The following is a 68,182-nucleotide window of genomic DNA, read 5'->3' on the forward strand; positions in this document are numbered from 1 at the left end:
TCACTTGTAACAACGGAGATACAAGGAAAACAGGTATTTAAAAAAGTTACTCAGACCGACACAACAACGAACGTGTAGCCAATCAGCATTAGGGGGTGTATGATGGTGGAGGAGAGAGAATAAGCGAGAGGGAGATTTGACAAATATGAATGAATGAATGAATGAATGAAGCATTTATATAGCGCTTTCATTGTGTATTGCTATACACCCAAAGCGCTTTACAATCATGTGGGGGGGGGGTCTCTCCTCAACCACCACCAGTGTGCAGCATCCACTTGGATGATGCAACGGCAGCCACAGGACAACGGCGCCAGTGTGCTCACCACACACCAGCTACAGGTGGAGAATATCACTGGAAACTGCTGTGATGTTGGCGACTAACAAACTCTTGTTTGTATTTACTGTTGTGTACTGTACATTCCTTTTTTTTGCTTCCTTGTTATTTGTTCATCACCTGCGCTTTATTTTTGGTGAAGCATTATTTTGTTGCGTGTCTGCTATGATAAATAGACATCCACTCTTGCATTCAATGTGTAACAGAGGCCAGCTTGTGAGATTTTACCTTTGGCTGCTTGAGTTTAAAGCATCTGCCAAATGTATAAAGGTAAAATTGGGTAAGTAATAATTAACAAAAGGTAAAAGCACAAATCACATCAGACAACAAATGTCATTCCAGTCTCGTGGTACTGTAAAAGAAGCCAATGCACATGCTATCAAAAGTGCATAAACCCACTCTGCCAAAACCTAGGATGTTCTTGCACATGAAAAAGTTGTAAATTACGCATTGTTTTTGTACACAAAATTGTTTTGTGTTTGTGCTGCTTTGTGTAAACCATATAGAAACATATAGTCTGTTATCTTCAATTGGCCACCTTTTTGCTATAGATCAGTGGTTCCCAACCACGCTCCTGGAGGCCCCCCAACACTGCATATTTTGCATCTATCCTTTGTCTGACACCCATTTCAGGTCTTGGGGTCTCTACTAATGAGCTGATGATCTGAATCAGGTGTGTTTGATTAAGGAGACATGGAAAACTTTTGGGGTAATTTTTTAAAAACTTTTGAAGTTTTAGGGGGCCTCCTGGATCGTGGTTGGGAACCACTGTTATAGATGACATATAGATGAATTGTAATTGTAAATAATACAATTTAATTACAATTTATTTATTTATTTACTTTTATATTTTATTAAAGTTCTATTTTGACCCCTATAGTAGGTATTTTTGTTTACTTCCATAATATTTGAGGGAGGGGGCACAACAATACAATCCTGCTTAGGGCACCCATTTGGCCAGCAGCGGCCCTGCATGTAGAAATAAACAAAGACATATGGGCAGAAATTGCCAATAATTGATGTGCCTGCCCAGGGTGTGAGAGAGCAGCTATTGAATTTTATTTTCCAGATCAGAAAAGCATGAGACACATGCAGTTAATTTTCAAGTTCATGAAAGATCTGTAATTCACATGTATTTGTTAGGATTAAATAGTTGTTTTTACATAAAAAATGATTTCAAAAGTTACAGAGTGTGACAGAAAATGTTGTTTTTGGTCTTATAACTATGGGTGGTCAACTCTGTTACCATCAATGTCAACTCTGTTTGTTTAAGGTTTTGCTTTAAAAAATATCATTATATGTGTTTTATTGTTAACAAATTGATTAGAAGCTGATTAGCCTAACTAGTTTTCTTACTACATTAAATTTTGTAGAATTTCAGTCATTTTTAAAGCTATTTTTAGAGAAAATGCACAATATCTTGGCAACGTTTCAGTTAAAGGTGTTTATATTTTTTACTCCAAAACAAAAATCTAAAATTGATCAGGTTTAAAGTTGAATTAATGGATGAAAAGACTGAAGTTATCTTAGGGTAGACAGTGTTTTACATTTTGTCACATTTGTTAACTGTATATATTTGACCCAATTTGTCTGTAACAGAGTTGACAGATTTTTCTCTTAGTACTTTGATTTTCAGAATAAATATTTTAAATCTTACAAGTTTAAGATCAGCAAATATTGAAAATATTAAATTTGAAGTGTGTTCTATGAAAATAAAAAGGTTTAACACAAAAAGAAAATCCTATTTTCCTATTTGAAATGTACCCGCAATTCTAGAATGACCCATATATTATAGATCACCTTTAAGCCTAAACACAGAGATAAGCTCTCAGGGCAATAGTTGCATGCAAACACACACGCGCACGCACATACCTGTAATGAGAGAAGAGTATTAACCAGGTTAGGATTCTAGGAGTCCCAATCTGGTTTGTGCACTGTCCATCCCACCGCTGATCACCTCCAAATCCCACAAAGACCAAGGCAGGCCACAGCAGTCCCACTATTACAGGCCAAAACCCAGGCCGCTGAGGCCAGGGTTGTTAAGTTTTAAGATTGGTTAGGTTTGGGTCTGTTAAAAATGGGTGTGTAAATTTAAACTCTGAATCTTGAAGTGTCTGGTAGGTTTAGGTTATGATATGGTGAGTTGGGTAGGTTTAGGTTTAGGTCAGGTGGATCTTTTAAATTTCATTTAAACCCTTTGGAAGCATATTAGAAATGCAAAGTCAGCAGCACCAAAGCTCCAAAAGTATCAAAAAATTTATTTAAAAAACCTTTGCATAGTGTGTTACGTTTCGAGCATGCAGGCTCTTCATCATTGGTCTGATCAAACTTTTTGCCCATGGCTAAGCCTTTAACTTGCAAATAGTACTTAGAATTAAATTCGAAATAATTTTTAGTTTGATTTATTTCTAATAATTTTAAAACATAATTATCGCATTTTTGGGTCTGAATACTGCAGCATGCACTCCTGAACTGCCTGGAGGCCTGCTTCAGTTTCGATGTTTGTGTATAGGCTGTCGATACCTATAGTAAATAAGAAGGCTCCACTGGGAATAATGATGTCCTTAAAGTATCTTTCAAATAGCTTGGGTGTTTTTGAGAGATGGGATTAAGAAAATATTCAATGTACTCAGCTGTTTGATACGTCTCACTATTACAATCAGACACTATGGGTCTGCCCAGTGGAATCTCGTGTGGAATACTCCATTTCTCAGACTCCTTATGAATCTTTGGCAATAAATAGAATCTTCTCATTCTAGGAGTGCCACTGCCACTTAAGTATTCCCTCATTTCCTGTTTTGAATTAATGATACATTCATTATACATCTGTTCTAAGATTTTTCTAACCTGTTTCATGGTTTCAGGATAAACTGTTTTTTTTTAAGGGTTTATAGTGGTCACTAATGTTTAATTGTCTCTCTCCCTCCCAGACATACTGCTCTCTCTGTCCACGATGGCAATGGCATTTCCTTTGTCTGCAGGTTTAATCACAATTTCCTTGAGATTTTTTAGTGTATTTAAGGCCTTCACTTCCTCTCTCTGTAGGTTGGGTCTTGGTTTCAACCTCCAGTTCAAGTTCTTAAATGGATCCTCATCGGCTTTAATCAGCTGGCCTACCTGCTTAGAAAGACTGCTCAGAGCTGGAGTCCAATCAGAATTGTGTGTGAAGGGTCATTTTTGTTTCTTGATTTTTTTTTACCTTCAAAGAAAACCTCAAATTTTATTAGTCTATGATATTTTTGTAAGTCCAGTCTAAGTTGATGCTTGGAATTGTTCATTTTTCGGACTGATGGAATAAATGTTAGACCTTTATGCCGAGTTCACACTGCACGATTTTCAAACTCGTCGGATCGCTGTTGTGTTCACACTGCGTGACTATCTGGGGTAGCATTCAGTCGCTGCTGTGTTCACATTGCACGATGGATCGGCGACAGGGGCTTTCACATTGCACGATTTCACAACAGGAAGAATCGCCGACAACTCTGTCTGATCCGCAAACCACGTTTCACAACAAAACACACGCGAGAAGTGATACGCGAGAGCGTGCGTCAGCCCGTTGTTCTCGAGCTAGACTGGAAGTAGCTATTAAAACAATATAGCCCGCAAATGCACTGATTCCCAGCTACAAAAACAAAAACAGATTGCAGGAGGGAGATGCAGGGAACAGGGATTGTGTTCTGCAAAGAGTGGTAAATAATAATTTTGCAGTAACTGTTATGCTGATGTTGTGGCTGGTCAAGTGTTTGTGTTCGTTTCTGTATGATATAATTGTACATATTAAAATACTGATATGGTCTATAACTCCTCACCGAACTTCCCTCTGCCCTGTATCTTTGTCTCTCAATGGCTGAAGGTCATCGTGATGTAGTTTTCAGTCAGAAATCATTGCACACAGCCTGATTGTGAATCGCCGACAGCTCCAGATATTTAGCATGCCAAATATTTCACGGGCGTCGGCGACGTGTCGGCGATTCTCTCAGATCGCGTCTTTGGTAATTCACACTGCGCGATTGTCACTCGCGTGAACGAGCTCCGATTTGCCTCCGATGTCGGGCATTTGTCGGCGATTTATCAAAACCTGTCGGCGAGTGAAAAATCGGGCTAAAATCGTGCAGTGTGAACTCGGCATTAGTGAGCAGGGATGAGTGTGAGGGAGAGACACTAAAATGTTTAGAAAGATTCACAACGAGCCAGTGTTCACCCTTTCTTAGGTGTTCACTCACTATAAGTTTAAATATTGTGTCCAGTGCTTCAGTATATTACTTGCTGTTTCTGCAGTCCAGTGTAGGCCATCACTTTCTATCTGAAACTGCTCTTCTGGTAGAGCGGGGATAAAGGAATAATTTTCCTCAATATAATTGTTCAATTCATCTAAAAAGATTTGTTCTGCCTCTGGGAGAGACTGAGGAAAGTTAATCAGTGGGATCCACATCTGGGCATCCGGTAGTTTCTCCTGTGTCACCTGGATCAGTCTAACACACTCTCTCATAGCTGAAGTGCATAGTCTTTGTGTATGGCTATTCAAGCCAAAGGCCACACTATCTTTTCTACCTTTGTCTCTACTGTAGCTCTTTCTATCAGATTGGCAGCGTGCTGTAGTTTAGCCCCTGGAAAGCTATCAATCTGCAAGCTTGGGTAGTCAAAGGTGGGAATTCTGCTCAAATTAGAGTCCCTGATAATCACATGTTTTTCTTTGAGTGTTAATTTCCACTCATTGAACTTTTTATTAGTTCTTAGGTGTATGTATGGCCTATGTGGTGACCTTTGACCATCAGCTACCATAGTTTTGTCCGTTTTACTGATTTTTCCTGCTTTACTACTTTCTTCCGTTTCTGTTATTATTTTTGTGTTAGTGGTGAGTGTTTGAGAAACATTTTCTTCCATTTTTTTGGAAGTTTCATCTATCAGTGCCTCCTGAGGAGACCCTGGTTCAAGAGTTGTCACTGAATATACTGAGAAGTCATAATTTTGGATTTTGGAGGTTTTGGGCCACCTCAGTTGTGTCCTTAAGTGAATTTATTATGTGTACCGTACTGGGTATAATAGGAGACAGCGAGGGCAGGTCAGTGGTTTTCGGGGCCCCAGCTTCAAAGGGGGCGAAAGGAGAGAAAAGATCCTGTGTCCGACAACATATAAAATCATCTAAATCTTCCAATCTGTCTCATTAACTGATCATCCTCACCATCCTCATCATTGTCCTGCTCCAGATTCACTAATAGTTTCTTCTCACAATGCTCCGTGAGGACTGGTGGAGTTTTTGGTTTCTGTTTTGCTTGATATTTTTTCTTTTTGCTTTAGGAGACTGTATAAGAGACTGTACTGGAGGGCTCAGAGGCGGAAAATCATCTCCCAGGAGCCAGTCGTTCCTCATAGGAGACCAGCCTGACATTAAAGTGGGGGATGTTTGTATCTGGATATGTGTGACCCCTGTCTTGGGTCTGACAACGCTTGTGTGGATCTCTTCCGCTCCCTGCTGGACTGAGGCTGGAGTTACACTACCAACTGCTACCTGTGCAAATGTTCTGTTATTATTTATGCTGGAGTTCGGTGGTCCCTTTGAACCAGATGGAGTACCAGAACGCAATTCGGTCAGGACTAAAGTTTTGGCCTGCCGAATTGCCCTCTGGGAGATCATTTTACTAAAATTACGCATTGCCTATTTGACAGCAATCTCAAAAGCGTGTAACCAGTCCGTTCTGTGTGTGTCCCCTCGTAAGGTCCCTAATGTATGCTGTATGATCTTTTCGTAGTGTTGCTGTAACACTAATTGTGTCGTGTATGCCCAATTCTTTGCATTGCCCTCCAGCATTTCTTTTGTGGACATTGTGGGGGCGAAGGGTTTAATCACACTTTTCAGTAATTCAGTAAATCTTTTCAAAGTGACAGGTTGATTATTCTCAACCCGCGAGTCAATATTACTGAGGTGATGGACCAATCAAATCAAATGATACATGTTCTTGAAGGTATTTCGAAATGTAGGAGAAACAGGAGAGTATTTCGATTTTTTTCTGCACATTAGAATACGTTTTTTTGTCCCATTCTTTTTTTCTGGGGAAAGTGATTTTGATCTTTACTGTAAACTGGGAATGATTCTTCGTGTCCATAAACCTCATATGGGAATTCATGAGATCGTTCAACAAAATAATCGTCTCTCGTAAAGCGGCCCCCTTTTCGGGGGAAATCCCTTCCATTTTTATGAGAACAGAGCGGTCTTTTCAAATGCTGCCTTCTGCAGCGTACCACCTCCCTTCATGTTAAATGTGGCCATAAGAGAATTTTGCAAAACCCTAAAACATATTACAAATAAAGTGTTTAATAATTACAGACAAAGAATGATATTACAAAATAAGTAAAAGGAATTCTTTCTTTTTTTTATTTCTAATTTGTGTTGTGACCACATGAAAGACAATGTTTGATTAATGTTGCACGTTTTGTAGGCTTTACCTGTCCAGCATCCTTCTGGTACAGTCTTTGATGTTTCTTCCTCCTATTTTGCACAACTTTGATACCTGAATAGCACTTGTCAATGTCAGGCAGGTAGTATTATACAGTGGGTATGGAAAGTATTCAGACCCCCTTACATTTTTCACTCTTTGTTATATTGCAGCCATTTGCTAAAATCATTTAAGTTCATTTTTTTCCCTCATTAATGTACACACAGCACCCCATATTGACAGAAAAACACAGAATTGTTGACATTTTTGCAGATTTATTAAAAAAGAAAAACTGAAATATCACATGGTCCTAAGTATTCAGACCCTTTGCTCAGCACCCTTTTGATCTAATACAGCCATGAGTCTTTTTGGGAAAGATGCAACAAGTTTTTCACACCTGGATTTGGGGATCCTCTGCCATTCCTCCTTGCAGATCCTCTCCAGTTCTGTCAGGTTGGACGGTAAACGTTGGTGGACAGCCATTTTTAGGTCTCTCCAGAGATGCTCAATTGGGTTTAAGTCAGGGCTCTGTCTGGGCCATTCAAGAACAGTCACGGAGTTGTTGTGAAGCCACTCCTTCGTTATTTTAGCTGTGTGTTTAGGGTCATTGTCTTGTTGGAAGGTAAACCTTCGGCCCAGTCTGAGGTCCTGAGCACTCTGGAGAAGGTTTTCGTCCAGGATATCCCTGTACTTGGCTGCATTCATCTTTCCCTCGATTGCAACCAGTCGTCCTGTCCCTGCAGCTGAAAAACACCCCCACAGCATGATGCTGCCACCACCATGCTTCACTGTTGGGAGTGTATTGGACAGGTGATGAGCAGTGCCTGGTTTTCTCCACACATACCGCTTAGAATTAAGGCCAGAAAGTTATATCTTGGTCTCATCAGACCAGAGAATCTTATTCAGGTGTTTTTTTAGCAAACTCCATGCGGGCTTTCATGTGTCTTGCACTGAGGAGAGGCTTCCGTCGGGCCACTCTGCCATAAAGCCCCGACTGGTGGAGGGCTGCAGTGATGGTTGACTTTCTACAACTTTTGGGTGGGCCCCGGGGCTTGGACTCCAGAAGCATCACATCAATATTTGTAAGTTTTTTGCCATCCACAGAACGGGCAAGTTGTTGTGTCCATTCCTCTCTGGCTTCTTTCATTGAAGTAATTACTTCTCCTCCAATTCTGCAGTTCAGAATTTTCAGTGCTTTTTGAAAAGATGGCAGTTCCGTTACAGCCTTATCGATGGAGCTGGTACTCTTAGATGGAGTTTACCACCCACTTTGGGCTGCATTCCCAAGCAACCCGACTCCAAGAAGAACCGCACCCCGGCGGGGCGGGGCCCGCTACCGGCCTCACACCGTCCACGGGCTAAGCCTCCATCAGAAGTGGCCGGGGCGGGGATTCGGCGCTGAGCTCTTCCCTCTTCGCTCGCCGCTACTGAGGGAATCCTTGATAGTTTCTTTTCCTCCGCTTAGTAATATGCTTAAATTCAGCGGGTTGTCTCGCCTGACCTGAGGTCGTACTCGGAGGGGGTCGTGGCGGCCGTTCCGCTATTCCCGGAGGGACGGGAGGCTGGCCTGAGTCGAGTCGGTCGCCGCCGGGAGCGCGACGCACGCGCGAATATAACAAAGAGTGAAAAATTTAAGGGGGTCTGAATACTTTCCGTACCCACTGTATGCTTCAGTGTACAAGTGTTTACCAACTTTAAACGTTAATGCCCATTGACCTGCAAGTTTTCCCATCACTAAACCTATAAAACCCTTTATTACAGCAGATTGCAGGCCCGCACCTCCAGACTGAGAAATAGCTTTTTCCCTATAGTGCCCCCCAATCACAATCTGCCTCCAAAATTGTCTGGCACAACTGACTTAACAACACAGTGATAGCTGCTGTAACTAAAGAGTAGCCCAGTACACATTTTAACCAAGTGTTCATCGACTAACACATTCACCCATACCCATAGGAGACAACAATGAGAAGGTATCAACCAGCAGATGAAAAATAATGTGGAGGATCTTTATTTAATCCCATGGTCATGATTCAGGAAAATCCTAAAATATTTTAATAACAGTCTATTGATACTTACAAGCATTTGGCTTGCTTCTCTGGAAAAAAGGATTAAGAAAACACATGTAATAGATAAGCAATTAAAAAAAAACAGGATTCTTCTAACAAATTGAGGGAAAGTAGTTTTGTCGCCCCCTGATTTTTCATCCATTTCAACATAGTAAACATTGAGAAAGTACTGGATATTGCGTTTTATTGCTTGTGCCAAATTGCTGCAATGTATTAGTATTTCCTATTAACTACCACCAGAAGTGTCTGCCACATTTCTTAGTTCTTACTATAAACACAAACTGTGCTCAAGCAGTAGGAGACAAAATGCTAGCTTAAAAAATGCTAGATTTGTAAAATAAAAATTAAAAAAACTCGCTCCACAGGTTGTGTGTTTTATTCAACGGAAAAAAAAGGTACTTGTGTTATTTAGAGTGATACTCCTTGACTGAGCTTAACGGGTATAACGTCCATACCGACCTTGGGGATTTCTGCCCTGAGGAGTACTGGGAGTCCTGGCTGACTGGCACTGAGTCCCAGCAGCTGTAATGATATTGGAAAATATTACTAGTGTACTATTTCACCACCAAAGGAAATCTCTGCCTCTGGTATGCTGAGTCCTGACCCATCTGTTTTAGTTGCCCATTACTTTACCTGGGGTTGAGGTTAGGGTTGGTAGTTCTAAAAAAAAAAAAAAAAGACTCCTGAATGTCTGCTTTGTCCCTGAAAAAGGCATAATTGGATTGGAAATACCTAAAGATCGGTAACATCCGGATGCGTATTGCATTCACCTTGGAAAAATTAAATAAACTGTCTCTGTTTTTATGAATTAATGGCTTATTAATTTCTGAAGTGAAAGCAGTATGCCTCAGCAGGATCAAAGGTATTTGTACAAAAATTTAAATAATTCAAAGCACATCTTACTTTTGGGTGTTTCAATTCTTGTGGACTCCAGAGACTGTGAAGTGCCTTTAGAGTAATGTAAAACTCTAAAAACTATATGACAAATTATATGATGCTCTGGGCTGCGTTTCTCGATAACGATTGATCTTAGCGCTTATGAGCGTTTTCTACGAGTCATTTTACGAACGCTCGTTATTGTTTCACGTGTGTTTCCCAAAAATGCATTTAACACAATCACACGTAGCCCTGCTTTAAGTGCTACTTAGGAGTCGCTATCCGTTGGACGAGTGCTGAAATGTCAATTTATAGAATGGCTTGTATTTGTAGTACATGCTTGTTTATTGAAATGTTAACCTAATGCTGCGTTCCAGACAGCTCAGATAATATAATATAATATAATTTACATTAACATTTAGCAGGCGCTTTTATCCAAAACGACTTACAAATGAGGACAATAGAAGCAATCAAAACCAACAAAAGAGCAACAACATGCAAGTGCTATTACAAGTCTCGGTTAGCCTAACACAGTACACGTAGCAAGGTTTTTTTTTTTTTTTTTTTAAGAAAACAAGTAGAAAAATATAGAAAAAAAGTAGCCTAGTGTTTTTTTTTTATTGTTTTTTTTTTTTTATTCATAAGAAACAAGTAGATAGAATAGAAAAAAAAGAAAGCTAGTGTTAGTTTTTCAAGAAAAGCTAGCAGAATAAATATGCAATTGATAGAGGGTCAAGTGTCTGTGTGTGTGTGTTTTTTTTATTTTTTTTTATAAAAAGAAGACAGGTAGATAAAATAGAATTAGAGTAGAGAGTGCTAGAGTATATAATATAATACAATATAATATAAGTAAATATAATGGTTTCACTTTATTTTGATGGTCCCTTTAACACATTCTATTGACTATAAGTAATGTTGCACCTACATTTCTACTAACTCTCATTAGAGTGTTAGTAGTGTATTAGTTGACTGGTAGGGTTAGGGTTTGATTAAGTTGACATGTTCTTGCAAAGTTACTTATAGTCTGTTAATAATATCTGTTGGGAGACCAACACAATAAGGAGTTAGTAGATATGAAGCAGAGAGTCTACTAATACTCTAATGAGAGTTTGTTGACATGTAGTTGCAACATTACTTAGTGTCAACAGAATGTTCAAAAGGGACCATCAAAATAAAGTGTTAACAATATAATAAGTATGTAAGTGATAAGTATAATATTAATCTACTATATATAATTGTCACGGATCGGCCAGGCCCTGTTCTCCACCAATCACAACGATCCACATCACCCGAGTACTAATCACGCTCACCTGCACCTCATCACCACAGTCATCTACTCCAACTTATAAGCCCTCACTTCAGCCACTCTAACTGTCCGATCTCGTAAACACAACGTGGACTCGAACCTCTAGAGAACTTCTCTTTAAGAATATCCTTTAATATTGATACTTACCCTTTGTGCCTTACCTCCCGTCTCTGCTCCTTGTGTTCTCCTCTCCTCCCAGATCGTCAGTCTTCGTATTCTGTGTGCCTCTGTGGATCCCCTCGTCTCGTCCTTCCCGCATCTCTGTGGAAGAGAAAATGGTCACTAGCTATCTCACCCATTCAGTGACTCCCCTAGATTTCCATACTCACCTCCAGTCGTCAGTTCATTTCTCTGTCTGCCTCATCCTGTTCAATAAAAACCCAACTGGTTATCACTTACCCCAGCGTCCGGCCCTTTATGTTACAATATTAACATGCTCACAAATTTTTTATTTTTTTTTTGGTTGTTTGCATTTTATTGAATCAGATACCAGCACCAGATGTATCCTGATGTCTCTTCAAACTGTTTTTTTCTGAGAACGCTGTACCAACATCAGATGTTCAACTACACTGATATTCTATGTTAAAACAAGCTCCTTTTCTACTGATTATGTTTTTTTTCTTCTTGAATCCATGGAAAGAAGTAGAAACGCTTAAATAACACGTAAATATCAGGTAAGATTTACTTGTTTCAGTAACTTGTTGAACAGAATCTGTTGCAGGAATGACTCAAAGTCTGTTCACATCTCTGTGGTTAGATCAGTGTGCACAATAATGTGTCTTTGACCTTCATTATGTTTTGATTATACTGTGTTGTAAATAAAACACAAATAATAAAAAAAAAAAAAAACTTTTTTTTCAATCTCCTCACATTCTCTCTTACCTGCCTCAAAGTCACAGTCACACTGATGGGCCATTAGGGGCCCATAGGGGAGGGCCCTTTGTCTCTCAGGTGAGACTCATTTAATATTCATGGCCATTACCACTCCCTCGCATATAGACTCTCGATCACAAAACATGTCTTGAAAATTTTAAATCAATATATTGTTTTCTGTGAATGAGTAAGCAGAATGATTTTCACATAATTTTGAAGTAAATATTCTAGCCTACAAGACTGATTACTCAAAATTCTTATTCAGAACTATTTAGTGTGGGTTTTAAGGCCTTATTTCAGCTACATTTTTTCCCCCAAAACTTACTAACCACGCATAATATTTTTTTTCAAAGAAATGCAAACATGTACATCCATCTTGGTCACATATTATTGTAGCACAGTTTGTGCTGAATACAAAAAAAATTACATGTTGGTCAATAGTATGTTTTAAGTAGCTGAAATAAGCACAAATATCAGGGCATGTCAAAACATCTCAAGGGCCCCAAAATGACCTCAGACCCCAGAGGGTTAACCTTTATTAGACATATTAGCTATGCTAATCTTGGGGCGGCTGTTCTAAATTCCCTATGTATCTTTATAGTGGAAGGACTTTTATTATGAATGTGTGCTGCTAGTTGACGTTAGTTTCCGCTATTCCTCTTTACTTTCACTTTCACCAGTCGCTTGCTCCACTATTTCTTCAGGTGTTATGCGTAATTGAATGTAAGTTTATTTAATCATTCCTGATTATAAGTCACCGATGTTTATTTCATTGTTGTGTTTAAATGTTCATCCTGTGCAATCAAACCTTACATTGTTCCTAATGTTGTTATATTTAATATATACGGTGATTCAAATGCGTATGCTCGCTACTGTTGAATCCTCTGGTCATGTTGATTCATGTATAACGTATCAGTAACAGGTTTTTTACATGTCTGTAATTTACATTTAGCAGATGCAAACTGATGTTTACTTTATTCTGTTTATTTCAGAAAGACCACATTTAACACTTTGTGACCATAAGTTGTACAATATCCAATCCAATTGCAGCAATGTTGTGCCATCTTCTGTGAACAGTTAAATACTTCAGATAAAGAGTTGAACATTGCACTGTCTCCTGTCGCACTTCTTACACGAGTCCCGTGGTGGATTAGCATCAATACCCCTACCGATATATTAGTCCCGTTCATTTGGTCTTCTAAATTCTTCTTTGTTCTGCAGTACACCAAGTTTGGTCAGTCTCAAGGGCTGAAAGTGTTGCTCTAATAGTTATAATAAAATCTACTGTATGTAATGCATATAAATATTTGAACTGTTGTGCTGTTTAGACACACACAGACATCAAGAACCAGCATATGAATTTCAACAATGGTGACAACCAACAAAATTCTTCATGCTGCAATGCACACTGGGTAACACCATAGTAAAAAACTCCCATCATGCTCTGCAGTATGAAAAATTATTGTCACCACTGTTGAGGATCGTATGATAAGTCTTCATGTCTAAAAGTCTGAGCTGATACAGTTCTTCAACTAGTAAAAAAGCGTCAAAAGCCCAACTAAAGCAAACACCGATCTCCATGATGGTGGCATCATTTTAACCAATAAAACATCAACATCTGATCCTCTGTAATTCTCAATAGGTGTGTTCGACTTGAAGCGGCGCTGCGCAGAATGATCAGTGTGTGACAAAGTATCGCGAGAGCGATTCGAAAACTTGAGGATCCGTCGGCTCTTTTATCGCTCTCGTGCGGTACTTTGATGTCATTCTGTGCAGCGCCGCTTCAAGTCGAACGCTCCTATTAATAGCAGGTGTTCATCACTAATGCACAATCATTATTTAATTAGTCACTTAATTATCCCATTAACTTTAACTCTTTACGGACTTGTAATTTGACTTGAGACTTGCTTGTGACTTGAAAGGAATGACTTGGTTCCTCCTCTGATGAAATCAGCTGCTGAGTTCATGGGTGGAATAAACATATGGCAGGACTTTTACTTTCTGACCCCTGGATTGCCCACCTCTGTATATAAGCAGCACTTTTTGAAACTCTGTTGGGAATTAAAACACTTAAGATAAATCCATATTTACAATATTTTTCTTATACTGACAGCAATGATGAATTGCCTGTAAACTCTATGAAGGGGATGGGCATTTCTGATAACATGTTCAGTAAATAAAGCATAATACAATATTGAGTGGTCAATAAGAGACATGGAGACAATGTTTATTAAACTATAATAAACAAAGGATGTTTACCGTGTTTACCTCTTGCTTTATTCATATATTTTTAGTTATAAACATTTAGAAGATGCACTACATGAAAACTTAAAATGGACATGCCAACAGGACTTCCTATGTTAATGTGATTATTAGTACATTGATTTGAAAACTAAACCGCTATAATTACATACCTGAGGTCTATTTCCAGTGTTACAGAAGCACATTAAAATGACAACAAATCTGTGATGTAATCAAACATATTTAGGAAATAAATGACCAATTTAACATCTGTACACTACAAAAGATACTAAAGCTTTCCAAAATTAGAGAAAAGTATAAAAACCCAAGCTGATTGAATGTGCAAATCAACTAGATACATAAATCAAATAAAACAATTTGGAAAAAGTTGTTGTAGTAAGATCAGATTTACTTTAAGTCCTAACTTTCAATCTCAGGGTGAGACAGTAGATTTGGTTTTATCCAAGTTCATTCATATACGAGAACCAACATATTACTCTCTTAACCATGTGAGTAACTGTGGAGTGTAGTAAGTGATAATGATGTCAGCTCCTAAAAGAAAGAAAATAGTGTGAAAATACTTAGAGTATTTAGTATTACCTGTAAACCATCCATTTTTGAGGCATTCAAATAATTAAAACGTAAAAGACACCAAGGTCCTGCCTAAAAGCACTGCAATTGTTATATTTATGCAATTTAGGAGAACCTGGCCTCAACAGATTAAAAAAAACAATTTACTTTATCCCTGTTGCCCTTCTCACCTGCTCGACGGAATGCAGTCATAGCCTCCATAACTGCAGTGCGTAGGTCAAAAGCTCCAGCTTCAGCTCCATGCCACAACATGGCAAACTCGCCTGATACATTATACACTGCCAGCGGATGAGTAGGGTGCTGATGGAAGACAGAGAACACAAAAGGTATTAAGACTAGCAAAAAAAACATTAGACCCAATTTATAAATGACTTTTAGTTTTTGCGGCAAGCTGTTTGGAGTGCTTTGAGACACTTTACTTTTAGAGGGCCACTGTCCAGATGAGTTCAGTTCCAACACACCTTCCTGGCATGTTAAAGCAAACTTAAAGAAACAGTGCACCCAAAAATGCTGAAAATTTACTCCCCTCAGGCCATTAAAGATTTAGATAAGATTGTTTCTTCTTCAGAAAAGATTTTGAGAATCCAAATAGATGATAAAAACGTCACAATAATTCCATTAGTAATCATCATGACTCCAGTCCATCAATTAATGTCTTGTAAAGTGAAAAGCTGCATGTTTGTGACAAACAAATTAATCATTAAGGCTTATTAAGTGTAAACTGTCACTTCTGGCCACAATACCAGACCATAATCTGTATTAACACTTCCTCAAGTGAAAACAGCTTCCCCTTTTTTGCATTTCACATCAAAATTCACATATTTGTTTAGAACAGTTTTTGCTTATAAAGTGTGCTTGATCTGTGCAAATTTCTATCCTGATTCAGATGAGATGATTTGCAGATACCAATATTATGGATAATAGCTGTTTGGATTGTGTCTGTCATTCTGACGGCACCCATTCACTGTAGAGGATCCTATGATGAGTAAGTGATATAATGCTAAATTTCTCAAAATCTGTTCCAATTAAGAAACAAACTCATCTACATATTGGATGTCCTGAGGGTGAGTACATTTCCCACAAATATTTATTTTTGAGTGAACTACTCCTTTAAAGATCTTGCTGAGCTGGTTTATGTGCATTTCATCTGAAGCTGAACCTGCAGGAAAGTGGCCTTCCAAGAGCAAGAGTCTCCAAGAGTTTGCCATCACCGTAGGCCTACTAAGTATACAAATACGTTTTGCATTCAGAAAGTTGTGTGCTATATTTTGTTAAACACAGATTTGTTATTTGGTTCTAAAGTGCAAAGAGCAAAGTGCATACATTTTTAAGAATGCATTCAAGGGATACTCCACCCAAAAATGAAAATCAGTAAACAGAACCTCCAAAGTTGATGCTTCAAAAACCACACAAAACGAACATGACGGTAATCCATGTGACCCCGTTTGATGAATCACTGTCTTGAGAAGCAAAACGATAGGTGTTTGAAAGAAAATACTAATATTTTTTAACATTTTAAACTATAAAGCACTGCTTCAGGCCAATGGTCATACTCAGGTTCACGAGTTCATGTTTGATGTAAACCAACACATTGTGAAGCATGACGTAAGTGTATTCTGAAGCTTGTATGAGATGAATGACATGGAAGTCTCGTTTGCCTTGTGTGGTTTTTGAAAAGTCTTTGTAATACAGAAAAAAAAAAGTCATACATCATGTCATGATGGTGAGTAAATTATGAGAGTATTTTCATTTTTGGGTGGAGTATCTAAAGTGTCCAAATACTTTTTGGCACTGTACAATGTAAAATAAGATTTTCTGAGCATGAAGAAAATTATTTCTGAATATAACATGAAGTAGCAAAAAAGCTATTACCTTATTTTTAACCTCTCTCACAATATCAAGGTATGGTAATCCAGGTTTCACCATCAGCATGTCAGCACCTTCTTTCACATCCCGGTCCTACCAGCAAAGTAAGAAAACCATGTACTTCTAATTAATGTACTGCTAATAATTCAATTGGAGCATTCCATACAATAATAAAAAAAAAAAAAAAACACCACAGGTCTAGTCAAAGTGCCCATTTCTGAATTTAGAGCATGTTTCAAAAGAAAATGTGTGAACACTTGGGGGGGAAAAAAAAAAAAAAAAAAAAAGAGTCCATTTCAATGATATTCTCTTACACAGGCCCGCAGTGCTAGTCCTTTGGCACCAGGGGGCAGCTGATAACATCGTCTGTCTCCAAAGGCAGGTTTAGATTGTGCAGCATCTCTTCAAATGTGAAGAAAAAAAAAATAAACAGAATTTTATATATTTATATATGTATATATGTGTGTGTGTGTGTGTGTGTGTGTGTGTGTGTGTGTGTGTGTGACCATGGACCACAAAACCAGTCTTAAGTGTCATTTTTTCTAAATTGAGATTTATACATCATCTGGACAATCTGGATAGGACAATATTTGGCTGAGATACAACTATTTGAAAATCTGGAATCTGAGGGTGCAAAAAAATATAAATATTGAGAGAAAAAAATTGCCTTTAAAGTTGTCCAAATGAAGTTCTTAGCAATGCATATTACTAATCAAAAATTAAGTTAAGTTTTGACACATTTACGGTAGGAAATTTACAAAACATCTTCATGGAACGTGATCTGTACCTAATATCCTAATGATTTTTGGCATAAAAGACCCGTACATTTTGACCCGTACAATGTATTTTTGGCTATTGCTACAAATATACCCCAGCGACTTAAGACTGGTTTTGTGCTCCAGGGTCACATATATAGGATTTTTAAAATTGGTTTACAAAAATAAACTCATCCTATTGTTTTCATCATCTATACATTTATAAAAACTTAGAAGGTGGTCCACTATTGCATTCTAAAGGGAATCATTAGAAGTACACTACCTGAATGGTCCATAGTAGCATGAGGCAAATTTAGCACTGTAGCTCAGCACTGACACCTAAGAAAGGAAAAAGAGATCGAGTCAGTATCTGCTGTATTCAATTTAACACTTTTGTTTGCAACCAGAAGTGAGATTTCTCTCAACCTTGTTTCCAAGATTATTGGCGATTAGAGCTTGCTTAATGGCTGCAATTCGTCCATCCATCATATCTGAAGGGGCGATGATATGGCATCCTAGGGGAAGAAAAAAGCATTGACAGAATGTGATTATGACTTCTTTATACCTACAGTGAGGAAAATAAGTATTTGAACACCCTGCTATTTTGCAAGTTCTCCCACTTAGAAATCATGGAGGGGTCTGAAATTGTCATCGTAGGTGCATGTCCACTGTGAGAGACATAATCTAAAAAAAAAAATCCAGAAATCACAATGTATGATTTTTTAACTATTTATTTGTATGATACAGCTGCAAATAAGTATTTGAACACCTGAGAAAATCAATGTTAATATTTGGTACAGTAGCCTTTGTTTGCAATTACAGAGGTCAAACGTTTCCTGTAGTTTTTCACCAGGTTTGCACACACTGCAGGAGGGATTTTGGCCCACTCCTCCACACAGATCTTCTCTAGATCAGTCAGGTTTCTGGCCTGTCGCTGAGAAACACGGAGTTTGAGCTCCTCCAAAGATTCTCTATTGGGTTTAGGTCTGGAGACTGGCTAGGCCACGCCAGAACCTTGATATGCTTCTTACAGAGCCACTCCTTGGTTATCCTGGCTGTGTGCTTGGTCATTGTCATGTTGGAAGACCCAGCCTCGACCCATCTTCAATGCTCTAACTGAGGGAAGGAGGTTGTTCCCCAAAATCTCGCAATACATGGCCCCGGTCATCCTCTCCTTAATACAGTGCAGTCGCCCTGTCCCATGTGCAGAAAAACACCCCAAAGCATGATGCTACCACCCCATGCTTCACAGTAGGGATGGTGTTCTTGGGATGGTACTCATCATTCTTCTTCCTCCAAACACGTTTAGTGGAATTATGACCAAAAAGTTCTATTTTGGTCTCATCTGACCACATGACTTTCTCCCATGACTCCTCTGGATCATCCAAATGGTCATTGGCAAACTTAAGTCGGGCCTGGACATGTGCTGGTTTAAGCAGGGGAACCTTCCGTGCCATGCATGATTTCAAACCATGATGTCTTAGTGTATTACCAACAGTAACCTTGGAAACAGTGGTCCCAGCTCTTTTCAGGTCATTGACCAGCTCCTCCCGTGTAGTTCTGGAACGATTTCTCACCTTTCTTAGGATCATTGAGACCCCACGAGGTGAGATCTTGCATGGAGCCCCAGTCCGAGGGAGATTTACAGTCATGTTTAGCTTCTTCCATTTTCTAATGATTGCTCCAACAGTGGACCTTTTTCACCAAGCTGCTTGGCAATTTCCCCGTAGCCCTTTCCAGCCTTGTGGAGGTGTACAATTTTGTCTCTAGTGTCTTTGGACAGCTCTTTGGTCTTGGCCATGTTAGTAGTTGGATTCTTACTGATTGTATGGGGTGGACAGGTGTCTTTATGCAGCTAACGACCTCAAACAGGTGCATCTAATTTAGGATAATAAATGGAGTGGAGGTGGACATTTTAAAGGCAGACTAACAGGTCTTTGAGGGTCAGAATTCTAGCTGATAGACAGGTGTTCAAATACTTATTTGCAGCTGTATCATACAAATAAATAGTTAAAAAAAAATCATACATTGTGATTTCTGGATTTTTTTTTTTAGATTATGTCTCTCACAGTGGACATGCACCTACGATGACAATTTCAGACCCCTCCATGATTTCTAAGTGGGAGAACTTGCAAAATAGCAGGGTGTTCAAATACTTATTTTCCTCACTGTATTACTCAAAAATACACATATGTGTAAATGGCTACAGATTAATAGAATTTAGAACTAACCTGCTCGAGCATAAGCCAGAGCTACTTCAGCCAACCTCAAACAGCTGACAGCATTATCCAAGCTGCCATCTTCATGCAGGATTCCTTAAAGGTGCCACAGAAAAAGTCACAAATCACACACTATGGTAGTATCACCGTAAAGAGTTTATTTAAAATTCCAGGCAATTCATTATTTGTTTATGTTTAAAGGTGTAATTTGCCTTCTCACTGGCAGCTACAACGGTGCTCTTGGGCTCGATATATGGATGCTGCATCATGCTTAAAGGGATAGTTCACCCAAAAATTCTGTCATCATTTACTCACCCTCAAGTAGTTCCAAACCTGTATGAATGTCTTTGTTCTACTGAACACAAAAGATGATATTCTGAAGAATGTGGGAAGCAGAGCAGTTCTGGGGCACCATTGACTTCCATAGTATTCTTTTTTCCTACTATGGAAGTCAATGGTACCCCAAAACAGCCTGGTTACAAACTTTCTTCAAAATATCTTCCTTTGTGTTCGGCAGAACAAAGAAATTCATACAGGTTTGGAACTACTTGAGGGTGAGTAATTGATGACAGAATTTTCATGTTTGGGTGAACTATCCCTTTAAAGGGTTACTCCACCCCAAAATGAAAATTGTGTCATTAATCACTTACCCCCATGTCGTTCCAAACCCATAAAAGCTTTGTTTGTCTTCAGAACACAATTTAAGATATTTTTGATGCATTCTGACAGCTCTCTGACCCTCCCATAGACAGCAATGTAATTAACACGATTAACGTCCAAGGAGATCGGTAAAATAATCCATGTCACATCAGGGGTTCAATCGTAATTTTACAAAGCTACGAGAATACTTTTTGTATGCAAAAGGAAACAAAAATAACGACTTTATTCAACAATTCGTCTCCTCCGCGTCACCCTAGCACCATTTTTGGAGAGTATCCACTGCATGCAAACAGCGTATGCTGTTCTGTGTCAGCTGGGCCACGCGGATACGTTTTCTAAGTTTAATTACACTTTGATTTGACCGAAAGCAGCGTATCCGTGTGGTGCGCGTGGACGTTGATCGTGTTAATTACATTGCTGTCTATGGGTGGGTCAGAGAGCTGTCAGAATGCATCAAAAATATCTTAAATTGTGTTCTTGTTAATTTCCCCTAATTTTACATTTTGATAGCCTTTGCCACGATCAAACACTTCAAGTAAATTTTTAAAAACAATTATAATTTAATAGCACTGATAAATGTAGGTTTAGAATCTTTTAAATGTATCTTTAGAATTTTAAACTTAATTTTTTTTTCATACTGTGCATTTTAATGTTATGATGTCTAATTATAAAAAATATATAATCCCGCACACTATCAGTCCATGCCAAATATAGAAATGTATTATTACAAGAAACAGCAACGTTGAAGGCATGCCTGATGAAGGTCAATGGACCAAAACGTTGCTGTTTCTTGTAATAATAAATTTCTATATTTAGTATGGACTGACCTTCATCAGGCATGGACCGAAACGTTGCTGTTTCTTGTAATAATAAATTTCTATATTTAGTATGGACTGACCTTCATCAGGCATGGACCGAAACGTTGCTGTTTCTTGTAATAATAAATTTCTATATTTAGCATGGACTGACCCTCATCAGGCATACCTGATGAAGGTCAGTGGACCGAAACGTTGCCGTTTCTTGTAATAATACATTTCTATATTTAGCATGGACTGACCTTCATCAGGCATGCCTTCTATTGAGGAAAAAAAAATAAAAAATTAAACAGATCCAGTACTGAAACTAACCACAGTGGCCATGAGAGGTGTAGGGGCAAAGGCACACATCACAGGCCAACACAAGATCAGGGAATGTGCTCCTCAGTTTCTTCACAGCCAGCACTGCAGGAGTGTCATCTGTGTCTGCCCCAGAGCCCCTCTCATCCTAAGAAAACAAACAAGAGGACAAAACAATCTAGGGGTCATCGATTTAGTGTTCATCTAATTAGTTATGGAAAAAATATCACAGTAAAGTTATTAATTCATTTAAAGGACATGAAACCCCCTGTTTCAGTACCGGTTAGTTTCCACTACAGTTTTGAAAAATGCTGCAAACATGAGTGTGGTGTGCTGCAGAGTGGAGGAGAAAAGGGGAGAAAGACAACACAACAGCGTCTTCGGATTCAGACAGTTTTATTTCACTCTCATTGAGTTAAAAGCATCGAGGCATGCTGTGATTCACTATTACACTGGACAAAATGAACATATATTTTATTTTGTTTAACAATTGTAATTGCAGTGTGAACGTATTCATGCTACATCTACACTGCAATAAACAGTCTGTAAATACACTATATTGCCAAAAGCATTGGGTCACCCCCTTCTAATGAACAGGTTTGACTACTTTAGTAATTTCCATGAGTACAAATCTTAATGTTTAAGCATATAATGATAATGATATAATATAATTTTAGTCGGTGTGGAAGAACTTGACTGGTCTGCAGAAAACCAAGTCCTAATCCAAGCTCAACACCTCTGGTGTGACTTTAAATGCAGCTCTTGATCATTGGTGTTTGGTAAAGAGTTTTTGGCTCAAGATCTGCATTTAAAGTCACACCAGAGGTGTTCAGCTTGGATTAGGACTTGGCTTTCTGCAGACCAGTCCAGTTCTTCCACACTGACTCAATCAATCATTTCTTTTTGAACCTTGCCTTATACACAGAGGCATTGCCATGTTAGAATAGAAAAGGGTCCTGTCCAAACTGTTGCTTTAAAATTAGAAGGACACAATTCCCTAGAATATCATTATATGCTTAAACATTAAGATTTGTACTCATGGAAATTACTAAAGTAGTCAAACCTGTTCATTAGAAGGAGGTGACCCAATACTTTTGCCAATATAGTGTATATCTAAATACTGATTCAGATGCAGCTTCTTAAAAAAAAAAAAAAAAAAAAAAAAAAATTAACGGGCATTGTTGCCTAAAACTCTGTGATAAATTCTATGTTGAATCTAATAAAATCTTTCTTTCTGAAGCTACTTTTTGTAATGTCTATTTGATGCCTCTCTCATTTAACACAATAATGACATAACACTTTACCACCAAAAGAAAATGTAAAGTCAAAATTTATGTGCAAGTACTTAAATTAATCACCACATTGTGTAATTAATTTGATTAAAAATGTTAATAGCTTTACAGCCCTAACTTCTTCATAATATACTACGACTTACATTATTGATGACAATATTACTGAAACTGTAATATAAATTAAATATAACTAAAACTTTTCACCAACCTTCGCAACTTTAGCTGGAACTCCAAAAATCAGCACACACTTCAGGCCTTTATCCACAAGGGGACGAAGTAAATCCTCTATCTTATTTACACCATATCTGAAAAATACATAAAAACATCATATGTAAACTTGACTAAGATGTCTTAACAGCACTATGGCATGAGTTTTTTTCTATATACGTATGATACACTAGGGTTATGTGCAGTTCTCAGCACAAGTTTCAGTATATTACCCATTTTCTTCTAACAGCAGCTGCAATGACATGATTACTTTAATAATTTCCAGCTGGCTCTTTCATTTAGAAGATGGGACTTCCTTTACTAGAGCTGCCATATTGGGCATTGCATTCATAGTAATATGGATGAACCATCTTAGTATGGCATGGCCTTTGATGCTGAATTCAAAATGCTGTTGATTACTAATTGTTAATTGCCTTTTAAGTGGAGCCCTGCGCTTCAGCAAATAACAGACAGGTCTGACTCGGGTGCAAAACCAATCAAAACGTCCAGTTCAGCTGCGGGGGCGGGGCGTTCAAACCGCGCTTTGCTTTGACTGTCAATCACCGGCATTGTCGTTTTGAATCCGCATCATTAGGCTTCAGTATTTTAGATTTTAAATCGTAATTTTGTCAGCTCCTGAAATGGGTAATTCCGTTGATATTACCAGAGCACACAGCAGTATAAGTAAATAGAAATCTCAGTTGATAGAAGGACAGTTATTGCATGGATGGAGCAAGAACAATGTAAGTGTCTAAAATACATGCACACAGTTCAGTTGAATGGTAAAAATCGCCCTCTTTAACAGTGCAGCTAAATTAAATGTACGAAACTAAAATAACCTCAACATTATCAACAACATTGAAATAAGAGCGCATGCATTTTTACTTGCATCTGGCTGATAGATTTATCTGTCAATCAGATGCATTTAAAATTACTTTTTCTGTGTGCGTGCTTTGGATGTGTGTGCACATGGGTGAAGAAACAAGATAGTCTATGTATGACTGGACGATTTAGTCATATCCAAAACGAGAAGATGTGAACATGCAGAAAGTCCTAAAACGGCCTAGTAGAAGTAATATATAATAACTTATGATGTGCAGGTAATCCCTAATATGGACAAAGGCATCCCGCTATCGCTGTAGCTAAAAGGCAATTTCAGGTCATTTCCAGGTAATAAATATAGTATGTGAATAATGCAGTGGTAATTGACATAACATTTATTACAGTAGGCCTATAGAAACTATTCTACCCTATTATGTGTTTGTATAAACCAATCCTAAAATTGTCATTAAGAAAACACAGAAAAAAATATAGAATGCAAATGATTGATTATCTTCCAGCAGTGTATTTGATTTCTTAGGCAACTAAAAGACGTAAGAAAAAATAAAGCCTGTCAATTAGACAAAAGTCAAAAGTTTATTTTTTCTTTCTTTTTTTTACATTTCTGTCCCCCTCATTTCTGAAATGATGGCTATGCCCCTATGAGTGCAGTACAGAAAACAGAGCACGAGTCTTCTTGAGCTTAAATGGTTTAAAGTCATATTAAATTGCGCACAAAGGAATCGATAAGAGGAATCGAAATTTTAACTTTATTCCAAGTAGACGATTCCTGACCTTAAGCATCCTATTCCAGAATTGGAATAGATTTTGGATTCCCAAGCCTAGGTATGGGTTAACATGTTAAATAAAATGCTCTTTTTTTGTCCTACTGAAAATGTGCCTGGAGTCCACCTTTGTTATTATAACAAACTACACTTTCAATATGATTTCAAACCATTCAAGTCAAGAAGACTCACAGGCTGTTTTCTCTGCTGCACACACATCCTTGTGTAAGTGTTCTTTAGCCTGTTGATTTTCATTCATAGTATTCTGCTATATTTTTTTTTCCTTATTGGAATTGAAATTAGGAATTGACAAGAATTGGAATCATTAAATTCAAACGATGTCCAACCTTACCCATACCCCACATTATTTTTTACTGACACCTTTCTATTCACACTGTTTTTGACCCTTTCTTTTAAACCTTCACTTACCCTTCTTTGCTTTTGCCCTTCTTAAAAACACCCACATAATCTTATACGTGAATGTACTTTTCAAAATTAGTTCTAAAACAGTTAGGTAGTATGTTTGCTTAACATAGCGTCAAACATGACAATTTATGACACTAATATCATGTTTTGCTCCAAAATCACTATATAACATTAGTCGTGTTTGAAACAGTTAGCTTCTGTGGTTCCATGTTGCTTCTTATCACAGTGAGACAGAAAATATCTTTTTATAAAATTCTGTACTGTGATACAAGCGGTCAATGAGCGTTGCATTGCAATTGTGTGTTTATTGTCTTCCACGTTTCATCAGTCAAAGCGTCTCTATCTGCATGTTATTCAGCTGTAGTGATATCTGATGCATTTGTCCTTATAAGGGATTTCCTGAGTTTCACTTGTGAAACAGACATTACAGTACATGGCTGTTAGGGTAAGGGTTAACCCTGCTCCATAATGCTCACATCATCTCATTTTGGGTAAAAATAGAAAAAGAATACTAAAGTACTTTGTAACTGTCAGGCCTGTCATGTGTTGTGTGTCTCCCACCCTCATGTTTCTATATTTGGTCTTGTTCCTGTTCTTGTTAAGTGTGATTATTAGTTAATTCTTGTCCAGCTGTGTTTTAGTCATTATCTGTAATTATCATGTGTATTTAGTTCCTGCCCGTTCAGTTAGTTTTGGTTTGGTCTACTCGTTACTCCCCGGTGTTCCTGTGTGTCCCAGCTTTGACTTGTCTTGCCCTGTCTGTTTTGGATTTATTAAAGACTGTATTTTGAGTTCATCCTCGTTCCTCCCCGTTGTGTGCACTGTGACAGTAACGCAGTAGCTGTAACTTTTCAGCAAACTACTTTTTTTACTCTTACTTGAGTACTACTCTTACTCATATTATTTTTCAGTAATTTTACTTGTACTCAAGTAAATTATTCCTTAAATAGCAATACTTTTACTTAAGTACAATTTCTTAGTACTCTTTCCACCACTGCACCCAACATTTTTATATGTCCTGAGCCGTACAAATAACACTCTATAAAGGTTAAAGTCCTCTTGATACTTTTTTTATATCCATTAATATTCTTTAATCCAATAGCAAATTCAATTATACTTGTTACTACGTTAACAGATTACAGAAGTGGCAGTACTTCAGTAGACTAACTGACACAAAACAGGAAGTAACACTGTAAATCACAACTCTAAAATGTCAAAGATGAGAAAATGTGTTTGGCAGCAGTGAAGAATGATACCTCGCTTGACCAGGTAGACTTGCAATTGGTTCCACTGCGTCAGGACTGTCACTGTTAAAGTCATTCAGAGAGAGACATAATAACTATTTCTATTCATTCAAACAAACTAAAAATACAAACCTTTCACAAAGACATAACTCCTGAACCTATATACCATCATCAAATAAATATATAGAGAGAAGTCATTACGTAATGAAGATAGGATATATGAGGTTATCTGGTCTGAGGTCTGAAGCACAGGTCTGCCAATATCGGAGAGTGGGGTGAAAGTAACCGCTGTGTAGAATAGAGTCTGCCGGCTGTGTCATCGTCCTATAAATTCAAACGGAAGACAAACACTTACTGACACAAATCTACATAACTGCAGAGTTATGAATCATAGTTATATATGCTACAGAAATAAATATTGTTAATCATTTGCTTTGTCTTTTTTCCCAGAAAAAAAAAGTAATAATAATAAAGAAAGAAATAAATTCACCTGAAAACAAAAACTGCAATAGAAAGCATGTTATGGTTTGTTTCTAGAAGTAAAACTAATAATTTTTAATATATATATATATATATATATATATAATTTTAGGCTTTTAATATATTAAATCATTAATTTTACTCAGACTTTTACATACATCATTAATCATTAAAAATTGTGATAATGACAATAAAATATTGATTTGGGGGAAAAAATCAAGTAAAAAAACATTTCTGATTAAGACACATTCAGAGTGGTTGGGAGCAATTAAAACTAACTGTCCACTGATTTTATGAAAATAAATCTTCTGAATGAATGAGCAAAGACCGACTCTGACACATTCTAGCCATACAACAGACGCAACTATGCATAAATTCTCTCTTTGCAGACAAGAAACATTTATTCACTTGCTTAAAAAATCATATTTAAATAAAAGAAAATATCCTTTTGCACATAAAATTATTTATGGTCAATCAATTATCTACTCAAACAAACATGATATGTACATGGTGTACTTAAAGGTGCTGTATGTAGGATTGACACCTAGTGTGAACTAGGTATTGCGGTCCAAATTCAAAATATTGGAGGGGGGTTTTTTCACCCGGCCCCTCCTCCTCAGACTTGACGCACATGCAAGTTGCCAGATTGACGACACCAACAGGAACGAGTGCTTATGATATGAATGAAATGAAATACGCTGTGTTTTCCGCTATCTGGCAACCCGGGGTGCCGAAATACAATTGGGTAAAGTGGCAGTGGGTGGGTTTCACAAACCAAAACAGAGATAGACATTCCGGGCCGGAACGCACATTTTCAAAGGAGAATAACTGACTGTAGCATTGTTTTTCAGATAAACAAGTATGTTAACTTAGCATGTTTCTGGGTGCCAGGTGATTGTCTTCAGAATTTGTCTTTTTTGTTATTCTGGTTGAAAGTCTGTTCACATCCTGATAGCAATCATTAAGTTAAGAGGTCTAAATGTATTTATATATTCTGTGGAAGGTGTAGGACCGAGAAATGTTCGTCCAATCAAAACGCTCGGTCCGAGCGTTTTAATTGTCTTTCCTACCTGCCTGTCAACGTATGTATTTGCATACCTCTGTGCACCTGGTTCGCACAGACAGGATACGTCATCAGCGTGTTCACGCAGACAGAGCGAGAGAATGGCAGGCAAGCATCAACAACCCGATCTTCCTTCTTGGTATTGTGGTACTTTTTTTTACTAACTGTACTATAAAGTTTTCTCACGGGTGAATGACACACGATGTAGCCCAGCGGTTCCCAGTTCCAGTCCTCGCGTCCCCCGCTCTGCATATTTTGCATGTCTCTCTTAGTTAACACACTCGGTTCAGATAAGCAGCTCGTTAGAAGAGAGCTCCGTGCATGAACTGTGTTCCGATTGACATGCTCCCTAAACAGTGTTCATTGCTCCCTACTCCCTGAGCAGGGAAATCAGTTTATTTCACTTCAGAACATTCACTCACGGATTTGTGCTGCTCCTCACACACAGACGAAAGAGAAGTGCAAAGTGTGATGTAATATACCTCTGTATATAAATAAAATTTAAATTCAGGTATGGCACACTTTAATGCCCTTTGTATGGAACATAAACATTCGCTTTGAACTGGAATCATGGCAGAATATCTGGTGCTGTCCAATATGCAGGGCACTTATGACTTACGGTCGAACAGAACAACCGTCGGACGTGATATACATATGAGAAGTGCAGAGCGGGGAGGGCGTGAGGACTGTAATTGGAAACCGTTGATGTAGCCTATTGTAGTAATTTAATGTTGTCTCTAGTATTCTGCTCTTTAAGCGTATGTGCGTTCAGGGGGCGTGGCTTTGGACGGCGACTGCAGGGAGGGTGGGATGTTCGCTTTCAGTGCTATCAGGCTAAAGTTAGCATTTTTCGAGATCTCCTATTGCACCTTTACATATCTGCAAACATATTATGGTATTTTTATGCTTTAGTAGAGTCAAAAACGTACATGCAGCACCTTTAAGTGTTTTGGAGTTTGGATGCAACCCATGTAACACCATTTTTTACATTTATTTTTAATTAATTACTTTATTTATTTTGGTACACATAATGGATTTATTTTATTTAAACATTTTTAATGCAATGCTCAAGCAGAAGACCTTAATGTAGTCATGCATATTGCATTAGTTCAACTCATGACTAATTTTTCATAGATAAATGTTGAAAAGTCAATAATCATGAAACGGTTAAACAACTGTACTGACTGATGTTGCGCATGTACAGCAGAGATGATCTTACTATAGAGAGATGAGAGGGTCTATATTACATACTATTGGAGAAAGTGTAACGGTCAACTTGAATCACGTGTGCCTTAATAACCACATTACATTATTAATAATCACATTACAGCCTTGACGTCATTGAATTTCAGTCAGAGAGTAGTCGACACTCAATCGTCGGATCCCATAGGAATGAGAAGTGCCGTAAGCTGAATCCCACCTGTCGCAAAAAGTCTGCGACTTCTCTTATAAAACGGCTTTTTTTTTGGTGTAAACTCTAAAAATAGTTCAATCCAAAAGTATTGTTTAGTTTAAAACATGTTGAAGATTAGCAGATAGGCTGTCAATTCATTAAAGGGGTCATATGATGTGATTTCAAGTTTTCCTTTCTCTTCGGAGTGTTACAAGCTGTTTGTGCATAGATGAGATCCCTGACGTTGCAAAGACTAAAGTATCAAAACCAAAGAAATATTCTTTATCAAAGTTAAGACTCTGTCACGCCCCCCTAAAATGGCTCATTCAAACACGCCCCCACATGTCTACGTCACGATGTGGAAATATTTGCGTAAGGCGTGGTTTTAGTAACCACAGTAGTATGGAAGGCCGTTGGGGCCAAAACGTGTGGGATTAACGCATTAACACGCGACTTACGTGTTAACGTGTAATTGCATGTTAACGCGTAGTTGCGTGTTAACGCGTCATTTTGTGCTGGCATTGAGCTTTAGCACCATCTACTGGTGGTTTTTAATGAATTTTAATTTAATGTCTTTTCAGGCATAAGTAGGCTACAACTACATATAATAGTTACAGCACAACTAGTATTCAAGTATTTTTAAATTATAACTGTTCAACCCCTAAAAATCAACAAAAGAGCAATGATATGCAAATATGTAAATGAAAATGTACATAGGGAGTCTGTTGTCTCCTTCCCCTTTTACTTAAAACATCAAAGCACGTGTATTGAGTCTACTTCAATCTAGGAACATCTACCATTTAGGTATGCGTTAACATGTAATTGCGTGTTAACGCGTAAATACGTGTTAATGCGTTAGTACCACACGTTTTGGTCCCAATGGCCTTCCATACAGTAGTGTTGATGCAGGCACGTCAGGGAGAAGCTGTGTGTTGACTGTTCAAATGCAGAGTTTTGCGCGTGGTGTGTGTGAGAGAGAGAGACAAGGTCACAGTGGAGTCAGCTATCTTAATCGCGGCTTGTGTGTGTGAGAGAGAGAGAGAGAGAGAGAGACAGGGGCTGTGTTCGAAATGATATACTATCATACTACTCTTACTATTTCTGCAGCATCCAGTATGTATGCTGCACATAGTGTGCAACTTTTCTGTATGCATGGAATACCTGGATGACCTACTATATTTGCCAGAATCTGCTAAATATAACTCAAGTACACTGAAATCAGTACAGAAGCTGTGTTCCGAATGGCATACTACCATACAACTCCTGCTTTATTGCAGTATGCTTTGTGAATAATGTGAATAGTATGTGAATTTTCTGTATGCATGGAATGCCCGGATTACCTGCTACATTTGCTGAAATTTGATGTATGCATCTGAAGACGCTGCATGGGATACTGTTTCCCAGAAAGCAACGCGCTCCATGTGACGTTTCACCTTCAAACGCGTGAGTGAACTGGAGGCGGGGAATAGTAATTATAAATGTTACACTTGTATGTATACATGTAAACTACAAACTATCGCTGTGCATCTAAAAACAATATCATTAGTAGGACATAAATTGTACTTTAATCTCAACGGCACTTTTCCGATCAAGTCAAATGAGTCACCTTTATCTCTATAGCGCTTTATACATCATTTCAAAGATATTAAATAATAATATTAATATTGCAGTAATATAATATATAAACAAAATATATAAATAAAATTAATATTTCAATTAAGCAAACAGAATTAAATTCCACTGTCAAGCAAAAGAAACGAGTGTATTTACTCTAAAGGACAAATAGACCAATTTGTTAGCAGAGGCTGTAATTAGCTCCGCCCACCAATGCCTGGCTGCGATAAACAGCACTGCAGAAGACTCGTGTATTACTATAGTATCAGTGGCGCAGTGAGTAAAAGACACGAGATTTGTGCTTTGAACCCGTGCAACTCATTTTCCCATCACATACCAGATCAGAAAGGCATTTATTTTCAATATAAAATTAAGTAAATATTTGAAAGTGGAAATTAAACGCATCATTAATAATACAGTGTGCTTAGCTGAAGGTAGGTTTTTGTCCAAATAAAGTGGCTTTCATCAAATAAAATTTATGATAATTTACACTCAAAATGTTATTGCATACTGTTTTATAATGTACTATGCAAGAAACATCTCATGGATGCCCTGGGATGCATCCTCAGTGATGTACCCTGGGATCATTGGGTGTTTCGGGTCTCGCAACATCATACACCCTCGCCCAGGCGACCCAGCCGGGGTTGATCAAGCCCCGACTTGCGTCCCAGTAGCAGTCCACGGATCAGCCCTCTTAATCCAAAGCCACCTTGTGGCCTTCTCTGCGGCTTCGCTTGCAGATTGAATTGCCCTCTTCTTAGCCACCCCTGTAACGCCCAAACGACTGAGGACTTTGCAAAATGAACGTCCTGCAAAGCCTCTACAGCCGACTTCTATAGGCTCATATAAGTTTCTCCAGCCTCTCTCCCTGCACTCCTCCACCAGTTCCTGGTACTTAACACGTTTCCTCTCATTTGCTTCCTCAATCCGCTCTTCCCAGGGAACCGTAAGTTCCAGCATGATCAGCTGTTTTGAAACCTCGGAGGTAACTATCATGTCTGGGCGGAGGCTTGTTGTTGCAATGTGCTGAGGAAACCTCAGCTGTTTTCCCAGGTCGACCTGCAGCTGCCAGTCCGAGGCTTTGTGGAGGAGGCCTGTTGTTAATTGTGGGCACGCCCGGGGTTTCTCTCCAGCTTTGATGAAGGGGACTGCCTTTTTTGGAGCATGATGGTGCTTGCTAGTGCTGATGGCTGAGGCTAAGCTCTCCGCAATTGTCTTAAGCACCTGGTCATGGCGCCAACGGTAGCGACCATCAGCCAGAGCCTTTGGGCAGCTGCTGAGGAGATGTTCTATAGAGCCTCTTCCAGAGCAAAGAAGGCAGGAAGGTGTCTCGCTCTTCCCCCAGACATGGAAGTTCGCTGGGCTTGGCAGGACATCATAGACAGCTTGTACCAAGAAACGGACCCGATAGAAATCTGCCTGCAAGATGTTTGCCCAGGTGATCCTACGCTGCAGTGTACTCTCCCACCTAGTCCACGCTCCCTGCTGCCGTAGTCCCACCGCCCTACTCACTCGCTCTTCCTCCACACCTGCTCGGACCTCTTCCTGAAGTAGATGGTGTCTTTCCTTGCCGGGCTTGGCTCACCAGGGTCTTTGGGAAGTAGCCCAAGCCAACTCTGCCTGTTGCCACTGTGCCCACCAATGCCTTTTGTCTCAGGCGTGACTCTGTCACCTCCACTGCTTTCCCAGCCTTCCATTTCCTTCCTGTTCTCACCTCAATGCCGGCTGATGACACCTTGCAGTCCCTGGAGTCTCTATACTGTAGGGCTTCTTTGGTGCGTACCACCATAAATTCTTCTGTGAGGCCACTGAAGGGCAGCTGCAGGATGTTACTCGTCCCATACAGTGCAGCGCTGGTAAGACTGCGTGGAAGGCCCAGCCACTTCCGAAGAAAGCCACTGATCTTCCTTTCTAGGGACTCAACTGTTGTCAATGGGACTGCGTATACCAGCAGGGGCCACAAGACTCGGGGCAGGATGGAATGCTGGTAAATCCAAGCTTTAAATCTACCAGGCAGACCGGACTTGTCAACCTTGGTAAGCCAGGCTCCAAGTTCTTTGTTGGACTTCTGGATGGCGGCAGAGTCTTTCAGGCTGGAGTCAAAAAGCTTCCCCAAACTCTTGACAGGTTGCTCCGTGATGGTTGGGATGACAGTTCCTGAGATGGAAAAACGGAACTTGTCAACCACTTTCCCCTTCTTCAGCACCATGGACCTTGACTTTGAGGGCTTATAACTCATCCTTGCCCAGGTAATGAGTCTCTCAAGTCCTTGTAGGATCCACCTGCTCCCTGGGACCGATGTCGTTGTGATGGTAAGGTCATCCATGTAAGCTCTTATAGGGGGCTGTCGTACGCCTGACTTGGTTAAGGGCCCTCTGCATTCCACCTCGGCTGACTTGACCACCATGTTCATGGCAAGAGCGAAAAGAATAACAGAGATGGTACAGCCTGTTATTATTCCTTTCCCAATGTAATGCCAGTCTGATGTTTCTGACCCTGAAGTGACCCGCATCCTGAAATTATTATAGTAATCCAGGATCAGGTCCTTGATCTTACTGGGAACATGATGGAGGTGTAGAGCGAGCTCGACCAGCTTGTGCGGTATGGACCCATAGGCGTTTGCCAGGTCCAACCACAAGACAACTAGATCGCCTCTGTTCTCATGTGCCTCTCTGATGAGTTGTGTAACTACACCAGTGTGTTCCAAAGCAGCCGGGAGCTCCAGGAATCCCCCCCTTCTGCACTGAGGGGTCGATGTAGATGTTCTTGAGGAGAAACTCTGTCAGTCTTCGTGAGACAATGCTGAAAAACACCTTCCCTTCAACACTCAATAGTGAGATGGTTCGAAACTGGTTGATGTTTTTCGAGTTCTCCTCTTTAGGAATCCACACTCCCTCAGCACACCTCCACTGGTCAGCAACTCTTCCTCTTCACCAAATCACCTTCAAGATCTTCCACAGGTGCCGGAGAAGCTCTGGGCAGCGCTTATAAACCAAATAAGGTACGCTACTGGGGCCTGGAGTAGATGCTGAGCGAGCTGCCTTGATGATCTCCTCAACCTCCTTCAGACTTGGCCCCCTCAAGTTAAACTCCGTTGTTGGGGGGGCGGGGCTAATGAGAGCATTGTTGGGCTCCAGCTCTTGCTCTCTCAGGGAATCGCTCACTGTATCCTGGAGGAAGCTATTCACCTCCTCTCTGAGCACTCAAGTCGACCGCTGCGCTTGTCCCCGAGCAGTTGTTTTGTGAAGCCAAAAGGATTGGCGATAAAAGCTGCTCGCCTCCTGGCTCTCTCTCTCTCCCCCGTCTCCGGTGCCACTCTGCTCTGCGTAGGATCATCAGCTTCTTCCGCAAGATGTTTTGCAGCTCTGCTAATGGTTGCTTCTCCTCATCACTAGCTTTCTTGTACTGTTTCTTGAGGATGCGAAGCTCCTGACGCAGGTGATGTATCTTGGTAGCCCTGCGGTTCATGGTGTAGGAGGAAGACTTGGTTTTTCCTTTCTCTACCTGGCCGAATCTTTCTAAGGCATAGCTAAAGATGATGGTAGTCATCGTTTGGAGTCGGCTGTCAGCATATCCTTTAGCTGTGACTTGGATGATGTTGGACACATCCTCGTCAAACTGCAGCCACTCACTCCGTTTGCTGGCTGGGGGCCACTTAATCCGCTGCTGAACTACTCTGCTGGGATTTGGAGGCTCTGGTACGTGGAGGGACTGGGCTCTGTGGGTTGCCTCCTGGCCGGGCTCCTCCTGCGTCTCACCAGGTTCAAGACCTGTGCGTTGCACCTCACTCTCCCGCTCCAAACATTTCATTCTGGCCTGATGGATTTTTAGGCCCCGATGATTCTTGCACAGCTTTCCGCAAATGCATGTCACATTCATCGTTTGTCCGTTTGCATAAGTTGTTAACCTTTGATCCGTCCGATTGGAGATCTCATCCTCCCCCCCTCTCGGGATCTCCTGGGGGTATCTCTCTATAGGGCTTTCCGTAGCTTGTTTGGGTTCTCTCTCACGAAAGACACAGGCTGGGTTGCTAACCCATACTGTCCCAGGTGCCGTCTTTCCGTGCCGTCAACTGTCTCTCCAGTAGTCGACCAAAACTACAGTACTGAAGTATAAATATCTGCCACCTAACTACTATTTACACACCTGTTGCTAAAGATAATGCTGCTATTTTAGTGTAAACAGAATTTATCATTATTTGCACTTAGTGTAACTAGAATATATCACTTTTTCCAATTAGTGTAACTGCCAAAAATATCATTAAAGAGAGATCAGTTAAAGACAGCTCATTCAGTTCAGTACAATAGCCTATGTAAAGTTATTCAATTATGAAATGAGTTCAATTGGGCAATATAGCATTTTTTTACTAATATGAAGCCTTCTTAACAAGCCTTTGTAAAAAGAATAGTTAGCACATTTGTTTGTAAGGTAACAACCTTGACAGCTGTGCTGAATTAATGTTTGTGTTTGTCATGTGACAATTAAGCATACTACTCTGAAACATTTGTTGCTTATTGTATACTGTTTCACACACTATTCTTTAAAAAAAATAGTAGGTAGTATGCACTGTGTGCTGGGCAGTAAGCAGTAAGCAAGTATGCCATTTCAAACACAGCCAGGGTTACATCACAGCGGAGTGTACAGCCCGTCAGAAATCGTCTTAATCGAGCATCATCACTGTGTCTGTCACACGACTCTGTTCCCCTTTCGGGCTTGAACTGATGATAAAACTAAGGACATTATTAACTGTCTTTACTTTCATTTTGAAAGCTGAAGCTTGCGATTATGGAAAGGGGCGTTACATTTTCGACGCGGCTTGTGGTGTTCGGCCAATAGACTTGGTCGGTGTCGTGTCATAGCTGTGTGGGCGGAGTCAGCGTGGGGGAAAACGAACCTTTCCCCCTCATTGGAAAAGCATGGCGTTGACCCAGAATGGTGTACATAAAATCATTTCTGCTGCTCGACAGAGCAAGATACGCTGAAAAACTGATCCGTATTGGGTCGGACTGTCCGTACGGTATCTGTGACTGGACAAACGACCCAACGAAATGACCAGAGGTGTCGTTTCACGATTCTTTTTGTTACCCGAATGAGTCTCCAGGCAAGAGACAGCTTACTACAAGCCTATACGTGACGGCTTGTGAAAGTAAACATTTGTCGTTTTGATTTGCTTAATCTTAATAAAGTGATAAAGACTAGAGTAAAAGCCTGTCATACTTTTATTTATATATTAAAAATAATTGTAATATTCACAAAACATAGGTAACATTAAAGGTCTACTGAAGTGCCTTGAAATGCACAGCATTATATGGTGTGTGCTAAACGTATAGCCCAATCATTTTCACAAATACATGCCGTAAAATAAAACTATAAAATAACATAAAAATATCCTTTACGAAAATTAACCGTGGTTACAACCAAAAAAAACATGGTTATTATAGGTAAACCATGTTAAAAACAAATTAAACATGTTTTGCTACAAAAAAACACAGTTAGCCTAGCCTACATTTACTATAGTAATACCATTGTTAATTTTTGTAAGGGATTGTATGTAATAATATGAAATAAATGTTTTAATATGACATTTACCTCACAAAATATCAGGGAGTGACTTTTATTTGATGTGAAGGAGGGTTGCTGTAAAGCCCCATCAGAACTGGGTTGCGGTGCAGGGGGGACGGGACTAATGACAGGTCATTGAAGGGCAAGTAGTCTAGTTTATCTGGAGTGCATATAAATATGAATATTAAGCTTGGTATGTTTCATACGTTGTATATCCATAATAACTGCTGTTGGAGTTCTGATGTCGTGTGCTACCCACTCAGATTGTGCTACCTCCGTCAGTTTATTCGGCAGTATATAAATCTTCAGATCGGGTTTTTATTTTTTACTTATTAGAGGTAAAGAACACCATACAGCGACTTTTCAGCATTGCACCAAGCAAAAATCAATCGAAATCATAACAAAAAGTAAAGATCAAGCGTCTGACAAGGTCTCCGTACATTAATTTGAACGGTTTGTTTTCCCCCACGGTGTAAACGGATATGATGTTTTTGTGGGCGTTCCCAGCAATGCCGACCAAGTCAATTACAATGTACTGTGTCAGCTGGCCAATCCGAGGGACTTTGTATAAAACTAAGTGTTTGAGAGAGGCGGGGCATAGAGGAACTACAATAATGTACAGTATTAGAAAAATAGGCAAGGCAAGTTTATTTATATAGCACATTTCATACACGGTGGTAATTCAAAGTGCTTTACATAAAAGGAAGTGAAATAGTCATTCAAAATAATAATAAGGAATTAAAGATAATAATAATCACAACAATAAAAACAAAGTGATTTAAAAATTGATTGAAAAATAATTTAAAACATTTAAGAATAGAAAGTGATTATACATAGTGCAATCAGTTCGGACGTAGCACAGTGCTCATTCAACAAATGCACAGCTAAACAGATGAGTTTTGAGTCTGGATTTAAAAGTGGCTAATGTTTTAGCACATCTGATCTCTTCTGGAAGCTGGTTCCAACTGCGGGCGGTATAATAGCTAAAAGCGGACTCCCCTTGTTTTGTGTGAACCCTTGGTATTTCTAACTGACTCGATCCTAATGATCTGAGTGGTCTGTTAGGTTTATATTCAGTGAGCATATCTCCAATGTATTTAGGTCCTAGGCCATTTAGAGATTTATAAACGAGTAAAAGTACTTTAAAATCAATCGTAAATGTAACTGGAAGCCAGTGTAAGGACCTGAGGACTGGTGTGATATGCTCAAATTTTCTGGTTCTAGTCAGAATCCTGGCAGCAGCGTTCTGGATGAGCTGCAGCTGTCTAATGGTCTTCTTTGGAAGGCCGGTGAGGAGACCATTACAATAATCCACCCTGCTGGTGATAAAGGCATGAACAAGTTTCTCCAAGTCTTGACTGGAAACAAAACATCTAATTCTTGCAATGTTTTTGAGATGATAGTATGCTGATTTAGTTACTGCTTTGACATGACTACTAAAACTAAGGTCTGTCTCCAGAAACACACCAAGATTTTTGACTTGGTTTTTAGTTGATTGACCCCTAGAGTCAAGGTACGCATTCAGCTTGAGAACTTCATCTTTGTTTCCAAATACAATGACTTCAGTATTAATGTGTTTTTTGAACATTTAAAGGGGTGGTTGATTGCAATTTCACTTTTTTATCGTTAGTTAGTGTGTTGTTGTTTGAGCATAAACAATATCTGCAAAGTTGCAGTGCTGAAAGTTCAATGCAAACAGAGATATCGTCTTTTAAAATTCTGGAAGTTTAATGTCTACAAAAACGGCTGGTAAGGGACTACAATGAACGTCTGATACGTCACGGACCCAGATAAACCCCGCCCTCGGGAACATGTAAGGAAGGGGGCGAGGCCATGCTGTGCTGCTTTAGAGAAGAGGAAGAGAAAACTAGGGGTGCACGTAAAAATCTATACATATATGAATCGTGATTCTGTCTTCTAACGATTCTAATGGATTCACAAGTTTCAAAATCAATGTTCTAAAACAGCCGTTCTTAATACTGTTCCTCGCGTCACCCTGCTCTGCATTGCTCTCTCTCTCTCTCTCTCATTCAGATCATCAGATCAGCTCCAACAAACTTTTCCAATTATACATTTTCACAAAGCAATGAGAAGCGTTATACATGGACGCGTGTACGGTTGCCGTACTGTATTAAAGCTTTGATCAGAATAAAACCGTATATTAAAAGCTAACATAAGCAGTAGCATAATAACAGCGTATCTAAAAGTATGAGACAACAAACAAACAAACATACTATTAAGAGCCGCGCTTGCACAGGCTCTGCGCAATCCTCTTCACTAATATCCTCTGCGTCTCAATCTGGTTCAAATTGATAAGCAATATAGACGACGCCATTGTTTACAATACAACCGGAGCACATGCCGCTGAGCTGAGGGGCGGGACATTTAGACGCACGCTCGGCAGTTTAGTGAATCACAACACACTGAGCCAGCTAACCAATCAGAGCCCATCACTTATGTCTGAGGGATGGGCTTCATAAAAACAGGAAATAATCAAGGCGTTTGTCAGAGAAGGGACAGAGCTGTGTGGAATAAAGGTAAATTATATGAAAAATAATGCGTTTTTAAAAAAACGAAGCATGAACACGTTAGACTGCACCCCATAAACACAATCAAGCCTAGAAAAAAAACAGTAAACCACCCCTTTAAAGCATGTCAACATATTCTGTACACCAAATAATGATCTTTAAAAAAGCATCATATGACCTCTTTAAATGATGAGCAGTTTCCTCTAAAAAGCGGTTTATTCAGTGTAGTGAAGCCTCTCCTCCATTGACCGCCATTCCAAAAAAAAAAAAAACAGCCTGTGTTCTCCTTTCCCACGTACTGCCAGACCGAAAGCATTAGCTTTAGCCGTTATGCTTTTTCAGCTAATGGTTGCAGGCTTGCTTTCTAGTGGCTTTGTTTTTTTTATGCCTTAAACAACATATACAGAACAATACAACAGACAATATAAAGCCAGGGAAATAAAGGAGAAAAAAAAGGAAAAGAAAATATATAATTTTTTTTTTTTTTTTTTTTTAAATACAATCAAAAACATGCATGACCTTTACACTTCTAGTGGCTTTGTGTACAGGTTCATTCACTTCCGGATGTTCAAAAAAGGTAAGGCGGATTTGAGATTTGGTGGCAGTAACTCCAAGAACATTTACTTACTTTTGTTTTCTTAAAAATGTGCGTTTGTGTTAACGGCTTTTAATTGTAAGGATGCTTTGGTCATAATCATAGAGAGTGTCATTGCAAATGTGTGCGATTTCAAACATTTGACATGTTTTATGATATGTGTTAGTATTCGACGTGACAGGGATTCTGTTGCTGGTCTTTAAAAGTCTCATTTCGCCTAAAATTAGCCTTTAAAGATGTCTTAAAATAGAGCAGAAAGACTTATATTAATAAAGTAATACCATTGATGGTTGCATGCATTGCAAAAAAATGTTTCTCATATTTGTCATTAACATTATCAAAGATTAATAGATACTTAAACAAATGTATTGTTCATTGTTAGTTCATGTTAATTAATACATTAACTAGTGTTAACAACACCTTATTGTAAAGTGTTACCTCTTAAATCTACCTTCATGTGACTTCATGGGACTTTTTAGGGACGAAATTCAGAGAAAAGGCCCACTTCATGTGGCTAGACAGATAGTTCTTTAACTCCTTAACATGTAGTGAGTACTGTAAAAAGTATCTGAGTGTATGTCTCCTCTCTATCGTTTTTCTTTTTTTTTTTTTTACTTCCAAATTGAAAAAAAAAAAAAACTTTCAGGCTATGCTATGTTTTGACTTGACAAACTTTTTTAATTTAGTTGATGTTAATGTTGATTATAAATTAAGTCTCTTAGGTACTTTACAGACAAAGCAAATAACACTCTTTTTCTAACACCATCCTATAATATATTTAAAAATACATTTAAAATATTTTCCTTGTATGGCTCTTTTGCCTTTCTTCAAAATGATTTAATATTGCTTTAATATTGTTTGTTCCTTTATGTAAATTAGGTGCTGTGATCTGGAGTGCGTTTTCTGCACAATACAGGCAGGATTGCCGGGTGCCGTATTCACAGACCCAGTGCCTACGGTGCAGTGTTATATTTAAAGACTGCCCACCTGCGTATGTCAGGAAAGGCAGGAGGGGAGTCCTGTGTGGGTTTTATTCATTCAAAGAATTTGAGGGCTACTGCTCGGTTGATTGTTTTATCAGTGATGGAGGTGAATTTCCAAATGAGTAGATGCAATATGTGTCATGTTTATAGTCTATAGTCTTAATTTATATTTGTATATACAATTATATTTTCTGTTTTGTTCTTTGAAAAAAAAAAAAAAAAAAGATCACCATTCTCAGTTTGTTTTTTTTGGAGGCACCATGCATAAAATGAGATGCAGACACTGAAAATATACTGTATGTAGTAAATTGAACTTAAAACAACTTTATTGGCTTAAATATTTCACATGCAGAATTGCCAAAGCAAAAGGAACATGTCCAAAATTATACAAAATAAATAAATAAACAAACAAGAACCATGACAGAGGAAAGATTAAAATAAGAAAGGCAGCGGCTATTTACACTAAGTGCAAATAGCAATGGATTCTATTTACACTTTGTTAAAATAGCAGGATTTTCTGCTACTTATACTACTTGCTGCAAATAGTGGCAATTAGCTGCACCTCAGTATTGTAGTCCATCATAAAACAGTACGTAATAATAACTTATTGAGTGTAAGTTATAATTTTAATTCAAATTATTAAATGGATGCCACCTTATTGGGACAATATACCTACCCTAACCGTTACTTTATTTTCAACTGTTTGATTATTTCCTTTTTATTTTCCTTTTATTGAAAATAAATGCTTTTCTGATGTGATTTGAAAGTTGAAAAGGGAGAAAAAAAAAAAAAACGTTGCCAAAAGGCAGATTCGAGCCTGGGTTGATCACATCAAATTGAGTACAACACACATTTTACCTGTGGGGGCCAGCTGCGGATAGTTGTAACTCACTGACAGCCAATCAGATTGCAGCATTGGCAGTTTGCCAAAGAGCAGAAATGATGTCACAGCCAATCAAATTTTTTCATGCATTTTTTTCAATTGGACATGGGTTTCAAACAGCTTTGTGCTTTTTATAAAACAAAATAACAAAATGTAACAATACATTACAGCTGCAAAGTATTTTAAATGTGTATCTTGTATTTTTGGATTACAAGACAAAGTATTATGAATAAATTATTAATATTGAAATAAATACAGTAAAATAATAGTAGTAAAACATAACATGGTTATAATAAAAACATGAATGGTTATATTAAATGGCTTTTGAAATGTAAATAAGAGGCTTTTAATTTAAATGAAACTGATTAATATTCAAGTACTGAATGAAAATTGATTGAGTGATGGAATAATTTAAGTCACACTTAAGTTAAATTATCAATTAAGTGTTTCCAAAACCATAGAAACTGTAAAATATTAGTCCTAAAAAGTGTAACAACACTCATGAAGCAATTTGTAATTTTCAGTTCTATGTTTTATTAAATGCTTTAAGCACTTTTTAAGATGAATAAATATCGATACAAAATATCGATAGAAAATAATGAAGTAGACAGAAAAATAGAATTCTGACAATATATTGATGTTACAATCTCACGCTGAAAAATAAACAAATCAAAATATACAGTATATACATGAGTTAAATATTACTAAGGGGCAAAAGATCAAGAAATATCATTTATTTCTTTTTTTTCTGAAACCCATCTCTGTCTTTCCATCTCGTAAAATGCAGACTCTTTAAACTCTTTCTAGGTCATCTCTATCTGCATGCCCTGAGGTTGGTAAATGGAAAAGACTTTAGCAGGGCAATTAACTTATTTCCCTGCCAGGAAAGCCTATGTGTATGTGAGGACTGTTTGGACCCTGCTTCAATTCCATTTGACAAAATCTGCACAAGCGACCAATTCATTCACGTGTTCATTTTCAGGCCTTTTGCGTTTTTGCTGTCCTTTCTCCTCCACCCATTTCTTTGTGTTCTCAAGTTCACTCTTAAAGAACTCCATTTCCATAAAGACTTGGAATGGCATACTGGGGTTTGTTAGTCCTTAATCACCAAGCATTAAAAACCTTTGTGGAACAGTAGAAGTACCTAACCTGACAGGGCCTTGCTGATTTAAAAAAAAAAAAAAAAGGAGATAGAGGAACCATCTTTGGCTGTCCACAAACAAGACAAGTCTTTGTTTGTTTCTTCTTCTCCTGCTCAGGTTGCTGCAGCTGCTCAATAATACAATTCTCTAAATGGTCTCGTGAGTTAGGAGTGTGGTCAGAGCAGGTGCTGGTGGGTTTACATCCGCAGGCTTCATTGTTACCGCTGGCACACTGGTTGTTTTACTACCCGCTTTCAAGACGTTTCTCTGGAGTTGTTTAATGAAGAACTGGTGTTCAGCAGTTTGGCCAGCTGCTTGACATACTGTGAAATGTGCAGTTTTGTGGTCGAATGGAGCATGCTGTCTGGATCAGTAGAGGAACTGTGGACAATTGCTGCATACTCCTGAAGATGTCCTTCTTCCCATGGTGTTTATTAAGCAAGTTGTCAATGGGCTCTGCGTTTGTGGTCCAATACAAACACCCTGCCACCAGTCTTCACAGGTCCAGTACGGGTCCACAGGTGAGGCCAGCATAGGCAGAGGTGGCATATATGTAGTTCCTATACAGAGGGGAAAAAATGTAATCAATTTCTGCATTTTGAAAATTCTGATTGAGGCTTCACATGGGAACCATGATATGTTGAATATTTAGTTTGATGTGTAAGGAAACAGAGTTTCTGCAGGTTTTATGAATGTAAAGTTAAGACCTTTTTAAGACCAAGTAAAGCAAATTTGAGGAACAAATGAGGAAAAACCCAAATATGTTCTGTAAACGTAAATGTCTGGAGAGAAACATTAGACACATTAAACAATTAGTTGCATTAACTTTGAAAATACAACTTCCAACAGATATTCATAATTTTTACATTTTACAAAAACGCACTGAAACACTCGGCTCCCAAACACTAGAATATGGAAATTACTAAAATATTACTTTTCCTGTGCGTTCAGATCATGTTGCAAAAAAGTGATGTTCTTCCTCTGAATTTGTCTTGTTTTCCAGTGCAAATGCCTAAAGATTCTTAGATATAGATACATTTACTGGAGATACAAAATTAAATACAAAGTCTTGTTTGGAGTGATTTTGTGATTAAAACAAGAACTAATATCTGCCATTTGGCAAAAAAAGTCACCTTAATTTAAAGGGAAATTTTGATAACTCATTGACAAATATTTGTTAGTTTTAAGTATAAATTTGTTTAATTTTATTACATTTTTCAAGACTTCATTTTACATTTGCATCTGAAATAAACATATCTTGATTGAAAGATGTTTGATATTTGTATTGGAAAACAAGACAAAACGCAGAGGAAGAGATTCATTCATTTTTTGCCGTGCATCCAACATTTAATGCCATTATTTTACGAATTTAAGACTTTCTGCTCTGATTTAAAGCTTTCTTAAGGCATTAATTTGTGTAAGGGTAAATGAAGACATTTTAAGACTTTAAAACCTGCAGAAACTCTTTTGTGTATGATGTTGTTAATGTGTCAAATATTTACCTGTATCTGACTGAGGATCTGCTTGGGTACCAGAAAAAGATGACAGCAAGGGCACAAGCAGTGTAAAAAGTACAAGAACAACAAAATAGCAATTTTACAAAAAGCAATAATTCTATTACACACAATTAAACACACGCACACATATACATACATACATACATATACACATATATATATATATATATATATATATATATATATATATATATATATATATATACAGTGGTGTGAAAAGTGTTGGCCCCTTCCTTTTACCTTCCTTTTGCATGTTTGTCACACTTTAATGTTTCAGATCATCAAACAAATTGAAATATTAATCAAAGATAACAAGTAAACACAACATACAGTTTTTAAATTAATTTTTTATTATGAAGGGAAAACAAAATCCAAACCCACATGGCCCTGTGTGAAAAAGTGCTTGCCCCCTAAACCTAATAACTGGTTGTGCCACCCTTAGTAGCAACAACTGCAATCAAGCGTTTTCGATAACTTGCAATGAGTCTTTCACATCACTGTGGAGGAATTTTGGCCCACTCTTCTTTGCAGAATTGTTTTAATTCAGCCACTTCGGAGGGTTCGAGCATGAATGGACTGTTTAAGGTCATGCCACAGCATTTCAATTGGATTTAAGTCCAGACTTTGATTTGGCCTCTCCAAAACCTTAATTTTGTTTTTCTTGAGACATTCAGAGGTGGACCTGCTGCTGTGTTTGGAATCATTGTCCTGCTGCAGAACCCAAGTGCACTTCAGCTTGAGGTCACAAACTGATGGCCGGACATTCTCCTTCAGGATTTTCTGATAGAGTGCAGAATTCATGGTTCCATCAATTATGGCAAGTCATCCAGGTTCTGAAGCTGCAAAGCAGCCTCAGACCATCACACTCCCACCACCATGTTTGACTGTTGGTATGATGTTCTTTTTATGAAATGCTGTGTTGGTTTTACACCAGATGTAACGGGACACACACCTTCCAAAAAGTTCAACTTCTGTCGCATCAGTCCACAGAATATTTGCCCAAAAGTCTTGGGGATAATCAAGATATTTGTTGGCAAATGTGAGACGAGCCTTTGTGTTCTTTTTGGTCAGCAATGGCTTTTGCCTTGGAACTCTCCCATGGGTGCTGTTTTTGCCCAGTCTCTTTCTTATTGTTGAATCATGAACACTGACCTTAATTGAGGCAAGTGAGGCCTGCAGTTCTTTAGATGTTGTTCTGGGTTCTTTTATGACCTCCTGGATGAGTCGTCTTTGTGCTCTTGGAGTAATTTTGGTAGGCCGGTCACTCCTGGGAAGGTTCACCACTGTTCCAAGTTTTCTCTATTTGTGGATAATGGCTCTGACCATGGTTTGCTGGAGTCCCAAAGCCTTAGAAATGGCTTTATAACCCTTTCCAGACTGATTCATGTAAACTATTTTGTTTTTCTTCTGTTTATGAATTTCTTTAGATCGTGGAAGGATGTGTTGCTCTTTAAACATGCTTCACTTTGTCAGACAGGTTCTATTTAAGGGATTTCTTGATTCAACAGGTCTGGCAGTAATCAGGCCTTGGTTTGGCTAGTGAAATTTAACTCAGCTTTCCAAAATAATGTGGTTAATCACAGTTCTTTCATGATTTAATAGGAGGGGGCAAGCACTTTTTCACACAGGGCCGTGTGGGTTTGGATTTTGTTTTCCCTTCATAATAAAAAAACTTCATTTAAAAACTGCATGTTGTGTTTACTTGTGTTATCTTTGATTAATATTTAAATTTGTTTGATGATCTGAAACATTAAAGTGTGACAAACATGCAAAAAATTTAAAAATCAGGAAGGGGACCAACACTTTTTCACACCACTGTATATATATTAGGGATGTGACGAGATTGCAAGATCAGATGTGTCTCGCGAGAGCCGACTGCTCTCGTGAGAACGTGACAATATCGTCGCAAAACATTTTCCAGTGTTTACATTAGAGCTGCACCATTAATTGTAAAAAAAATTGTGATCTTGATTCAAACACCCATGCGATCTTATTCCTGAATGACAACGATTCAGCTATGTCTATTACATCTGTTTAACATCGCGAGTGTCAGTGGATCGTGAGAAGCACGTTTTGTCGCTGCCCATGTTAATGAATCAGAGAGTCGGCCATCATCACTCTTCCGATGTGAATGCTGTCATTGACTGATATGGGTAGCAACAAAACATGCGCTGCTCACACTAACAACTCCACTAACACCTGTTTCACATCGCAAGCATCTTGAAGACATTCAAAACTGCATTCATGCTGCTGCTGATCCAGAAAGAGCAACACAAACAGTCTTTTCAACCACACATCATTATTTCTGTGTTACAGACATTTAAATAACAGATGTAGGCCTACTGGAATAAAAGTTTATAGTTTGGGTATAAACCGTTATTGTCTACAGTAGCGATCAAAACGAAAGTATCTTAACACTTGTATTGTAACACTTATCTTCCGCCAGGAGGTGGCGACAACCCGTTTAAAAAATGTATTTGACATTGAATCATTCATTCATGAGATTCCAATAGTGAAACAAGTCTTTATGAAGTGAGACACTGACTTCTTCATTGAATAATTTTTTTGTTCAAATTAATGTATATTTTTAAAAGACTTAAGCAATGAACGTTTTGTCAGAACCACTAGTAAATTATTTTGTTTAGTTTTCCAATATTTTTTTTTTCAGAATCGTAGGAGAATCATGATCTGCAATTTATTTAAAAAAAATTGTGATTCTCAATTTATCCAGAATCGTGCAGCTCTAGTTTGCATGTTTTCTTATTACTGCATATAATTCATTAAAATAGAAGTTTAATTTCATAAAGTACAAGTTGATTTCAAAATGCACCTGCATTTTGTTTTTTTCAGTTGAATAAAATACTTTTTCCCTATATATTTCACCATTGAGGATTTTTTTTTTTTTAAGTCTAAAAATCTCGTCTCGTTCTCGTGAACCCAGTCTCGTGTCTTGTGGGATAAGTGTCTCGTCACACCCCTAACATATACACACATATATATACAGTGGGTACAGAAAGTATTCAGACCCCCTTAATTTTTTCACTCTTTGTTATATTGCAGCCATTTGCTAAAATCATTTGTTCATTTTTTTCCTCATTAATGTACACACAGCACCCCATATTGACAGAAAAACACAGAATTGTTGACATTTTGCAGATTTATTAAAAAGAAAAACTGAAATATCACATGGTCCTAAGTATTCAGACCCTTTGCTCAGTATTTAGTAGAAGCACCCTTTTGATCTAATACAGCCATGAGTCTTTTTGGGAAAGATGCAACAAGTTTTTCACACCTGGATTTGCGGATCCTCTGCCATTCCTCTTTGCAGATCCTCTTCAGTTATGTCAGGTTGGATGGTAAACGTTGGTGGACAGCCATTTTTAGGTCTCTCCAGAGATGCTCAATTGGGTTTAAGTCAGGGCTCTGGCTGGACCATTCAAGAACAGTCACGGAGTTGTTGTGAAGCCACTCCTTCGTTATTTTAGCTGTGTGCTTAGGGTCATTGTCTTGTTGGAAGGTAAACCTTCGGCCCAGTCTGAGGTCCTGAGCACTCTGGAGAAGGTTTTCATCCAGGATATCCCTGTACTTGGCTGCATTCATCTTTCCCTCGATTGCAACCAGTCGTCCTGTCCCTGCAGCTGAAAAACACCCCCACAGCATGATGCTGCCACCACCTTGCTTCACTGTTGGGACTGTATTGGACAGGTGATGAGCAGTGCCTGGTTTTCTCCACACATACCGCTTAGAATTAAGGCCAAAAAGTTCTATCTTGGTCTCATCAGACCAGAGAATCTTATTCAGGTGTTTTTAAGCAAACTCCATGCGGGCTTTCATGTGTCTTGCACTGAGGAGAGGCTTCCGTCGGGCCACTCTGCGATAAAGCCCCGACTGGTGGAGGGCTGCAGTGATGGTTGACTTTCTACAACTTTCTCCCATCTCCCGACTGCATCTCTGGAGCTCAGCCACAGTGATCTTTGGGTTCTTCTTTACCTCTCTCACCAAGGCTCTTCTCCCCCGATAGCTCAGTTTGCTGGACGGCCAGCTCTAGGAAGGGTTCTGGTCGTCCCAAACGTCTTCCATTTAAGGATTATGGAGGCCACTGTGCTCTTAGGAACCTTAAGTGCAGCAGAAATTTTTTTTGTAACCTTGGCCAGATCTGTGCCTTGCCACAATTCTGTCTCTGAGCTCTTCAGGCAGTTCCTTTGACCTCATGATTCTCATTTGCTCCGACATGCACTGTGAGCTGTAAGGTCTTATATAGACAGGTGTGTGGCTTTCCTAATCAAGTCCAATCAGTATAATCAAACACAGCTGGACTCAAATGAAGGTGTAGAACCATCTCAAGGATTATCAGAAGAAATGGACAGCACCTGAGTTAAAATTATGAGTGTCACAGCAAAAGGTCTGAATACTTAGGACCATGTGATATTTCAGTTTTTCTTTTTTAATAAATCTGCAAAAATGTCAACAATTCTGTGTTTTTCTGTCAATATGGGGTGCTGTGTGTATATTAATGAGGAAAAAAATGAACTTAAATGATTTTAGCAAATGGCTGCAATATAACAAAGAGTGAAAAATTTAAGGGGGTCTGAATACTTTCCGTACCCACTGTATGTGTGTATATATATATATATATATATATATATATATACCATGATATTACTATAGTAAATACTATAGTAATCCTGCTGCTCTTGGCAGATTGATATTCATTTACAATTTCATGACTGTGCTGCAAATATAATGCCCAATACAGTAACAACAATAGTAAATTTATTGTTGTGATTCTACTAAAAATACCATGGCTAAATTATGGTTACTATAGTGAAACCATGGTCAGAAAACAATAGGTTACTGTTCGTAACCCCGGTTCTCTTAAACATCGAGTGGAGAGATCCACCTGTAGGAAGGGCATCCGCGCCTGACCTCTGCAGAAGCATCCAATTGCACTAAGTCTTGACAGACAGGAGCGTATGCTCAATGGCAGGTAAGGGCCTGCCCCTTAACTGAGCGCATATAGCCCCTGCACGCGCTACCTTTCCTCAGTGAACATATTCGCTTCTCGTGCAGCAAGCGGGACAAACTTGGTGGATCTTTCCACTCGATGTTTAAGAGAACAAGGGTTACGAACAGTAACCTACTGTTCTCTTTCATCATCTCGTGTTCGAGATCCACCTATGGGAGATATGGACAACTCCCCGGTTGCCCAGTACACTCACAGCGAGGCCCTATAAGCCAGAGGAAGGTCACCTGGCAAGGCGGTGCTTGACACGTCACCAAGTATTTGACCCCACACAAAGTGAGAATGCAATACTGGCCATGTAAGGCCTTTCCACACTGAGCGTGAAAAACCGAAACGAATTTCAGACGTGATGACACTGGAATAAAACAATGGCTTCCTATGGATGCTTCCACATACACCGCGAACATTCGTGCACCGAAAATGCAAATGTTTTTTTTTGTCCAGTCCAACGAATCTTTTCAGTTTCGCAAAGTGAAAACATGGGCCGCCCAATAAGATTTGAGCATTACATCACGTGCCCAGAGCAGCTGCTGTTGCACAAAAAGGCAAGAGTGGTGGCGCTGTTTCGAAAACCAGTGTTAACAAACACAGAAGAAGAGTATCCCGAGAGAGAAGAGAATGGATGCTGAGTTCTTGTTATCTTTGGTATCTGAGAACAAATTTATTCTCACATGTTCTTAATATAATTTATATTAATTCTCCACTGAATGTGATCTGGAGAGCACCGTCCTTTTTCTTCCATGTGCGCGAGTGTTATGAGTCAGAGTATGTTCACTCTCTAGATTTTCCGTATTAAAAAAAAAAAAAAAAGAAAAAAAAAAGTGAAACGTTTTTCTACACATGAAATATGAAAGCAAATAGACATATGATTATGACGATATATTTCCTGTACGTGTTTTGTATACAGCTCATGGTATTTTCATAACAATACAGGATGTTTATGACAATAAGCAGTGTGGCTTTATTAAACATACAAAGAGTGCATGTCTGCCTATTATAGAATCAAAATCAACTATAAATCACAATCGGGAGTTATTACAAACACTCTATGATGGTTTAAAGTGGGTTTTAAGCAAATACATTAATAATTACATACATTTTCTGTTACACTTTATTTCGATAGTCCACTTTAGACATTCTACTAACTAGAAGTAACTTTGTGACTACATGTCAACTAATTCTTATTAATTTGCAACTACATGTCTACTAACTCTCAGTAGGGTAGGTTTAGGGTTAGTAGAATAAGTTGATATAGGCTACTTGCAAAGTTTCTCATAGTCAGTATGTTGTATGTTGTGGACCCATCAAAATAAAATGTTATAAGAAATTAAGCATACAGTCTACTAATACTCTAATGACAGCTAGTTGACATGTAGTTGCAAAGTTACTTACTGTTAGTAGAATGTCTAAAGTGGACTATCGAAATAAAGTGTTACCAAATTTTCAAATGTAGCTTGATGCTAATTGTACTTCTATTAATATTTTAAGATGTTTTCTTGTAAGCATATAGACAGTTTGTGTTTCTGGTGTAGAACCAAACTTTATTTAGCTTTATAATTTAATGCTGTATATTGAGCAGTGGATGATGTTAAATCCATACATGAGATATATCTGAGGAAAAATGCATTGTTGGTCGGCGCCACCTAGCGTGCAGGCGTGAATTAGCAGAAGGCGAACATTAGTTTTTTCGCTCAGTGTCAGAGATGGAAACTCGAGTCTGCGACTTGGATTCGAGTTGCACTTAAGTCGTAAAAATAAAGACTTGGGACTTGACTTGGACTCATGAACAGCTGACTCGAGGCTTGACTTGGACTCGCGACTCGTGAGACTCGTAAAAAAACGCAAGTCATTTGGTATGGCAGTTTGAATGTATCTCTGAGGGGAACTGGCTGTCTTTAGAAAAGTTTAGATGGTATTTTCTTTTCATCTTGCCTCTGTATAATGCATATTAAAGTAGTGTTCATAATCGCAGCGTTGCTTTGTTTACAGCAGCAACCAAGGAAACGATGTTTAATTGCTGTTCAAGCGGCACCTGCTGGCAGAGAGTGAATCTGCATTAATTCAGCCCGTCTGCTGTTTTGTTTCGTGCAGACGTTTTATGTAGAATAGTTTCACAAAACTAAAGTCAGACCATTTTGTTTTTGCTTCAAATTTCGAAATTATACAATTACATTTAGATTAAAAACTGCTCATGCTGCATTTATGCAGCCTATTTGTTTGGATTGCATTGTGTTTAAAATACAGTGGTTGCTTCTAAATTTAAATTGAAAAAGAGCACAGACAAAGCCTTAGTTTGTTTATATGAGATTTCTTTCATTTGTGTTATTCATTTGATTGATTGGGATTTGTTTTAATATTTCAATTTAGTTTTGTTGTTTGACACATTTCAATTTTACAAAGAAATGTGCAGCATTTTGTCTGACAATAAATCGACACCTTTTCATTTCTAATTTGTCTTAAACTTTGTTAAAGTTTTTTTCTGAGAAAATCATACTGTGAAATCAGTATTTCAAAACGGATTTAGCCTCAATCACTAGCTGAAAGAACTGTTGCTAATAAACAGAACAAAGACTTGAGACTTGACTTAGACTCAACCTCAAAGACTTGAGACTTGACTTGGACCTCAGAGACCTGTGAACATGTCTGCTTAGTGTGAAAGCACCTTTCGTCGGCGATTCGCCTTGCGTTTTCGCATCGCACTCAGTGTGGAACGGCCTTAAGAAATGACATGTGGTAACATGCATACGAGACCTGACAACAAACATAATGCCAAGGCATATATTATAGAAATATACATATGTATATATTGACAGGATATAAGCCGGGCTGGACAACCCAGGCTTAAAAAGGTGTAAAGGGTCTAAGGGCACAAGGTTACAAAGAGCCCACACCTAAAACAGAGTAAGCTACAAGTGATGGTTGTGGGTAACATCAAGCCGGTAGTATTTGACAAATGTGTGTGGAGAGGCCCAGCTTGCAGCGGCACAAATGTCCTGCAAGTAAAACCCCTTTAAAAAGAGCCCGCAAGGCCACTATGGACCTAGTGAATTGCTCACTGAGGCCCACATGGCTGCACTCCATTTGATTAATATGCCAGAGATATGGCTTCCACAAGCCAATGAGAGAGGCATTGCTTAGAAATGGATTTTCCCCATGTTCAGGGAGCCCATTAGATGAAGAGCTGATCACTCCTCCTGAAAGGGCTGGTCCTATCGACTGGTCCCCGCACTACAGGACATAAAGCATTTAGAAAGGAGGAGGGTGAAAAGCAGAAGCTCAAACACTTTACATGTGAAAGCTGGGAAGCATTCTGGCATAAAGGCCGGGTTAGGCCTGAGAAAAACCTATCTCCACTGCGAGAGAATTAGTACACGAGGGATGAACAGAGCATGTGTAAATCACTGACACATTTGGCGGAAGCCAAGGCCAGGAGCAGAGCTGTCTTGAAAGACAGAAGCTTACAGGAGATATCTCCCTGGGCTCAAAGGGCTGAGACAGGGCATCCAGCACTATGGAGAGTTCCCATTCTGGAACTAACCTTCTAGTGACTGGAAGGGAACATAAATCCATGAAAAAATGAGGGCGTGTTGCCCACCGTAGTGCCGTCGAACCCAACATGGCATGCAGCGATAGCAGCTAACAGCCTAAAACATCAGTGACTGAGCACTGATATTATATTAGATGGTACCCCTCGCACCACTCCTCAAACACATGCCACTTGCAATCATAAAGGGAGCATGCTGAAGAGGCTCCAGCCTTCTGAATAGTAGCAATAACACGTGGGGGGATCCCCAATGTGTTTAAGTTTGCCCTCTCATGGGCCAGGCCCAGAGAGCCACCAGAGCAGAGGAAAAGAGTAGAGTAGCACATTGGGCCATGAACATAGAACAGTGAGCGTTTTCACATGAGGCGAAGAGGTCAACGGCTGCCTGACCAAACTTCTTTCATAGCAGTTCTGCTCTCTGATGGTGGAGGCGCCATTCTCAGTAGAGTGGGTTCCCCCACGCCAAAAGGACTGCGCCCCTGTTCAGAATGCCCAGGATATGGGTTGCCTGTAACGACAGAGAGTGCCACCTGCTCCATACTAACAGCCTGTAAGCTGTGCATGAAGCTTGGAGGAGCGCATCCCCCCTGGCAGTTCATTTACATTTACATTTACATTTATGCATTTAGCAGACGCTTTTATCCAAAGCGACTTACATTGCATTCAAGTTACAGTTTTTACATTTTATCAGCTCTTGCTTTATTTGCAGGGGGTAAAGCAAAAAATTTTTCCTTGGCCAAACCCCATTCCACAGCCATACCTGTCCAGAGCCGATCCTCCCTATACGCAGAATACGCAAGCTGCGTAGGGTCCCCGAAACACCAGGGGGCCCTTGCTCTCAAAGATGTTTTCATTTTAGTTTTGTTTGGCCAGCAGTTATGAAAACATGAATGATCATTTCTTTTAATGCGGTTCACTGTCACCCTCTCTATGTAAAAATCAATCAAAGCATGTAACGGGAATGTTGTACAGTCTCTTGCTCGAGACTTAAAAAAAAAAAAGCGAGTTGAAAGCGTATTGAGCCGCGGAAGAGATACTGTTTCTCGAGCGCTTTCCGTAAGCGCGATTCGAGATGGAGTGAAACACGGACAAATGCGTTTCATCCATTCTTTCACCCCCACAACCCCGTGTTACACATGGCTCTGTGCTTACTTTTCTTTTTAGGAGCGCTTGTCCTCCTAATTTAAAAAAAATTAGGAGCACCTTCTGATCAATAATAAAATTCTGATCAAAAATTAGCCTTCCTAATACGAGACATTTGACTCCTTAAAGTGACTTACAGGGGTATTTTCTTTTTACCTTTGCAATGGCATCATTTTCATCTTTGTCAAATTCAAAAATGTATGGTTATAAGCTTTTTAAAATTTCTATTTAAAACAATATTATAAGAAGTAGAATAAGGCAAATAAGTTACCAATCATATGAGGCTCAGAGGTGGCATGAGTGCAATTAAATTCATAGATTCATGTGGACATTAATGTTTTAAATATAAAATTTTGAATACAGAAATATTAAATGATTTAAATAACTGAAATTATATGCTAAAAATGAAACTGAAACCGCTAGCAGGTGGCGGTATGTCACTGATTTTAGCACTGAATCATTTATTCAATTGATTCATTCAAACGTGAGTCTTTATGAATGGGGAATCATGAATCACCGACTCACTAGATTCGTTCAAAAACGCACTTTCATTCATGAATGAAACACCGTTGTGTTTGATTTTAGAGATGCGCAGCGGCTCAGCTGTTACTTTATTTGGAACTATTTTCGTTGATATAGAGCAAAATCATGCAGTACTTGTTTACTGATCTGTTGTATTAAATCAATATCACATTTGCAAACTCCCTTAATAATTATTAAAAGCTGTCACTCTCCTTATTCGCGATCTGTGCACAGAAAATGAGAGAGCGCGAGTGAGTTCTCAAGACTCAAAAGCACGTGCAGATGTGATGCATTCCATCGGAACCTGCGGGAATTATTAATAATAGCCGAAATTAACCCGACTGTGAATGATGCGAGCGGCGTGCAAACAAATCAACCTACGATGAACTATAGTAAACAGACAGGCGACAGCGTAAAGTTTGGTTTACTAGTGTGATTTCAGCATTAACAGAAACAAAACGTAAACTGATGTCACAAAGAATCTTACCTTTGATAGATGCTTGAGAATGTGTTGAATTTAACAACTGAGGCAGATCGCCGCTGTGTTTTCTTCTTCATCTTCTTTTATTGTTTATTACTGTGTTTTCATTCTCCGAGTCAAGATAAAAATGGCGAATTCAAACTTCCCGCGGTTCCAAAAACACAGAAGCGCGCCATGAGAGCGCTAGCAGGCGAAAGAATATTGCATCCGTAGTGGTTTTGAGAATGAATGGGAAACGGTTTAGGGCCGTTTAGCTAAAGAATCGAGTCCATCCTCGCTGCAGCCTGTAGCACGATGACGTATATCTATATCCATCTATATCTATATCCACTGGACTATATCCACTACGTAGTGGATGTTTTATGCTCATGCGCTGTAGTAGGTCTCCAATAAATTCATATTTTTATTTACATTTAATCATTTTGCAGACTCTTTTATCCAAAGCGACCTAGTCTAACTTAGGTTTTTGACCTAAATTACAATACGCGATGACCTACATTACAATGTAAAAACTTTAATGTCTCAATTCATCCACAATGATTTTGTCTTTACTGGCAACTTCAAAGCTTTTTTTTTTTGTAGTCTGCATTTCATATGTTATCGCCAGGATGCCCACATCAGTGTTGTATCCATTATTATAAGAATACAACAACCACTGTAACATGATTGATATGCAGACATTGCACTGTAAATAGCTAATTATTAAGATATACATCACTCTGACAGTTAGCCTAAATGTCTTTTTGATTGTATCCGTCATGTTTATTTAAATTCAATTGGGGATATTAAATTAATGCCAATCCATTTAGTTCATTTAGATTTTATATTATTCTAATATAACTATTATATTCAATAGGCTAATAATTAAAAAAAAAACATTACATTTATATTAAGACTTTACCTCCCTAATAACGCCTCAGTCAGGTCAAATAAATCTTTCATTAGTTGCTTTTCACACATCGTCTGATACAATGCAAAACACTCAAAAAAAGTCTCCCTAGAGAGAGAAAGAGAGAGCACTCTCGTAACGGAATGGATGGATTGTCTTTAGCCATTAGGTCTCTCTATCTCCAGGGATTTCACTTGCATATAACACACAAAAAATAGAAATGGTCATCTTTGTGTTAATATACCTTGTCCCCGACCGTGTGTGTATTTATTTGTTGGACGTGAGATTAACTGTAAAAATCCGGTATAATGGGTCTATTGGCTAACGGAACCCCGAATGACAGGATTGTTTTTCTTCTTTTTATTTTTATACGGTGTAAAAAAGATGTCCACATATTTTAGTAGGCCTATAACTTTTATACTCACGTATAGCACAGAGAGTGAGAATGAAAAATAATATTTGACTCATGAAAGAATTATTGACAGAACTATAAGACTATTATGGAAAAATAAAGACAATAGAACCCATTTTTTCACAAAGAACAAACAAATTTGTAATTAGTAGATTTTTATTTCCAAAACGAATCAAGCTAATGAAAAATAAACAGTTTACCTACCAAACTCGTTCATTCAAAACTACGCCATTGTTGCTTAAAGTTTGAATAGCCTGCTCTACTAGTTTAAAATATCACAGTATAATATAATTTGTGTAAGCCTATGTAACACACCTATATATCTCGTAATTACAGTTTAATTGACATTAAATACTAGCTTTAATGACAGCCCCACTCTGCACATTAAAATCCAATACTGCGCATGTGCGTCAAACATCCACTACGTATTGGATCTGATCCAGTACGTCATCATGCTACAGGCTGCAGCGAGGAGAACCTCTTGAAAGAATCCCAGCTGACGACTGCTAGCTGTCTTTTTTAATTTTGACTATCCCAATCACACGTTGGTGGGTGGAGTTAGTGTTAGAGTCAGCAGCATTTGCACTTAGTGTAAATAGACACTCCGAATAAGAAATATATAAGGTGCCATTAAAGTGTGATATTACAATATACACAGTGAAGTAAAGTGCAACAGAATGTTAATAAATTGTAAATAAAATACTACACAGATATTACAGAATAAACTCTGTAATTACGTATCATTTTACCTCAGATGAGACATGGTCAAAATCATGGATATGTGCTGTATTACATTTTACATTTTTTTTTTCCCTTCTTTTTTTCCACCTTAGCGTTCTTTAATACTTTTACATTTTATTAGAATATTCTGTTAAGTATGTGCATGCGTTTTAATGTGTTACGTCACACACGACGTGAAAACACCTAACGTCATTTTGTGCTGGCATTGATCTTTAGCACCATCTATTGGTGGTTTTTAATCGATTTTAATTTAATGTCTTTTCAGGCATTAGTAGGCTATAACTTTACATATAATAGTTACAGCACAACTAGTATTCGAGCATTTTTAAATTATAACTGTTCAACCCCTGAAAGTCATGACCAATTTCACAATTACAATAGGTTAATTACACAAAAGGTTAGTTACACATTTCTCCAAACAGTATTTTATTATGTACACTTATACTGTATCATATTTAAATATTAATATTTGTTTACTGACACTTCAAAATATCAATATCCTGTTTTCATAATTCAACCGCTATCCATAAATATTTGTTAAAGAGCCTTTTTCATAACATCATTAAACCTTTTGAAGCTGAAACAGCTTTGTACATTGTTTTGCAGTGCTTTTCAAAGTTCAGTGCATTCACACTCAAGACATGTGACACCTTTTTCACATTCAATCACAATAAATAACTTTTTTTCCCCCAGAGACTATAACTGCTCTCAATTGCTAAGGTGTGTGTGTATTATATACAAGAAAAGAAGTTGTTCCAGCCATACACAAGTTTAGTTCCTAGTTTGAAGTAGACTCAATATATGTGCTTTGATGTTTTAAGTAAAAGGGGAAGGAGACAACAGACTCCCTATGTACATTTACATTATATTTACATTTAGACATTTAGCACAGGGGTTCCCAAACTTTTCCATTCCACGACCCACCTAAACAAGTATAATCTATTTCACGTGCCACCAAAATATTTGAGATCAAAGTAAGGTAGTTGTTATTTAGATATGGGGTAGGATTAAGGGAACTAAATTATGGTTATGCAAAATAAGGCATCAATATGTGCTTTATAAGTACTAATAAACAACCAATATGCATGCTAATAAGCAACTAGTTAATAGAGAGAATTGCTCCCTAAACTAAAGTGTTTCCACAATTAACATGCACAGATGAACTGCTCAGGGAACATTTAAGTAAATAATGTCAATTCAGATTTCATGTTTTATAAATGCTGATAAAATTATCTTTTTCAATGATAAATATTTGAATATTTGCAGTCATCTATTGATGTGCATCCAAAAATACTATGCACAATAATTTTTTTAACTTGCACTATATCCAATGCTTTCATTGTGGAAGAACATTTACAAAAATGGAAAACATTTCCCATTTTCCCAGAAGATCAATGTATTCTATAGCTTGTAAACATGGGAAAAAGTCTTGACAACTGAAAATGAAAACACAATAGAATTCCTAATGATATATTATATATACACACACACACACACATATATATATATATATATATATATATATATATATATATATATATATATATATATATATATATATATATATATCTATACACAGTGCTGCTATAAAGTTTATGAATCTTTTTGAACCTGATTGGGTTCTCTTTGTCTACTTTCAGGACTTGTGCGAAAATCTGATGATGTTTGGGGTCATATTTATGCAGAAATATAGAAAATTGTAAAGGGTTCACAAACTTTCAAGCGGCACTGTATAAATCTTGAGTGGCTTAAAATGTAGGTGCAGTGATCCCTATGGTTCTTACACGTATAACATGCTGAATCCCGGACGGGTTAAATGAGGCACCGCGCTCGGCCGGGCAGGCTCGCGACAGGTCGTCCACGGTGGAAGCCGGACTCGGTTTGGAAAGAGCCAATAACAACGGGCAATGGAAAAGGACAGGTAAGAGGCGGGCAACCTAGTAAATAACGCGAGCGTGGGCGGCTTGCAAAATAAAAACAGCTGACCTGGTAAATTGACAAGCATACCTGATCCAGAGAAGTCAAAACCAACGAGCTGCGAGTAAATTTCAGAGGTCGCGAGAAGCGAATTTCAACTGAGGAAAGGTATCGCGTGCAGGGGCAATGCGCTCGATTAAGGGGCGGCCCCTTACCTGCCATTGGGCACACGCTCCTGTCTGTCAAGCCAGACTTGGTGCAATTGGATGCTTCTGCAGAGGTCAGGCGCGGATGCCCTTCCCACAGGTGGATCTCGAACACAAAATTATGAAAGAGAACATTTTTGAACTGTGGAATACATGTAATCTCATTACAAAATGAAAATAATGGTTACGCCCATTCATAATTTAGCTTGTAATCAACAGATGATGTGTTAATGATGACAAACAATACACAGAAACGTAAATAACAGCCATGTTCATTCATAATTCGGCATGCAAACAAATCGACCTACGATGAACTATAGTAAACAGACAGGCGACAGCGTAAAGTTTGGTTTACTAGTGTGATTTCGGCATTAACAGAAACAAAACGTAAACTGATGTCACAAAGAATCTTACCTTTGATAGATGCTTGAGAATGTGTTGAATTTAACAACCGAGGCAGATCGCCGCTGTTTTCTTCTTCATCTTCATCTTCATTTGTTTTTTGTTTTTTTGTTTTTTTTTATTAATATTTTGCAAGTAACATTTGAAATTTGAAAACATACTGTTAAGGTACAGTGATAGTTGGATTTTAACAGCGAGTAAGAACAAGCAACCTGTTGCAAGGGATTGAGAGTATTAACAAGTTAAAGATAAATAAATTAACAAGATAAAATAAATGAAAATAAAAAACAATTACAATTATATAAAAACGAAATAATTATATACATGGATAATAATAGTAAAAAATAAAATTTGTTTACTTTTCGTTCTGACTCAAGTAGGGGGTAGGAAACCTCATCTAAACATTGTATCTGTTCACAGATGAATCAATAATCTAATTTAAAATCTGGTATGTTTTAACTGCTTTTTTGTTTCTTTTTTAATTTACACAGGGAATCAGCTAAACTTTTTAATTCAGAGCAAAATACAATAAAATTTGGTTTAGAGGCTGTAACTTTACACTTGCAAGACCTTTTCCAAGCAAGCACAGGATTTTAACAGCATTATTTAAAAGAGCAGAGCCAGTATTACCCAACAGAAACAGGACATTTTTTCCCGTAATATCAATGAGGTTATTAAAGGATGTAAAGATCAAAATTGAAATCTCAGTCCAAAATGGTACTATGAAGGGACATCTAAAGAACAAATGAAGCACTGATTCATTTTCAGATTCACAAAAAGAGCATTCTGGGTGAATATCCATAAACTTAGATAAAAATAACTTACAGGGGTAAAAATTGTTGAAAATTATTTTAGGCATCACAAAATTATTATGAACAGACCATATGTTACACAAAGATAGAGGATATATCCATTTCCATGAAGACAGTGCTTTAGGGTCAATACTGCTTAATGTTCTTCTGATATGAATATTGCATTTTTTTATCTAACAAATAAATACCAGCTATCATTAAATGGGGAATGTCTTCCTTTACAGAAGAGTACTGTAAATATGATTTAATAAGCTGTAGAAGATTAGGTGAAATGCCATTAATTATTCTCAAAAATTCTATACGAGTAATATCAATACTGTTTTACTTACAGAATATTTCATAACTAATCAGTGTCACATCAGTGTCTATACATTTTGAAATAAAGATTATATTCATTTCTACACATTCTTTATTAAATATCATCCTGTTTTTATACAGAATATATTGATTATTCCACACAATACATTTGTGAGGTGAAAAATTATGCTTAAAAGCCAGTTTCCAAGAATCCAGTGCTTCTTTGTGAAAATCTGATAACTTGATTGGTAACTTATTACATTTAAAATTGCAACCTAGCAAAAACTTTAAGCCACCACAACGGTTAAATAATACGTTTGGAATGAAAAACCAGGGAGCATTTCCTCCAAGCATACATTGTTTGACCCAGTTGATTTTAAACATTTGGTTGAGAGTTGTGAAATCAATAGCATTAAAGCCTCTTTCAGTGTGGTCCCTAATCATTGTTTTCCTTTTGATATATTTCGTCTTGTTTTTCCAAATAAATGTGAACAAAAGAGAGTCAATTGACGTTGCTGTCTTTTTGTCCCGATAGAGCCGTGTAAACCATTCTTGAAATTCCTTCCGCTTTTGAGAGCAGTGTCCTTCCTTGTATATGTGGCGGGGCGGTGAAATTTTGAGACACAAGCCCGAGTTTTTACTAGTAAGAAAATCAGTGGCGGCTGGTGTCCAAAAATTTGGGGCAGGACTGTAAGTAGCCATTTATTAGGTGATTATGTATCATTACTGCTAGATAAAATATTGAAAATGTTAATGTTAAAGTGAACTTAAAGAATGCAATAAATGTACCATGAATCAGTGAATTTGATTTTAACGTGGGTTTATTATCAGTAATTAAGTAATAAAGGTAATTATAAAACACACATACACACATTGTAAAGTTGCCTAATCACTGGCCAGTTGCACTATTTGAAAATAAATTTTGCTCTCCTTTCTTTCTGGCTTGCAAACTTCGCAATGACCTTCTGGTTGAAATCAGTCATCTCAGTCGCCAGTCTCTTCTCCATTGACAGCATGGCCAATGCATTCAGCCTCTCCTGGGTCATGCTATTTCTCAGAAAAGTCTTAATCCTTTTCAAGGTTGAGAAGCACCTCTCAGCTTCTGCTGTGGTGATGAGGATCTTTAGGGGAGTGACAGTCTCTGAAAAGACTTCTTCAAGATTGTTCTCCATAAACAGCTGGAGTAGGTCCACAGAACCACGAACTCCTCCTTGCAGTAGATGAGACTAAGCCCTGTCTTCAGCTTGTACTGGTAATGCATTTCTATTGAGCTGAAATACTATTGAAAATGTACTTGAAGCACATTAGACTGAAGCTTAATATATAATCTAACTACTTCAAGAAATATAAAAGTGTATTTTTTAAAACAATGTAAACTGATATGTTACGGTCTCTGGTAGAAAAAACTCACGGAGAGCAGGGAATCCAAAAGAACAGTCTTTAATATAAATCCACTTGGAAACAGACTCACAGCCGAAGTAGCACGTCCAACTCAAAAAGAACCGAATGAGCCGGTTCAACCAACTGTCGAAGTTTGTCGATGATTACAGAGGACTCAATAAGAACTGAATGAGCCGTGGCGAAGTTTGCCAAGGATTACCAAAGATTCTGATGAGTGAGTTGACGATACTGTGCAAGCCTGAGGCGTGTACTGGAAATATGCTTATTATGACTGTTATTAATTTACATTTTATTCAAACCTGCAAAAACCTTTCTGTCGAGTGATGTAAATAAATTTTACAAACAGTTTATTGTGCATGCATATTATATTTAAAGTTCCTTAAGCGAAATAAAGGAGTTTATAAGACTGGTTTATTCATTCTTTAAAACTGTAGACATGTAGAACATATCTGCTTTGTGCATAAATGTCTGTAATGTGTGCTGTAGCTGTGAAATTTTTAGGAATCTTGTAGGCTAGAAGTTGTAGGCTAGTCAATATTGGTCAGTCAGTCGTATCTAACATAAAGGATCCGCGAATGAAACTGTGACCACAAACACCATTAATTTAAGTGAATTATATGGCAATTATCAACAAATGCTTTCACACAAATAACTTTAATTTTGAAATTTTTCAATATGCGTTGACACAAATGACTTATTTGAAATGTTCATTGATACAACATGGCACTGAGTTGTTAGAAAATAAATGCGTATTGCTTGATGATGTCAGGAACCGATGAATCGGCTTTTTGAATTGGTCTGTCCGAAAAGAACCGGTTCGCAGAAATGAATTGGACTTTGCATCACTAACGTGAAGGCAGCAAAATCCACGAAAACGTGTAACATAGACAATAACTGGCAAATGAACTGGGGAGAACTCAGGACTAATAGGGATAATTATTAGTTAACTAACATGGATAATTAATGACACAACAGGTGGGTGTCAGAGAGTCACAGTCACCGTCGTCAACAGCAATCACCAGATCACAGTCACCTGAGTTCTAATCACCCGCACCTGCTCACCCTCATCAGCACTCCCATAAATACCCATGCTCTCTGACACTCATCGCCCGGTCTACAGGTTCACCATCTGAACAGTAACCTGACTCTCTGAATACTTACCTGTTGTCTCGCAGACTTTCTCCCCGGTATCTCCTACGATTGCCAGCGACGGATTTGCAAGTCTCCTGGTTCCTGATCTGCAATCACCCTGCAAACAGAGAATTTAGTCAACTCTCTGCTAAGACTCATTGGACTCTCTCTATCACCAAGATACTCACCCAAGACACTCTCACCAAGATCCATATCCCATTCCTGTCAATAAACATACTTGTCATTCACTCACCTTTGGTTTACGTCTCTGTTTGTGACAGTGGGAACAATGAACTCATCAAGACACAGGCAAAACTAGGTCACAACAGAAACTAAAACCACACAGACATGTAACATGATAACAATGTGAATATTTTTTTTCCTCAAATTTGAAATGTTTCTCATTTGCTTTCAATTACCTTACAAACCAAAAGGTTTTCTGTTTTATGTTATGTTGACTGTCTCAAAAATATTTGTGTAAGGCTCCACCCGCTAGCCCAAACAACGGAATCCAGCGGCCTGGTCAAAGGTTGAACGCGTATTCGGTCTTTTACTTGCGCTTCTGAATTTATCAGGATCTAGTTTAAATTTTAGTCTAACTCCGTGCTTGATCTGACTCCAATTTCAAGTGATCATTAAATTTAGACAATATTTATAATTAAACTGATCACAGATATCGATTGTACATTAACTTAGATATTTGATTATTCCGAAAATCTTATACTTTCAATTCTTCGTTCATTAGGGACTAGGTATCGCATAGGAATTACACTTCGGCCGATTATTTAGTGAATCCACGACACAAACTCGTCAGTTCTGAACTTACTCAGAGGGTGCAGAGTGATTATAATACCTTTAAGTGAGCTGCGCCTGCATGCTCATAACAAAGAGTGTATTTTTCCTATAACCACGAGAGCTACACCGTGTTAAGCCAGCGACAGTCAGAAATCCAGAGTCTCCTTCATGATGCCCCCATGGCTCATCCATTAGTGCTTTGGTGTGATCTGTCCTGAACGCAGATTTGCGGAAATACCTCTACCATTAATCTACTGGAAAAAATGATTTCAGAAGAGATCAGAATAAATCAAATATAACAATTTATTATTAGTCAGGTAAACTTATCTCGCCAATTACATAAGTAAAACAATAAGAAGTCAATTCAAAAATAAGAAAATACATAACAGTTGTTCAAAGATGAATCTAAGAACAAAATGTTTACCTGGCTTCGAGAAGAAGATACATAGTATGGAACATATTAAGTACCCTCCACACTACGGGCTGATCTGGCTACAAATCGCGCCGACTTATTTGCAACTTTCCCTTAAATACCACCAGAACAAAAGGCCCATAAACATTTATTCTCTGCCCCAAAACAGATTAGATCTATGGGGGATGAGAAACCGCTCTAGGAGCTGTTCTCGTGCCCCAAATGGTCACACCGGTAGAGCAATGTTTATCAGTTTTTGAAAGGAGACCGCCCCCACAACAGAGGTACAGAATTCACTTAAGTTTCCAATATTTCCCATAATATAAGTGACTACTGTGAAATTGAGACCAGTTTACCCATCGCACCGAGACCTTTAAAATGATACCAAACATGAAAGGGTTAAGATCATTAATTCTTAAGATATAGTAAATATTTATGTAAGAGTAGCAACTTGAGTTCTTTCAGTGACCAGTACCATGAGCCCAGGGTGGAAGGATGGGTGAGTGGACCAAATGGTCTTTCTCTCAGATCTTCTTGTCTGATTAGAGAGTTTATTGTCTTGCGGCATGACATTTGCATTGTAAGGGTTCCTGGGTGTTTGGCTTCACAAAGAGATCAAAGCCTGATTGAAGAGTTTGTTTTGTGGCCTGACATTTGAATTGTAAGAGTTCCTAAGTTTTGGCTTCACGAGGAGTTATTTTCATAAAGGAAATAATTTTACTCCTTACATTTGTTATAATATCTTATCTTTTTCTTACTTTTCTTACTTGGTTTAGCTGCAAGGTCAGGAACAAAATATGAATTATATAACTTAGTAACAAAAAGTAGAGTATGCTTATAAAACTAAGAACAATTCACAAGTATGCTAATGCATATTTTTATTATACACTAGCCAACATCTGAAGTGGATCAAAAACTTTCACAAAAAAGTTGTGCTAAAACCAAAATGTGTTTCTTTCACAATTCACGCATAACAGGTAAGTTATTAGTCAATGTTGTCATTAATGAAATGTCATCCTTCATGGATTTTGATGGTCTCCACACATGATTGTTTGTCATTAGCAGGGTTAGGAGGGTTACTTTTAAAAAGTATTCCGTTACAGTTACAAATTGCTTCATCAAAAAAGTATTCAGTAACCTAATCCAAGTACCACAATATGCAAGTAATGTAATCTGATTACTTTTGGATTCCTTTTAGTCACATATGCAAATAAAGTAAAAAAAGCAATATCTGAGTACTTTTATTAAACTATGACTTTAAAACTAAAACTAGTAAAAACTATTTGAAACTGTGGGATTACAAATTTATTTAAATGTTTAATTTAGATTCCAATGTAATAGTGTACAAACTGAAGAAGTTATATACCTTGTATTTAGCATTTAAGGTGAAAAATGGTGACATGAGTCAGATCACTACATCAGATGCAAGAGGTCCCTGCCAGTTCCTGTTCTCCTATTGTAAGTGAAATGAGCCAAATGAACCAGACTCTAATCTTTTGTTCTGCAAATGGCTTTCGGAGCCCCCTGGCCCAGACATGAATCGTTAGACTGATTGGATTATCAATGCAATCGAGTGTTGTTGATTGGGTCTGTCTTTCTCATTTGCATGCTTTGTTTAAAGTTGTCACCCAGGTGCTTGGTCTCCATTCCTAAGCACTGCCCCCTAAAATGTATTTAAAACTACAATGTATCACTGCTTTAGTTTAGACTTGGATGACTACAGCGACGCACAGCGAGTTCTCAATAAAGAGTAACTTCTGGATGAAAGATATCCCAACGTCTCCTGGTCTCTGCTTCGTAGAAGAGAAAAGTTCACAACAAAACTATTAAAGGTCCCATGACATGCTGCTTTTTGGCTGCTTTTATATAGGCCTAATCTGAAGTCTCTTTCCCGAAATTCAGCCTTGGTGCAGAATTTCAGCCACTACGAGCCAGTCCCACAATGAGCTTTCCTTAGGACGTGCCATTTCTGAGTCTGTAGCTTTAAATGCTAATGAGGAGGAGAGAGGCGGGGCAAGGTGGAGGGTGGGTGTGTGGCCTTAACCAGCTTGTGCTACCATGCGCTACCATGTGCTAATGTTGACAGTGGATGTATCGCAATGGCTCGTAGACACACAGTCCTTCAAGCTTTTCAGTTTGACCCAGAATCTGATCCGGACGGAGAAGCACCGGATGAAGAAGTTGCAACTCAGCGGCTACAGCAGGACGTCTCCGAATGGTTAGTTTAAAATATTGTGTCTGGATACGGTACTTTAGTTGGTTTGTTTATGTATGCCGTTACAGTTATTATCATGTAGCTAACGCTAGCCATAGGCTCGGATGAAGGAACTAAAAAAATACTTCAGTGTTCATTTGTTCATCCAAACACTGAGCAACTGCCATGCTTCGCTCGTTTGCAAGCCATGATGTCTCTCAAGGAAAAAAAAATATTTCGCTCGCCTCACATGGTAGTAGCTCATTTTCTCATGGGCGGGCAAAGCAGAGAAAGGGGTGGTAACCTTTCCCCGTATGACGACATAAAGGGAAGATTCTAGATTGGGCCATCTGAGCCTTCATTTTCTCAAAGGCGAAACAGGATACCCAGGGCTCGGTTTACACCTATCGCCATTTCTAGCCACTGGGGGACCATAGGCAGGCTAGAGGAACTCATATTAATGTTAAAAAAACCTCATAAAGTTTCATGCCATGGGACCTTTAAGGCATATAAAACATTCATTTAATTTATCTTTTAATTAATGAAAATTTAACACATTTTATTTTTTGGAAAATAAAGGGGATTTAATATTACAATTAAAAACATTGAAGAAATATTGTATGATTATCCCTTAAAAATAAGGTTTTAATAATTTTAGTAGTAGCCTATTTCATACATTCTACTGAACAATAGTAATGTTGGCTATTTCTGCCGCAATGACTTGGTAAGTCATTGACAATGACAAGGTAAACCGAACTTTTATTTTGACGGGTTGCTGTGAATACCCAGAGATGGAAACTCGAGTCTGTGACTTGGACTCGAGTCGCACTTAAGTCATATAAATAAAGACTCAAGACTTGACTTGGACTCGTGACTTGTGAGACTCGTAAAAATCGCAAGTCATTTGGTATCTGAGTTTATATGAATGTATCTCTGAGGGGAACTGGCTGTCTTTAGAAAAGTTTAGATGGTATTTTCTTCTCATCTTGCCTCTGTATAATGCATATTAAAGTAGTGTTCATAATCGCAGTGCTGCTTTGTTTACAGCGGCAACCAAGGAAACGATGTTTAATTGCTGTTCAAGCGCCACCTGCTGGCAGAGAGTGAATCTGCATTAATTCAGCCCGTCTGCTGTTTTGTTTCGTACAGATGTTTTATGTAGAATAATTTCACAAAACTAAGTCAGACCATTTTGTTTTTGCTTCAAATTTCGAAATTATACAATCCAATTTAGATTAAAAACTGCTCATGCTGTATGTAATCCTTTGTTTGGATTGTGTTGTGTTTAAAATACAGCGGTTGCCTCTAATTTTAAATTGAAAAAGCACAGACAAAGCCTTAGTTTGTTTATATGAGATTTATTTCATTTGTGTAATTCATTTGATTAATTGGGGTTTGTTTTAAAATTTAGTTTTGTTGTTTGACACATTTAAATTTTACAAAGAAATGTGCAGCATTTTATCTGACAATTAATAAATGGACACCTTTTAATTTCTAATTTGTCTTAAATTTTGTTAAAGTTTTTTGTTGTTGTTGTTGAGAAAATTATATTGTGAAATCAGTATTTCAAAACTGATTTAGCCTCAATAACTAGCTGAAAGAACTGTCGCTAATAAATAGAACAAAGACTTAAGACGACTTGGACTCCGCTTTAAAGACTTGAGACTTGACTTAGACTTGGACCTCAGAGACTTGTGAACATGTCTGTCAATACCTTTACATTTCTGTGTGTATATGATATGATGAGGATAGTTTTATTCAAATGACTATCAGAGCAGTTTTGGATGTGTTGTTCATGTAGATATGTCCTCATTAGTGAGACGGCAGACGCTAATATCACCAGAAGCGTCACGCGTGCTTTAGTACAAGTATGGGGAGTGGAATGTGACAGGATTACCTGCCGAAGTAGACAGTTGTGTATTTTTATGTGTAAGAAGGGTACGTCGCCTCAACAGACGCGATAAGCCAAATACCTCAAATAGTGTTCAATT

The 68,182-nt window shown here is 38.2% G+C and overlaps 1 protein-coding gene across 4 annotated transcripts; it reads right to left on the bottom strand.

Annotated features, from left to right (window-relative positions):
- Window positions 1-14,143: 14,143 nt before the first annotated feature.
- LOC131539474 (delta-aminolevulinic acid dehydratase-like) lies at window positions 14,144-58,682 on the bottom strand. Of its 4 annotated transcripts, none has more exons than XM_058774079.1 (12): window positions 58,632-58,682; window positions 26,311-26,433; window positions 26,122-26,172; window positions 22,837-22,933; window positions 21,349-21,484; window positions 19,574-19,657; window positions 17,769-17,857; window positions 17,626-17,681; window positions 16,902-16,989; window positions 16,594-16,680; window positions 14,892-15,021; window positions 14,144-14,682 (listed from the first exon to the last, which is right to left on the bottom strand). In XM_058774079.1, the coding sequence occupies exons 2-12, from the start codon at window positions 26,427-26,429 to the stop codon at window positions 14,624-14,626; spliced, it is 996 nt and encodes a 331-aa protein (XP_058630062.1). In that variant the 5' UTR covers window positions 26,430-26,433; window positions 58,632-58,682; the 3' UTR covers window positions 14,144-14,623. The 4 variants fall into 4 exon arrangements, with proteins under 4 accessions (XP_058630062.1, XP_058630059.1, XP_058630061.1 ...); XM_058774076.1 differs by having other exon boundaries at window positions 58,409-58,682; XM_058774078.1 differs by lacking the exon at window positions 58,632-58,682 and adding an exon at window positions 54,589-54,674.
- Between the last annotated feature and the right edge of the window lie 9,500 nt (window positions 58,683-68,182).

Source organism: Onychostoma macrolepis, chromosome 04 (genome assembly GCF_012432095.1).
Source record: "Onychostoma macrolepis isolate SWU-2019 chromosome 04, ASM1243209v1, whole genome shotgun sequence".
NCBI classification, from domain to species: domain Eukaryota; kingdom Metazoa; phylum Chordata; class Actinopteri; order Cypriniformes; family Cyprinidae; genus Onychostoma; species Onychostoma macrolepis.

What these genes read in the sequence shown, in the direction of transcription:
- LOC131539474 (XM_058774076.1), bottom strand. Translation starts at nt 58,629, where the DNA reads ATGCTTGTCAATTTACCAGGTCAGCTGTTTTTATTTTGCAAGCCGCCC. An exon ending in AGTCTACCTGGTCAAGCGAG is followed by an intron (nt 22,934 to 26,121) that starts GTATCATTCTTC and finishes TGTATTTTTCAG; the next exon opens with ATATGGTGTAAATAAGATAG. An exon ending in GACTGCATTCCGTCGAGCAG is followed by an intron (nt 14,683 to 14,891) that starts GTGAGAAGGGCA and finishes TCTTTCTTTTAG; the next exon opens with GAGCTGACATCATTATCACT.